Here is a 72089-nt window from a genome sequence, read left to right on the forward strand (position 1 = left end):
AGTGACTGAAGAGGAGATTCAGGCACTTTCTCTGGGCCTAGAGCTCAGCCAGCCACTCTTTCTTTGACAGTCGGAGAAGGCATAGGTTGTGCAGCAGTGTGGGTAGGGGAGAAGGCAGGAAAGGCAACGGAAGGGTTGCAAGCTCCCACTGAGCGCTGAGAAGGTGGAGACCCAGGTGCTACTTCAAGGTAAGAGACAATCTGAGTCCTCACTTGCATTCTGGTGCAGGTCCCCCCTGTGCTCTAGAATTGGGTGTGTGCGCTGGCAATGTCATTTCCTCCACCTGCTAGCAAAGTTGCTGACATAAAGTGTGTCACTGGAGCAAACCTTTTCCTTTAGAGACACAGCATTCAAAGGTTAACAACATGTCCTGCCAAGAGTGCAGGCACAAATCTTGGCCTGACAAAGGAGGTCTTGGCCTTCATGAATGGTCACACTTTTAGAAGCAGAGAGAAAACAGGGAGAAGCAAAAAAAAGGTCACAGCTGAAAAGACCAGACCTTGTGACTTGCACTGAAAAATGTGTTCCAATGGAGCCAACGGTGAGTTAAGCATTCTATGCATGGTTTCTATGGAAACTTTAACAGCAAATAGATCATCAGTGCAGAAGGCACTCATTAAACAGAGCAGTTCCCAAACCCTGGAACCTATACTTCCCACCTCTTTAGAATGTTCCAAACCAGCGCCCAGACACAGTGGGCACCAAAAGAAGTAAAATATGTCCCAAGAGAGGAAGCAAGGTAGTCATGCCAAGTATTCTGGGCAACACCAGGCCAGAGTGAGATCAGTTCTGTTTGTCTTCCAGGCACCAGTGTCCCATTCACATCCCACTGAACTTGAGATCTTGTCCAAGCCACTTGCCCACAGTAGGTACTCTGGTTGCTCAGAGGTAACAACATAAATGGCTCTAGTTTCTGTGTAGTAAGACACACAGTGGGAATCACAGACAGTCCTTCTACCTTCCTCCTTTGTTCCTGCATCACAGAATGAAATGTTTTCACTTTCTAGGCTTTAAACCTTTCATTTTTTTAATACTATTTCCTCTGCCTGGTTCAGGACCTTCTGATTGTCCTTTGCTGTGAACAGCTCTGACAGGATTCTCCATACTTCACCCTTACCAGCCTTTCTCAGGCAAAGAAAAAAAATAATTTATTCTTTCTTTCTTTTCTTCTTTTTTCTTTTGCCTGTCAGGGGACCTGAACTCTGGGGCCTGAGTGCTGTCCCTCAGCTCTTCTGCTCAAGGCTAACGCTCTACTACTTGAGCCACAGAGCTACTTCCGGCTTTTTTCTGCTTATGTGGTACTGAGGAATCGAATCCAGGGCCTCATGCGTGCAAGACATGCACTCTGAGCCACCTTCCCAGCCACTTAACTTATTATTTCTTGATGTTTATCTTCATACACAATTCTGTGGATCTAGAGTATTCCATCTCTTCAACTGCCCTTCCCTCCTTCCCCCCACACACAATTAAAAACATGCTTCTGTCCCAAATTACTATATTTAATCTTGGATAAAATTATCTTGGCTCCTAAGCTAATAAAAATTGATGAATACAGAACAAATAGAACAAATCTAGAAAAAGAGTATGGGGTGGGATCCAATGCCTTCTTAAATCCTAGAATGGTTAAGAATAAGAGAAGCAAAACTTAGCCAAGTCCATGCAAGTGCTGATAGCAAGGTGAAGCCCACAAATAAACTTCAGTGGTCTCTGGGTCCAATGACAACACCTTCCCTGACGTGGAAATGGAGAGGAGCAATAGACTTTGACTGTTTCTAGACCTGCAGCAAGGCCAACTGGGGAGAGGGAGAAGGCGGTATGTATCCACTGATACAAGTTCAGCCTTCCTGATAATACATCTCCACCTGGGGGAACTGGGTGACACCTCTGTTTTCAGATATTTCTATAGCTATAGGTAATGGCCATGTGCCTCCTTTGTAGAAAGTGAGAGGAAATGTTCTCATTCCAGCTTAGCCCTTGAAACAATGCACAACTTCCCTTTCCCTGGAACCAGGGACTCAACTACAACCTCCTAAAGCAGAATTGCAAGGAACGTTGGTTTCCTAAGTGGTCATTTTATGCTTAGAAAGGTCCTTACTCTTTTCCCTTTTTCCCAAGGATATAAAGTATTATAATCCTTATTCAAAGATCAATACAGCATACTAACAAAATTCTTCCTAAAATGTTTATGGCTTATAGTTTCCAAATAATTCTGATGTATAAGAGCTCACTATTTCATTGTAAAATTCTAATTTTTTCAAACAGGAAATTAATTGACCTCAGTTTATCGATGAATAATTGCAACTTTTCTGCAATGATTGAAGGGCTTTCTTTTCTATCGTGTTTCCATTCAAATCCCAGTGCATTTTCTGGACTCCACATTCTATTCTAGTGATGCTTTTAGTTCCATGCCAGACCACATGTGAACTGTGAATTACAGTCAGCTTAAAACATGGCTCAATATCTTAAAAGACACATGGCAAATACTCACTGCTACTTTTCTTCTCTAGGATAATACATTCAGTTACTAGATAAAACAGCATCACTTTGGTAATTTTTAACAAAAAAGTGTAGTTTTTTCTTAAATTTAGATACTGGGGAAGATCTTTATCTTTTAAATATTATGTTCTTAAGATATTTTATATTTTGTGTGTTTAATTTTTCTTGTTAGATTTATTCTAAGATGTTCAGTTGCTGCTACTGTTGTGAATGGTGGCTCTTTCCACCTAATATTTTATAATTGCTTATTTATTATTTAAATTTAAGAATGCTGGGTTGAGTTACTTTCATCATAGGTTTTTTACTTTGTTTTTTGATTATGACTAATTTTGATTATGACTTTTGTGATTATAATCCAGATCACAATTGGAGCACACTACCGTGTCTAAGAAATTGATTATTAGATGTGGTAACTCTATCACTCTTTATGAAAATATTGGCTCATAGTTGTGAAATCTGCTTTACCCAGAACACTATCAGCCAGGGTACTATAAAGACATTTGCAGATCCATGTTCATTGCTGTATTAACCAAGTTATGGAAACATCCCAGTTGTCCTAAAACAGACGACTGGATTAAGAGAATGTGGTATATATATATACAATGGAATTTTGCTCATCCATTAAAAAAAGTATTATATCATTTGAAGGGAAATGAATGGATCTAGAAAAAAATATGTTAAGTGAAGTAAGTTAGGCACAGGGAAACAAATAATACATGTGCTCTTCCATATGTGGAAGCTAAATCTAAAATACAAATATTCATGATAACATACACAAGGCTCTATGCATTCACACACAAACTGACTAAAGGGAGGGAGGAGTCCAAAAAATGTAACTCCTCTGAACAACTAATGTCCTGCTAATCAAAATGAATGCTTGAAAGTGGCAACGTTCTGGGGGAAGGGAAAATGGGAGGCACAGGAATGGAGGGTGGGGAAGTGGCGCTGTGGCTCAAGTGGTAGAGCACTCGCCTTGAGCTGAAGAGCTGAGGGACAGCGCCCAGCCCAGAGTTCAAGCCCCATGACCAATAACAAAAAAAAAAGAATGTCATAGGAATGGAAGGTGGATGAGTAAATGCAGGCACTATTTTGAACGTAAATTGTAGAAAAAAAATCAACTATGTAACTTGTGGGTAGGGATGAAAAGGGGAAGAATGGGGGAGAATGATGGAAGATGTGATATTAATCAAGAAGCATTGCACTCATAACCCGTCTTAAGAAACTATATCCTCTGCTGGGTGTGGGTGGCTCATGCCTGTAATCCTAAGTACTCAGGAGGCTGAGATCTGAGGATCACGGTTCAAAGCCAGCCTGGGCTGTAAAGTCCATGAGACTCTTGCCTCCAATAAAACACTCAGAAAACCTGAAGTGCCACTGTGGCTCAAGTGGTAGAGCACTAGCTTTGAGCTGAGGAGCTCAGGAACAGTGTCCAGGCCCAGAGTTCAAGAAAGAAAGAGAGAAATTGTACCCTCTTTGTATGATTACTTAGTAATAATTTTTAAAATCAGCAAAAATAGCTGAGTGCCCATGGCTCATGTCTGTAATCCTAGCTACTCAGGAGGCTAAGATCTGAGGATCATGGTTCAAAGCCAGCCCAGGCAGGAAAGTCTGTGAGACTCATCTCCAATTAACCACCAGAAAACAGGAACTGGAGCTGTGGCTCAAATGGTAGAGCACTAGCCTTGAGCGGAAGAGGGCAGGGATAGCACCCAAGCCCAGAGTTCAAGCCCCATGACTGACAAAAAATCAGCAAAAATATATAAGCCTGTTAAGTTTCTGCAATAAACATACTCAACCCATTGCATAAAAAAGCACCCTGTCTGTGTTTGACGATAACTGAATAAGATGTGATCCCAAATCTTTTGAAGGGCAAAGCGGAGATTTGTGATAAAGAATTGGTGGAGACAATCTGTTCTCTGTCAACTTTGGCTTACTCATTTGAATCATTTATCACTGAGTAAATGTCACAGTGATAGTGCTGGCTGCTTAGCACAAGTTTGGGTGTCATTGTCTCTCCTGATGGGGTGGAGATCTTCACATATACAATCGTTACTCTGAGACACTGCCTACCTTTGGGAGGAGCTGCTGTGGAAAATAGGAATGAGAGTCGCCGCTGCCACATCCAACATCCACTTGAACGAGTCACAGGAGGTGACAAGAGTTTATATTGTGACCTTAAATCAGACTTCCACACTACCAGTCAAGTGTTATTTATTTCAAATCTACAAGTTTGTGGGTAGGAAAGACATTCACCAGAAACTGGCAATGTAGGTAACAACAGGAGCCGCTGTGGGTGGCAGCATGGTAGGTTCATTTTCTACATCAAACAACCATTTAGTCCCCAGAGAAGGAAAACCATCCAAGTACATGACCTTTAAAGGACCTATGAATAAAGCTCAATAGGAAGTGATTTTACTTTTATTTCCAAATATACAAGTAAAGGAAGTAAGGCCATTAATTTAGTCAGCTTTTGAGATAAGGGCCAAGCAGGAAATGACTTTTTATATGATGTCAGGAGAAACAGGTGGGGCATGTCCTTTGTCTGATCTCTAGCAGATCTTACTTGGTCTCTGAATCAAAGAATGTCATGGTCAAGGGCTAATTATAAGTCACTGCCGTATGGGTTGTGCTGCTGTGTGACCATGAGGTAGATGGCCCTCAAACCTTGAAAGAAAGAAGGGAGGGGGGAGATGGATAGAGGGAAAGAGAGAGAGAGGAAAAAATAAGGAGGAAGGGAATCCTAGTCACTTAGCAAGATAAACTTGGTGATGGTGGTGATCATTTCTAGGACTTTCATAGCTGAATAATCATGTCTTTCTGTCACTTTTAATATAGTTCCTGTGTGTGTGTGTGTGTGTGTGAGAGAGAGAGAGAGAGAGAGAGAGAGACCAGGTACTTTCTGATACTTCCTCTAGGTAGTCCAGGCTATCCTTGAACTCACAATCCTCCAAACTCAGCTTCCCAACTGTATTACAGGCTGGTACCCCTGTATCAGGCCTTCCTTTGCTAATTTTAGTGTAGAGACTATATAGTGACATTTGGAGGTAAGTCTTTTTGATTTACCAGGGTGTCTTTTCTCATCAGGCATAAGGACAAAGGAAAATGATGTATTGGGCTCAAAGCTCAGTTGGTTTGACTCAGGGCCCATTATGATGGGTTTTTCACCTACAGAAGAGTTTGACTAATATTGAATTCAAAAGGTTGTTCGGAAGATTAATCAAAGTGATGCATGGGAGTGTCCAATGCAGTTTGTGGTAACTTTCTCCCTCCACTGCCTGAAAAGTACCCATTTTAAGGATTTTTCTTCATCTGTGGTAAAATATACTTGCACAAATTTTGCCAGCTCAACCATTTTTAAGTGTACAGAACTATCACACTGTGTATACACAACCTCCTGAACTCTCTTCTTCTTCAAAGCTGAAGCTCTGAAACTCTATCCCATTGGGCTACTCCATTCTCCTCCGTACAGCCCCTGCCAACCATGACTGTACTTTCTGTTCCCATGAATTTGACCATTGGTGGCACCTTGTACGTGAAGTATCATATAGTATTTGTCTTCTTGTGATTGGCTTACTTCAGGTAGTCAACTTTTTAAAGAATATTCTCTAAGGCTTGACAAAATTTTGCACTTGAATAAATTTTTGCCATGTGTTAAATTGCCATACTCTGTGGTTATCCAACTAGTTCACTAAAAATGTGAAGTTTTCCAAAATAAAACAATTTCAGGATGTTTCATTATTCTACTGTCATGCAAACTAGGCTGAAAATAAAGTATTATTATAAGTGTGTGTATAAAAATGTGATAATAAAATGTGTTGAAGGGGCTGGGAAGGTGGCTCAGTGGTAGAGCGCTTGCCTTGCATGCCTGAGGCCCTGGGTTCGATTCCTCAGCACCACATAAGCAAAAAGAAAAAAAGCTGGAAGTGGTGCTGTGGCTCAAGTGATAGAGCGCTAGTCTTGAGCTGAAGAGCTGAGGGACAGCGCCCAGGCCCTGAGTTCAGGCCCCATGACTGGACCCCCAAAAAAATGGGTTGAAATTGTTTGTGAAGGGGGAGAAGGCTTGAGGGATAGTGACAGGGGGAATGAAGTTGTTCAGTGATGCATGAATGGAAATATCACAGTAAAACTCCCTGTGTCACCAATATATGCCAATCAAAATAAATTATATAAAAAGAGAAATGATTCATAAGTTATTTCCCTTACCTCTGTGACAATACTCAGGAAATTTAGAATTACTAAATGTTAAGCTAAACAAAATACATTTGAAAGCTATAGCAGCTAAAGAAGACTATATACATCCTTTGGTAGTCAAACAAACACAATCAGCTTCTGGTTATGAACACTTATGTCCATTTTGTAAATGACAGGTCAGATTGTTTAGTATTAAAATTTGGGAGTGCTACATTATTGCTAACAGTAAGATTAGCAACAATTTAATACACTGAAATATTGAGGCTGGTTGTTGTAAGAAAAGAAGGGCCTGGTGGAAACCCAAACTTTCACACATACATACCTCCTTAATATTATAGGTTCATTTCTGGATCATTTCTGTAGAGATAATCATGCAAGTGGTTCAAAGACATGTGACCATGGTTGAACTGGAAAATAGTCCCCCAAAGATGTTTACTTCCTAATGCCCAGAACCTGAGAATCCTTGAATATACTAGCTTTTTGGCAGGGAAGTATTGAGATTACAGATAAAATTAAGTTGGCTGATCATCCGACCTTACTATAAGAGTCTCCTAGCTCTCTCTGCTCTCTCTCTCTACTCTTTTCTAGCTCTTTTCTCTCTCTTTCCTCTCTTTCCCAGCTCTCTCTCTTTCCCAGGTCTTTCCCAGCCACGTGGAGTGCCAGCCTTGCCTGATCCCAGCAGGTGTACTGAATAAACCTACCCCTTACCTGAATACCACGTGCGTGCAGGTGCTGTTCTTATTCGGCTACCTCTTTTTTAAAAAACTAACATAAATGGTGCCGTGACTCAGATAAAGGGCTTAAAGTCAGGATAGGTGGGGTTCCTCTCTTGTTTTTTTCCTCTTCCCTTTTTGCTCTGAGGAATACTCACAGTTCTGATGGCCTTTTGCGAACCAGTCTGTCTGCTGCGGACCCAGCGCATCGATACCATTGCTGCCTTCACATCCATGGCCACACCACTTCTCTACTCTGAAACTACTCTCTACGGCTCTCTGTTGCTCAGTCTCTGTCCAGACGTGGCACCATGCCAGAGAGCTCCTACAGCCTTTAGCTGAAAGGCCGGTCACCTCCGAAGCTGAGGACGCTTGGTTTTGGGGGCGTGGCCATTTCTCTCTAGAGAGCTCTGGGGGAAGTCGGGACACTGCTTCTGCCTGGTCAGCTCTCCTTCACTCACCAGACTGACTCTCCTACCATTTAATAGGGTGCTGTGATGCCTGAGCCGTGAAACCCCTTTGAAATGCCTCCTGCACTCCCGGAAAAGCCAGAGCGCCTCATTTTTATGCCATTCTCAGATGTAGACAGTTTTTGCTACTGCAATGGTAAATGGTCAGAAGTCTGTTGAATTTCAGGCTCTCTTTGCTGTCTCTCTGCCATTCATGTCCCACTTTCTATCCTTTTTTCTACAACTTTTTGGCTTGTGCCTTGAAGAGTGCGATGCAGGCTGGGTCCCAGGGACCCCCCTCTAGGTTCCCTCTCAAAGGCTAGCCAATGTAGGCTTGATCTACTTGTTCAGGGTTTCTTTGCATTTTTTCAGAAATTCGCCATCTTGAGTTCGCCATCTTGGCCACATGGTAGGTTAAGGGTTTGGCCCCATCTGACCCTTAACCTTCCACCAAGCTTACTACTCCATCCATCTATTCTACGGTGCCTTGCTAACAAGTTGCTCTTTTCACAGGCCCTGGTAACTGAGGCCCAACCATGTGATGTGCTTTCTTAGCAAAGATGTCTAAACATTGTCAAAATTTTAGGTTTTGAGTTTTGCCTTTTTTGTTTTGTGTTGTGTATTCTACTGACTACATGGTTCTAAAATACTGGGCCTATCTGTACTAAAACTCTCATCACATCTAACAAGTTTTGTCCTTGCAGAATATTTGTTGGCAATTCTTGATAAGGACCAGGTAAGCTCTACTTATTCTATTTGATCTCCTTGTTGCTTTAATTGGAAATAATAAAGGGCTTTTGTGGCAAAAATTTCAGTTCAAAGCCAACCCGGGCTGAAAATTCCCTAAGACTCCATCTCCCAACTAACCTGCAAAGAGCCATGCAGGAAGCATGGCTCAAGACTCGTATCTCTAACTAGCCAAACACTGGAAGTGGTACTGTAACTCAACGTAGTAGAGCACTAGCCTTGAGCAGAAGTGCTCAGGGACAATGCCCAGGCCTTGAGTTCAATCCTCCTTGAATATCAACTGGGACAAGCCATCCCAGCAACGAGCACCTAAACTCAGCCAGTCTGAAGAACAAGGGAACATGGAGAGGAGTAAGAGGAGATGATGTCACATCAGCTACTTTATGCCTGCCCTTTCAAAATTAACCAGAGCCGGGAGATCAGTAGAAGTAAGAAGCCTGCCCATCTAGTGTCCATACCTGTCTACCTATTAACTGGACAAGAATTTATATTCTTGCCTTTGTCACCTGACTTCTCCTCTACCTAGTCACCAGATGTCAGAAGTAGCTAGGGACATTTCTACCAACATTATTAGCCCAACTCCTTCCTCTTGCCATTTATTTGCTCTCTAGTATTTTTTTCCCAGCCCCTCAATGCTCATGAAACTTCTCCAGACTTCATCTAAGGACTCATGCCACCAACGGACAGCTGCTGCTCACTGCCTTCTCTGGGAGGGGACCAAATTCCAGCCCTTTACCTCTATAGTCGATGCCCCTTGTCAGCAGGGGGTAGCCAGAGAGAATCCGCGCCCTATTTCATGATTATTAGAAGGTTGGAATGTAAAGTCTGCTCCTAGATGGCTAGCAGACTCCACCCTCCTCTCAGCAAAGTCTCCACCCAGTACCTGCATTATTTAGGCAACTGGGACACCTGGAAGAGGTCACATCTGCATCCGCTGAGGTCACATCTGAATTTGATGTGGCCACACCTTTCTCCGCCCATACCCTAGATAAGGCCTAGCCCAGGCCCAGAAGCTCTCTCTCTGCTCTCTCTCTGCTCTTTTCTAGCTCTTTTCTCTCTCTTTCCTCTCTTTCCCAGCTTTCTTTCTTTCCCAGGTCTTTCCCACCCACGTGGAGTGCCAACCTTGCCTGGTCCCAGCAGGTGTACTGAATAAACCTACCCCTTACCTGAAAAAAAAAAAAAAAGAGTCTCCTAGATTATACTAAGGCAGCCTTTGCTGGCTTTCAAGATGACAAGGAATCAAGAGCCAAGGCATAAAGGCAGCCTCAAGAAGCTAGACAAGGTGAAAAATTGCATTCTCTACTACTGTTTCCAAGCAGGAACAGAGCCCTGTCAACACCTTGATTTTTTTTGGCGTAATGACATTTATTTTGATCTTCTGATTGCTACAGCTTTAAGGAAATAAATTTGTGTTATTTTAAGTCACTGAGTTTGGGGTAATTTGTCACAGCGACAACTGTCAACAAATAAAATAGCTGAGGATGTTCATGGAAGCATCACTTCAGACAAAAAAAAATAGAAGCAACTGAACTACAACAAAATATGTAGGCTGACTGTTTACTAGAGAGATTTATGTAGCTCAGTTTGGGAGACTGAATGCCCATGATCAGGGGATTCCATATATTCAAATTCTTGTGGCAAATTGTCCCAGAGAGGTAGGCACTCGTGTGAAACAGATCACATGGTGAGGTGGGGAGCTTGTGGGAGATTTTGGGGTCACACTCTCACTTGATGTTGTTAGAACCAGGCCACTGAGAACTGCACGAATCCCTTCTGATGGTAGTCAGGCTCAATTCCTTTACTCTGTCCACTAGATACTGCTTCTTAAAGGTTCTACCATCTCTTAATACCACCAGATTGTGGACCAAATCTCCAGACTATGAACCACACCTAACCCACAGAAGCACCTAAACACCCACTACCAGGAGCCTGATAATGTATGAGTTTACAAGGGTTGCCCAAGATTCTAGACCTTTCCCAAAGGGAGAGCTGCTGCTACTAATGTTTTCTTTCTGCCTCTGGCTAGGCCTTATTGATTAATTCAAAACAGAAGGGAGAAAAACTGTAGCTAAGAAATCCACCCAGTTCCTAACTTGTTCTGCTTGTAAGTAGGCAAATACAATACCACAGTGAAACTGTAATATGTCTTGATTTCATTCTTACAGTAAATAAATAAATATGCCAGGTGCTATGTTAAACACTGGAAAATAAAGAGCAAAGAAGCTGATCAAACAGAAAAAGGAGGGGCAAAAAAAGCAGGCAAAAAAAAATATACAAAATGTAACAAACGTTAAGGTTAAGGAAAGCATTTGGTACCATGAAAAGGAAGGGAGGGACGCCTAACCAAGGCAGGGGAAGGGGAAGGCTGCCAGTGGGAAGTCAGGCCTGAACCCAGTCCCAAAGGAGCAGGATCCAGCCAGACAAAGACTTGGAAGGCCAAACCAGCAAAGGAACAGCTCACAACAAGCTAATTGGCATGAGGTCCAATGTGGGTATATGGGTGGGGTGGCTAGGAGAGGCCAGGAAACTCTAAAATGCCACACAAAGGATTTGTATGCATAATTCACTTTGTGATCTTCTCTGACCCACCTCCCTTTTGAAGAGGATTGAGATCTGTCTATATCAGGGCCAGAAAAGAATAACCCAGCCTCTGGATTTCTCCATCCTCTTCTTCCTTCCAGCCATGGCTTCTCCCCAGAAAAAGGCCATTCCTCTAGATAGGCTAGGGAGTCATCTGGGACTTTAGAGTCCCAATGCATTAAAGAATGAATGAAAAAAAGGTTTTGTGATGTGTTGAAATCCTTCCTATTGAGCAAAACCTCACTTCTTACACACACAACAAAATCCAATAACATGCAGTTGTACAATTCGGAATGGACTACAGCCTGTATTAATTCAGAGTTCACCACAGGCCATGTGTTCTAGGAATGGAACAGAGAGTTAAATTGCATAATGAACATTTTCTTCCTTCAATCCCTGCTTGTAAACACACAACCAGTATAACACAGCAGTGACACTGTACAGTGTTTGATTCACTCAGTCTTGATTCCATACTTATGATAAATAAATATGCCCAGCCTGGTGCTAAACACTGGAAAATAAACAGCAAAGAAGCTGAGCGAAGGGAGGAGGGGGTAAAAACGCAGGCAGACTCTGTGTCTTTCTAGAAGGCCTTGCTGAGAAAGACCTTTTGGAGGCCTGTGCTACTTGAGAAGCCTAACCAGTGGGCGGAGCTCAGTCCCCCTTGTGTTTGCTTGAACAAAGTGAAACTGCACTTCAGAAGCATCTGGAAACTTTCAAAACTCACTGCAACCTGGGCCTTACTTTGACATGCTACTCCAACCATCTGGATTGAGGCCCCAGAGGTCCCAGAATGATATTTTAACAGCTCCCAGGTGACCCTGAGATAAAGAAGGAAGGACTAAGAAAATGAGTACTGGAAAGTTTTACCCGGCTATTCGCAGACATTGCCCAGAAGACAAACAGTGGTCATGATGGATGAGCAAGGGCTGAGGGGAAGGGGCAAGGAAGGTCCTCGCTGAGGACAACGTGGTGGTGATGTGAGGATGAAGAGGGCGGAGCTGGCAGAGCACAGGGCTCACCAGGGGAGCCGCCTCTAGGGACAGGCCTGCCCACTGGGGAGCAGGAAGGGACCTAAAAAGAATCAGAACCACTTAGGGGCTGGAAGCATGGCTCAAGTGCCATTCTTGTGCCAGCCAAGCAAGCCAAGTGAGCTAGATGGAGTTGCCGAGTTCAAATCCCAAAACCATGAAAAAAATTCTAGCAAGATTCAGAACCTCTGTACAAGTGTTTTGAACAGTGTTCAAATTTGCAGATTCAGTCAGCATTTTGACCAGATTATTATGAGCTGGCCAGAGTAGATAGAGGAGCAATCCTGGGCCTCAACTTTGTGTTGGGAGATGGCAGGGCTGACCAGAGGTGGTTTTTATGGCCACCAGGCAGAGCATGCTGAAAGGGAAGGGTCTCCGCCACAAGCAGGGGTCATCAATCCTGTGTCTGACCTCTAATCAGAACATCATGTCTGGGTTGGTTGTGAGCTGGCCTTAATAACAGGAAGTCTCTAAGCGCTAACTTACAAATTCAGTAGTTAATAGTTCAGATATGAGAATAAATGGCTCCAGTCAGGCAAGGTGATTGCTAAGCTTTAAAGTAAGAAGTCATGGAAGTGAGTGGCCATTGATGACTGCACAGGATGCCAGGAGGGGAATCGTTCTTGGGCTTGTCTATCCCCCTGTTGAGGACATGGTACCTGGCTCAAGGAACTCAACTTCTCTCCACTTCCCCGGCCACCACCCTGGTATGAACCACCCTGGAGCTCCCTATGTCATCTATTTCTGCCTTTGCCTACCTGCTTACTGAGAGCAGCCAGTGCTCCTACTATACATGCTACAACCCCTTAGACACTCCCCATCTTATCGAAAGAGAACATCCAAGCCCTCTTAATAGGACTTATGGCCCTCGTTAGTCAGTTCCCACATACTCTGGGCTATCTCTTCCCACTTTACCATCACCTCACTGCAGCCTACCCACTCTACCCCACTGCAGCCACACAAGCCTACCCAGGCTATACTTTGACCATAGAAGGTGTGTTCCTGCCTTAGGGTCTTAGCACCTGCTGGTGAGACTCTGGAATGTTCTTCCCCTGGTTATACACCAAGGCTCATTCTCAAGCCCTCCAAGTCTTTAGGTTGGTCATTCCTTCCTGACCACCTTGTTCAAAATAAGAAATGTTCCTCTCCCCACTCATGACTCATCTACCCTCCTACCCCACTTTTTCTCCCTCAGCATATACTTTGGTCATGTATTTGAGTCTCACCTCTGCCCCTGGCTTTATTCACTGCTGCATTCCCAAGGACCTAGAATGGTACCTGGAACACAATAGACATTCCATATTTGTTGGATGAATAAAAGATTCCATCAACTCCAGTGTCTGGGATATCTTTGTTGTGTTGATGTAAAGCTAAATGTGTGTTGCATTGGAATGGCTAATTGCCTTTATTACCATAAGCCTTCCAGGAAGATAACTTGGTTTCCCACAGGATTTGTCCACAGGAGAACATTCTGGTGTAAAGTCTGGTCTCACTGGAAGTTTCTGTGTTCTTAAAGCAGTAAAACAACCAGCATGGTTCTGGGTGCCAGTGGCTAATGCCTGTAATCCTGGATGCTGAAATCTGAGGTAGCTAAAACAGGAAAGTCTATGGGACTCTTAACTCCAATTAACTACTAAAAAGCCAGAAGTGGAGCTGTGGCTCAAGTGGTAAAGCTCCAGCCTTGAGTGAAAAATCCAACTGAGAGCATGATCCCTGAGTTCAAGCCCCAATAGTGACGTACACATGAAAAGAATCAACACAGCAAGTAGTTATTTTTTCATGGTACTCCCAGCTTTAGACTCTAAAAGGCGCCGACTCCCAGGCCAAGCTTCCTCCTGTTTCTAAGACAGCCCCAGCCTATCTTCCAAACTCTGGGGGTTGCATTTAGGAAGAATACACAACAGCAACAGCGTAGTAGACCGTTTAATAGGATAGCCATTCTGTGCTGAACAGGGATCCTGTGGCCGCCACACCACTCTGCCCTGCAGGCCCTGCAGACACAGGGCCAACTTGGTGAAAACTGTCCTCATGGGAAGAAACTGCAGGCATGCTCATGCCAGTGCTTATTTTTAATCAAGTATAATTCAGTGTTACTTGCAAATCTGGGTAATCACAGAAGTCTTCTGTTCCTTTTTTTTTTTTTTTAGTCATGGGGCCTGAACTCTGGGCCTGGGCGCTGTCCCTCAGCTCTTCAGCTCAAGGCGAGCGCTCTACCACTTGAGCCATAGAGCCACTTCTGGCTTTTTCTGCTTATGTGGTGCTGAGGAATTGAACCCAGGGCCTCATGCATGTGAGGCAAGCACTGTACTCTTAAAGAGTCACCTTCCTATTCTATTTACTGCTTCTCTCTGGAGTGTGGCTGGATTTCCAGGAGAGCTGGAAACTAAGGACAGGGCTTGACCCCAAAGAGACCAAAATTTCATCTTCCCTGTGTTCACATGACATTCTCAAATGTGAGCAAGAACACACCAGGTCACATTATAGGTGTCCGTGGAGCCAGGTGACCTGCATCAATACCAGCTTGGTCTCTTCTAGCTATGTGATCTTTAGGGAAAGCCCATAAACCTGTTGTGAGCCGTGGCTTCTTGCCTGGTAGTTGGCTGCTGGCTCTCAAAGGAGGGGCATAGAGCTGAAGCTTCACCCACTTGTAGGCCTCCTTTTTGGATTTTTAAGTTTTTGTTTTGGTAGTCCCTCTATTTCAAATTTTATCTTCAGCTGTTACTTAAATAGCAAATACACTCAATCACTCAAATACAAGAGACTCCATAGAATAAACAATGTTGTCTCCCTCTCACCCTGCTCCAGAAGCGAACACTATTAAACTGCTATCACCTGCGGGCATTTACTGTCATAAACAACCTACATACATATAAGCAAGTCTATTTTATTTTACTCAAAAAGTCACATGTGAAATACTGTTCTGCCCCTTTCATTTCACATTTGATTTTCTTGGGAAATTCTAAGTTAGTACATTTCCTCATTTAAAAAAATGACGGCGATCTACATAGTTTTTAATCCTTAGATAACTGAAATGTATCAAGACACACCTGTTAGCATAAATACCTAAATTGCCTAGATTTCTTTCCATGGATTCTAACGTAAGGACCTTTGGAAAGCAGGAAATGGAAATCAAAACTGCAGAGATTTATCTCACCCGCGTCAGAATGAGTAATCCTCAAGGAAACAAAGAGCAAATGTTGGCCAGGATGGTGGGGCTGGGGACAAACCCATATATGTATGCTACAGGTGGGACTGTAAATTAGAGAAGCCACTATGGAAATTCACTTTTTTGAGGGTCTTTTAAAATAACTAAAAATAGAACGACCACATGATCCAGCTATGCTAATGCTATATACATATACATATATAAATGTATATATATGTATATACATATGTATGTTTATTGCTATAGTATTTATAATAGCCAAGTCAGGGAATCAGCCTAGGTGCCTATTAACAGATGAATGGATAAAGAAAATGCCACACACACACACACACACACACACACACATATTCATGTACAAAGAATAAAATTATGTAATTTGCAGGAAAACAGATTAAACTGGAGATCATCATGGTAAGAGAAATAGGCCAGACTAAGGAAGACAAATATTACATGTTTTCTCTCATATATGTGATCTAAAGGAGAGAAAAGGAGAGTGATGGGAGAAATACCATGAGGTAGTAAGAGGAAACATTAGAGTAGAGGAAGGGGACCAGTAAGAGAGGTATAAATACAGGGAATAAGGAATAAATAAGCTCAAAGTATTATAATATATATATATGAAAACACAGTAGACCCCATCATTTTGTAGTTAATATGCAGTAATTTTTTTAAAGCACCATTTGCCAAGGATATTCCCTTTTCTCTGGAGTTACAGGTCTTACATGGAGTACAGACTTAGGGCTGGAGGCACGACTGAATTTGGATCCCAGTACCACCTAATAATAGTTAACTATAAAAGAACACAGACGATAGACTTAACACTTGTACTGAAGTCCATACCAAGTGATTGGAAAAGTGATTAAAAATATTCTGATAACAAGTTTCAAGCTGAACCTAATTTGCTAAAGCTCTCTGTTGCACTCTAGATTTTCTTCCCAAGGGAAATCTGTTTAGTCAAAAACTTAAAGCCCAGCATTTTTGAAATGCTAGGTAGAATGACTGAACATGGTCAATATTAACACGTCACTTGCTTCATGGCATGGTTGCTCCAAAAAGACACATCAGAGTACTAAATGCAACTTCCCTGAGTGACTGCACCCCTGATCCTTCTCTCAAAATGCCTGAGATCAGATGCTGTGAGATAATGAATACCTATCTCCAAGTCTCAAGTTCATAGTTTTTGTTCTTTTTTTGTTTTTTTGCCAGTGCTGAGACTTGAACTCAGGGCCTGGGCACTGTTCCAAGCTTCTTTTGCTCAAGGCTAGCACTCTATCACTTGAGCCACAGTGCCATTTCTGGCTATTTCTGTTTACGTGGTGCTAAGGAATCAAACCCAAGTCTTCATGCATGCTAGGCAAGCACTCTACCACTAAGCCACCTTCTCAGCCCTCGAGTTCAGTTTTAAGGTATAGAAGAATTTGATAAAATTATTCATAATATGGGGAATCAAAACATTATTCTGAGTTAACTTGAGATATTCCTAGTTAGAGTTAGAAATATGGGGCAACTTTGTAGATACTGGCACTTGAAGACTCTTGAAGACCATGGGGCCCTCATTAACAAGGGGCTATCTCTAGGGCTATGCCCCTTACCTGTTAGGAGTTTGCTGAATGAAGGAAGCAGTGGAAAGTCAGGCTGGAGGGCTGTCTGGCCCAAGCCCAAGTATGGATTCTAAGATCTCTATTCTGTCTTTATCTTTGCATGCCTTGAGTTCAAGGGCTTTCCACATGCTATTTCAATGCATGTGTCAGTTTTATGAAGGGAATACTCCATTGCACATCCCATTGTGAATGAGAAAATTTGACTCAGAGGGAAGATTATCTGGAGGTTAATTCTAGTTTTCTTCTATATTTGTTATTTAGAGGGAGTATTAAAAAATGCTTAATGCCTTTTACATGGTGGTTGATTCAGTACCCTCAACAATGTAACCCACTATAAGTAGCCCTTGCACACTTGAGGAAACAGGCTCAGGGATGAGTGAGTTGTCCCAGGTCACATAAGAAGCGGAGAAACTAAGGTCTGACAGGTCTCTGGCTTTCTTACCAATAATGCAGCGTCAGCTTGAGGAGATGCCTAGCGACTCAGCAACACTGAAATCCTGAGAGTTGTTTGCTGCAATGCCTGAAAATGGAAATCACACACACACACACACACACACACACACACACCTCTAATGCATGTGTTTAAGGTTACAGCATTTCTGTGTAGTAGCAAACTGCCATACATGCTGAGTGCTTCTAAACCCCCTGCGGGTAATGTCATCTGGATAACTGGCCTTGCCCTTGGGAATGGAACAAGTTCACCACTTAAGATTACATTGTTGGGCTGGGAAGGTGGCTCAGTGGTAGACTGCTTGCCTCGCATGCATGAGACCCTGGATTCAATTTCTTAGCACCACATAAATAGAAAAAGCGGGAAGTGGCACTGTGGCTCAAGTGGTAGAGTGCTGGTCTTGAGCTGAAAAGCACAGAGACAGCACCCAGGCTGAGTTCAAGCCCCATGACCAACAGAAAAAAAAAATTACATTGTCCTTTAAGACAGACATCCACTGTGAAATATGAAAGCTCCATGTCTCCCACAGGAATGACAGAACTGGGGCATCCAGGGATCAGGGCTAAGTTAGAACTGATTCCCAGAAAGGCTGTAGCCACAAGCCAATCACATTAGTTTGGAATGGGGCAGCCACTGGTTTCAACTATTGGTTTTCTCTGGGTACCTGTCCCTAGAACCCTCGCTTAGCATTCCATGGTTGACATCAATTTTCAGACGTGCCAGAGCTTACCACTCAGGAACTCTTGTTGCTGCCTAGTACTCATCTCAGCAAACCCAGACTCTAACCAACTAAGATTCAACATTTGACCAAAGAAATTCCTATGGCAACTGAAATGCACTCATTTTTTTGCATGGTGGTCAGTCTCCTCAACATACTTTGTAGTTTCTCAGACTGCTGCTGGCCCTTCCCACTAGGAGACAAAGTAACACCACACAGACTCTTACTTTCCCAGCAGAAATAGGACCAAGGTAGACTTCAAGAGGTCTCTTTTGCATCTTTATGTCCAGTGTCCAAAGGCTACAATTCCTATCAATCCACCAGCAATCTGTTTAGAATTTTTAAAAGCATAGAAATGGCATCCAGTTTAAAAAGCAATAGGCTTGAGCCAGATCCTAAGTTGAATCTCAGCTCCAACAACTTAGTGCAATCTCAACACATCTATAAATTGGAGCTAGAATCTCCCTCTGAATAGCTGGGTACGACAGCTCATACCTATGGTCCCAGTACTCCAGACTGAAGTAGGGGAATGTTAGGTTCAAAGTTAGCCTGGACTACATAGTGAAACTGTTTGTTTAACTCACTCTCACAAATCCCCAAAGAAAAATCTTCCTCAGAGGTTTGTTTTGGACATCAGATAAAGCTCACAATTGAGGTAACACACTTTTTTCTCCTCATTGACCCTTTAAGAAAGGGAAGATTATGAAGCCATGAAGCAAACAAGCACAATTCCAGATCTAAATGTGGCTCCAACCGGGGTCCATGAGATCTTTGTGCCATTTTGTTTTGTTTTAGGTGGTTTTCAGCTGGTTGTTTCTGATAACGAATAGAGACAGTATAAGTGTTGAACCCATAGTTACTACTGCAAATCATTGCACTCACAATTTACTGATATATGTTTCATTATGGATGTTACTAGTGTAAGGAAATACTTGTGTCCACATGAATGGCTTCTGGTTATAAATGAATCCAATTCACAAGTTGTATGGACATTTTTACAGCAAATACAAATGAAAGCTTAAGATAGAAGGCAGACTCTTTCATTTCTCTATGTAAGTCTCCCATTAAACAAATGCCTCCTTGACTGAAGAAAAAATAACTATAACATTCCACTGAAGCTAGGAAGTAAAGCAACCTTTGTTTATTATTTTTTGAAAGGCACACACGGCTGCTTTGCACGGATTATAATGTTTTAAAGGAAATAAAATAGCATTCAACATTTCTAACCCATACATAAATAATACTGTTTTACTTAGTCTGCTAACTAAAGGTAAAGTTGGAAATAAAAAAAAAAACTGGAATAATGCCTTAAAAAAGACTGGGTGAGGACTTAAATGTATCAGACTCAGATATGGTATTTGACAAATGGAAAAAAAAGACTATACCAATGAACTTAGTAAAGAATGCTATTTAAAGGTTTATTCCATAAATTTTACATGTTTGGCTTGACAGACCAAAGCCTTTTTCAAGTCCTTAATTATGAGAATAACAGCAAAAACTTAAGACAGTTAAAAAATGCTATGTGCCGGTGCTGGTGGCTCATGCCTATAATCCTAGCTATTCAGGAGGCTGAGGTCTGAGGATTGCCATTCAAAGCCAATGGGAGCAGACAAAGCCCTTGGGACTCTTATCTCTAATTAAACACCAAAAGGCCACCAAAAAGGCTTTGTCTCCTAATGCGAAGGGCCAACAGCAGTCTGAGAAACTGCAAAGTACGTTGAGGGGACCTTATGGTACTGGTCAGCTCTTACCACCATGCAAAAATGAGTGCATTTCAGTTGCCATAGGAATTGCTTTGATGAATTCCACAGATCTGGAATTATGCCTACTTGCTTCTTGGGCTTCATAACCTTCCCTTTCTTAAAGTGTCAATGAGGAGAAAAAAGGAAAGTGTGTTACTTCAATTGTGAACTTTATGTGATGTGCACATGCACACATGCGTGCACATACAAACACACACTGCTGTATTCTAATGAATAAATGTAAGACAATCATCTCAAGGAAGTCTAGGAAAATTCCATCTGCTACCCTATTCTAGCCAATGTGGATTGGCTCAATTCACTTTCAAATGTAATCCCCAACTCTGGGTGTGAGTGGTACCTACAGATACAACAGCTTTTCAGGCTGGAAAGCTGTTCTATCTGTACATCTGCATGGCTGAAAAACCAGTCTTGCAGCATTACATCTTCAGCACACAAAACAACTTTGTGTCATTAGAATAGTAAAGCCAGACTCTACTGTACATGCTTTTATGCTATAAACACACCATGCAGCAGAAACACAAATTCTAGAAATGAAGACAAGCGATGGCTTGAAGGGCATGACAGTTTATTTAAAAAAATTGTACCACACTGATCCGATGACCAGTATACATATGATAATGGCTTTTCTCTTGGGTATTAACATTGCAGTATTTCTGTATACTGAAATGTTTCAATAGGACCAAGAACGTTAGAGAATAAGGATCTTAGATGAAAATGGACACTAACAACTCTGGTGTTCTATCCCATGGAATTAATTCCCATCAGTGGTATTATGTTATCTAGTATGGAGAGCACAAGTTCTCTTAGAAATAGGCAGCATGAACTTAAGACTTCTTTGTACTATAAGCTTTAGTTTTTATAATTTTACCTCTGTCCATCCTGTACAAGACACCTCAGATAATTTCCATGCTACCATTGCACAAGTTTAGTGATTTTACTTAAAATTAAAAAAGAAATCAAACCATCATCAAAATGAAGAGGCAAATAAATGTGACTTTCAACTCATTTGAAAAGCATAGTGCTTCTTCTTCCAATACAGATCTAGACTTAAATTAAATGCTATAATTATAACTTCCAAAAACTTCTGTGATAAAATTAATATTTAATACATATGGGTTTATAAAACTGTACTTTGTAATCAACAAGAGAAAGTTACTTTTTAGAGAACGAAGTATTCAGTGACAGTTCCACGTGTCTGTAGCAAAGACAAAGCCACATGATATTACATCTGGCTCTAAGAATTCTAAGGTACAAAATTTTTACCAAAGATCAAAATTAGGATACTCTGATCGTAAAAAATTCAACCCAGGCTGGGTGCTGGTGGCTCATACCTGTACTCCTAGCTACTCAGGAAGGCTAAGTTCTTAGGCTCATGATTGAAAGCCAGTGGGGGCAGAAAAGTCTGTGAGACTCTTATCTCCAATCAACAATTAAAAAGCCAGAAGTGGAGCTGTGGCTCAAGTGTAGAGAGCAAAAAAGCTAAGGGACAGCACCCAGGCCCTGAGTTCAAGCCCTAATACTGGCTCAAAACAACAACAACAACAAAACAAAACAAAACAAAAAACACCCAACTCATAGGAGATAACTTTTTAGAGAGTAAATGTGCTGTTGAGTATTAATTATTCCACTAACCTTTTCTTCTTAAGACCTACAAGCTGACCTTTTCCTGTAATAATTGTGACTCATCACAATTTCAAACTGACCTCCACTTCCGCGTTACCATTCCAGTACTCAGGGATTTTTGAGGCAGCAGAAGTTCTATTTCATGAAAACAGTAGCTACTTTAACCTTTCAGTGACGGATTTTTAAATCTATAAACTCAAGAATCACATTATTTAACCCAGCAACTATAAAAACATGATCTTGGCATTTTCAGCCAGAATCTCTTTGTGCTTTTTAAATTAAGCTGCTTTTGAACCTATTTGGTATTTATCATCCATGCGTACTTCCCTTGTAATAATAAAAGAATATTTTAATCATTTTTAAGGTTAAATGTTCAGGGGTGGGGGCTTTACCAATACTTTTCCTTTTTCTAAAATACAGTATAAATCAATATTATTTTTCCTTCAGTATTGGAATAGTAGAAATTATTTCTGGTCCCTCCTTAAATCAACTGACACCACTTTTCATCACGAATAACACTGAAATTTACAGACATCCCTGAAAAGTTTCTGATTAAGTAAACGAATGAATCACAGTGGAGTCTCCATCAATTAACAGTGTAGATCTATTAAAAAACTGATTATTAAAATCTTCAAGCTATAAAACAAAAACAAAAAACCAGGAAACTCTTTCAAGAACTAAAATGGAGTGTGTTGTCACTGCTTCTGGACTGGTATCCCCTGACTCCTCAGACTTTTCCTCCTCCATTTTCTAAGACATGTTTGCAGCAATCCTCATGCCCAGGTGTCATGCTTACTGTGGCCTGTGGGAGATGACAGTACATTTACTGTCTCTTCCCTAATAGATTTCATATCCCAAGATGGGCATGCGTCTCACTCCTCTGCATTCCATTCACCAGCATCTTATCAGGAGACAGTATTTGCTGTGCAAGTTGATGACAGCTGACCCTTCTACTCTGCTTACCCCTTCTCTCAGACAATATGAGGTTATCACCAGCTTGTCATCCTATGCACTGGCCTTTCACTCTTTCAATCAGAAAAGTTGTGTCTTACTTTAAAAAAAAAAGGGAAGGTGGGGGGGGGGAGGGGATGAAAAACCAAGAGTCTAAAGGCACAAAGTCGCATAGCTGCTCTAGTTGGAGTTTGTAAACAGAGAATAGGTTGAATTTAGGTAATCCCAATCAATGAGAATAAAAAGGCATCCACTGCAGGCTTTTGTCCAGCCAGCTTCTTTGAGACCCTTCATGGGTTTTGAGGTCTACAAAGTATGCACTAAAATACCCATACTTCAAAAAGCAATAAGGCAAATAGTATAATCATTATTCCAAAAGTTACAATGGTAGTGTAGGCATACATAGTATAATTTAGTTACAATGTGTGGTACTGTTTCTATTATATAACCATATTAACCGTTTCTCTCCTACATAATTATAGATTCAGCTGGGTTTCAGTTGAACACAAAACCATCCTTGTACCACCACTGGTAGTTGGCAATAGCTCTTTGATAGCAGTTTTTATTCTGTTGGAGAAATTATCCTTGAGCTGAAAAATAAAAAGTCTACAATTCAAAGTCCAGCCATTAAACACTATCATATTTGTGAAGAGCTTCTTCCAACTTCTGGGTCACTTTTTGGAAAAATATTATTTGTTGTTGTAAGAAATGCTGCATCTGTGATTTAAAGTCTCTTACTCTAATTTGATGGAAATGGTGGATTTCAGCCAATGTGGCAAAAGAAATAGTGTTACAGCGGTCTTGAATGCCGTCAGCCTTTTGGACTTCCATCTTCCCTTCTTCCACGTGGCGCCTACTCTCCTTGACTTTGGTGAGAGCTCCTGTAGTTAAAAATAAAGTCATTAGTTTAAATAAATAAATACACACACACATATCTCGATGATATGCTTACATATTACAGACTCTTGGGTATTGTTAATACTAACCTGACCTATTTCAAAGCGGTATTTCAAATGGTAACTGGAACCTCTCACTTAAAAGCTGAGAGCTTTCCCATTGCTACACTTTCACTGAATCAAGAAACTAGTGTTTGGCATATTAGTCAATTATCTGTAGTATTTTTGACATGCTACAGTTAACAGATATTAAAATCCAATGAACTGTTCTTAAAAGACAATCCAAAGCTGGGCACTGGTAGCCCATGCCTGTTATTCTAGCTAAGTGGGAGGATGTATTGGGAGGACTGTGGTTCCAGGCCAGTCTTCTCAAAAAAGTCTGTGAGACTCCATCTCAACAGAAGAAGCTGGATATGGGTGGCGCAAATGTGCCATCCAGCTGTAGCAGGAAGCAAAACATTAGGAGATTTATGGTCTAGGAACATGCCCAGATAGGAAGTGAAGAGAAATCCTATCTCAATAATAACCAGTGTAAAAAAGGGCTGTAGGTGGAGTTCAGTGGCAGAGCTTCTGCCTATCAAGTTCAAAACCTTGAATTCAAACCTCAATACTTCAAAGAAAAAGACAAACCAATAAACTGAATTTCCACATGCTTTAAAAGGGCCTAAGACCTTTATATCCACACATATGAGGAAATTATGTATAAAACAATACTTCATAAAGACTTTAAATCCCCTTCTCACTAAAATATTAATGTACAGGACTTGTGAACCAATCTCCAAGACATATTAGAAGCACCTTGGGCTGGCAGTGGGCATGTCACATTTTATGGAGGGGGCTGGTAATGCTGCCCCCCACATCAGAGCACACACATGCCCAGGTCTGATTCATCTACAGAACATGCCTAGCTGAATAAAATGTCTGGGGATGGGGTGCACTCTGCACACAAAACCTGCCTGACCCCACCACTGGGCGCCAGGGCCTTTTTACTTTTTTAAGGGAATTGGTGAGCTTTAAGTCTCCCTAAGGAGAATGACAACACAGACGACAGCTTATTGTCAAGACATATTACCAGAGGGGGTTGCAGGGGTGAGAATCGGGGACCAATCACTTTAGTGGTGTCAGAGAAGGGTGGACCCTCTCCCCCACCCCACCCCCCGCTGTGAAGACACCAAAGGCTGAGATGTTTAGCAGTAGGACATACGGGATACCCGTATGTCCTCAAGAATGTGGAATGACAAAGCTAAAATCATTGGAACACAGCCAGCTGAAGAATTCAGATTTCCTAGTCTCTACTCTGCTAGAGCATGTTGAAGGGCAGGAGAACACAAAGCCAGGCTGCCAGGAGCCCTGGACTGGCAACGCAGACTCCTGAGGGAAAGGGTAGCCTGGGTAGAGGCAATGAAGCAACCAAGTTCTTCAGAGATGCTGCTTCAACCTGAGGGATGAAAATCGTCTGTGTCTAATTTCCTCAGCAATCCTGCAATACAGTACAGAATAAGCTAGCATTAAAGCATAACCTTTAGAGTTAAATCTTACGGAGTTAAATGTGCTTTAAAATTATGTTTTATTGATTCTACTTTTGGTGGTGCTGGGAAAAGAACCAGGCAGGACCTTGCCCATGCTAGGTAAGTGCCCTACCACTGAGCCACATCCCCAGCCAGTGCACTTTTATTTTATTTCTTTTGCACAAAGACCTGAGAATACAAAAGAACTTATGATACATAATATATGTATGCGAAACAACATACCACCCCCCATGTTTGTCTGCATCTATTGATTTTAAATTAGATCTTTATGTGAAAAGGAACAAAGCCCTGGAGCAGACACAACACACTGGCACAGCCATGCTCACAGCATGCTCCCACTGCCACCAGGACCCACTCAGTGAGCATGGCTTCGAGAAGACCCCTGCCCTCACCGCTCAGAGCCTGGCACTCTGCAAGAGTAGCACTTGCCCCATTTCTTCCACCATTCACAGTACCAATCAAGCATGAAAAACCTCTCCATACCAAAAAGAAAATGAAAACATTACTTCTTGTGAACCCACTGTCTTTGTTTATATTTGTACAGGTTTTACATTCTAGACGCTGAAAAGACCAAGAACATTAGAAGAGGTAAGACTCAAGAAAAAAAAATCGAAAAGGCAATTGAAAATAGGAAATTATGACACTGAGGTGGGAGAATAAGACCAAAGCAGAACGAAGTCTCAGGTAATGTGACAGGTTCTTCATGTGATTTCAATCCACGGTACCTGAGGAAGCCACAGTCAGGGTTCAAGCACACATATCCCACCCTGCTCAGATGCCAATGATGCTGTAGGTCAGCTGTAGCTGATCTGTGACAGTCTGGAAGCATGGCTTGCTCTAGTTAGTAGAGCCGGCATTCCTCCATTAGTCTCCATCAGAAGTTCAATCTGGAGAACAGGGAAAAGCTGACCCCCTTCCCAGAGCTATGAATGAATGGCTGCTAAGTTGAACTTGTCCAATTCCAAATTAGATCACCACATTCTCTCAAGCTGCATTATACACAACTATAATGTGTATCTACAGCAACTGCTTTAAAAATAAACAAGTCTGAGATTTTTGCAACTTACCATATGGGCAAACATATTCAAAGCTCTTGGACAGAGCAGTTAAGTATTCAAATCTCTGAAGTCCAGGGACCTTTTGGCATTTAAAACTTTTAAGCCTTCTGCATATCCATAAGAAGCCAAAGAACAATTTAAGACTTAAGTTTTCTTTAAGTATGAATCTGTTAGAAAAATAGCAGGGTGTTGCTGTTTTTAAAGCATCCAAAAGGTTGGGCTCTGGATCAAGAAACTGAATTCATTGAAGGACCAGTGAGAGCATGCTGGCAGAACAGAGAATCAAACACTGGTGTTTTTGTTCCTACCTAAGTGAGCTCAAGAGGAAGCTACAGGACAGGTACACTTAGGACAGACAGACAGGCATACTACCTGGACACAGCCAAATAGCACTACAAAGCACATAATTCCATTCCACATAATTCCATTCCCCCATGTGGAATGCTTTGAGCTTCCCCAAAGCATCATGAATTGTATTAAGTCAGAAAATGCTCAGAGGGCCTGCTCTCTGTCAAGCACTGTGCTAAGGATGGGGGGATGGGGGGACAGCGTTCATGAAGAGTATTATCCAAGACAATAAATGGCAGCTGCCAAAAATAACCCTCATTACAATGTACAACAGACAGCACTTTGTGTGTAAAGAAACTGAGTTACTCAGCATCTTTTGTCTGAAAGTCACTCAGGTAACCCGCTAATAGGCTGAGATGGAATCTCAACGTGTAACTGACTTCAGAGCAAATATTCAAACATGCAAAGAAGACATTGGAACATGCAAGAAAGCAAAGTGGATCTAGGGGGAAGCGTTGTGTTAGGGGTATAAGATGCAGGGACTGGGGACTGGGCTGCTCCTCCCAGCCAGGCTGCTGGCCCCCTAACCCTCTGACGCTGGGCCTCAGCCCTGCCTCCTTCCTCACCTTCCTTCTAAGAATCCTGACTTTGGTTTTTATCTGTAATTCAGAAGGTGTTAAAGAAACTAGATTTAAATTATTCCCTCTGGAATCCTATGAACTTCATTCAATTTGCTAATTGTACCTGTGAAGTCTGTTAACGCTTAAGGAGGCATGACTTCCTGGTCTTTGTTGCAACAAGATTAGGGGACCTAGCTGGCACTGGTGGCTTACACCTGTAATCCCAGCTACTCAGGAGGTTGAGAGCTGAGGATCATGGTGCAAAGCCAGCCGGGGCTGGAAAGTCCATGAGAGTCTTATCTCCAATTAACCACCAGAAAACCAGAAGTGGTGCTGAGGCTCAAGTGGTAGAGCACTAGCTGAATAGCTGAGGGACAGCGCCCAGGACCAGAGTTCAAGCTCCATGACAAAAAATTAAAATTAAAAAAAAGATTAGGGTACCACAAAATGAAAGACTGAACAAACATAACATTCTTCATTAGTTTTGGAAATTTAAGCCCACACTGAGTTCCTTTTTAATCCTTGTCTTCTTCCTTGCTTGTTTTCTTTCCCCTTTGCTCTCCCATTCATCTACCTAGATCCTATGGGAAGATTATATAAATTGTGAACTGCCCCCTAAAACATTAACATATAATTCTTTAAGGGAATATATGAGGTTTGTCTCTGTACTGGTGGAACAGAACAAAAAAAGAAAGAACAAAATTTATATTTTGCAAATAAGGAAGGACAAAAAACATTTGGAAAAGTGCTTGAAAGCCAATTCCCTGAGACTTGCAATTTGACCCAGTTAATAAATTCCAGTTCACTAGTTTAATGTGTCAAGCCTGCAGAGGAAGAAAAAAGCATGTAGAAAGAAACCTAGTCCCTATGTAAGGGGCTCAAACTATTTTTTCAAGTGACAAAGAATAGATGCTTGAAAAAAAATGAAGGGTCTATATGGAATATTACAGAGCACACTGTAACACTATTTAGTACGGAACATACTATAAATGTACAAATGGAAGAGTGAGAGTTATGGGTAATCAAGGCAGATTATGTCTCCATAAAAAAAAAATGCACCCATGACACAGAGCAAATTAAGAAGAAAAAAAGAACCCCCATTAAACTAAAATGTAGTTAAATTCTCTCCCACATTCACCTTCAGTAGGAAGTAAGACGATCAACAACAAAACCAGCCGCTGGCAATATACTAGAAAAATAAATCACCAACATTTCTGGACACAGCCTAAGTTTTAGAGCCAGGTTCCTCTGATATGAGGCCTGCCACTGGCTGTGAAGTTCAGATGCCAAACCTATGAGGCTTCCATCCCCTAAGCCAAATAAAAGCTCTTTACACAACAGTTTGCAAAAGTCCTAAAGATAATAGTTCTTTATACGAGAAAGCTATTAAAAAAATTCATTTCACAACCCTCCAAATAGTTTGTCCTAAACGTTCTAACGAGCAGTTTAGGATGTCAACATGTTTTCCTTCCTATAAAAAAAAGATAAAACATTATAGAGGCTAACTTCCTGATTTACTAACTGGAAATAAGCAGAAATGAACATGATATCCTTTCAACAGCCCAAGCTACCCAAATGGACAGATATCAAAAGTGTTTAAACCAATGTGAGCTGACAGAGGCTGCTTTCTAATGTCTCCTGCCCAGAAACTTTTCTCTGTCCTATCCCTACTTCTCTGAATTCATACCACAGAAAAGCAGAAACACATTTTTCTACTAGAATTATTACATGCCTAGATAAGAAATGAAATACTACTATTGACTGGAACTAGAATTAGGGTTTTATTACCAATAACACATTCCCACTGTTGACTGGACATTTCTCAGTCTGAGAATTATCAGTACACATTTCTTTTTTGTTGTTTTTTTGGGTCCGGTTGTGGGGCCTGAATTCTGGGCCTGGGCGCTGTCCCTCAGCTCTTCAGCTCAAGGCTAGCACTCTACCACTTGAGCCACAGTGCCACTTCCAGCTTTTTCTTTTTGCTTATGTGGTGCTGAGGAATCAAACCCAGGGCCTCAGGCATGCAAGGCAAGCGCTTTACCACTGAGCCACCTTCCCAGCCCTCAGTACACATTTCTATACTTTACATATAAAAATTTAAACATCGACAGTAGAACAGAGGTTGCCAGATTTATACCCAGGTCTAGCATATAAGCAGAGAGTGGCCCGAGAAGAAAACTTTTGGAGCAGGGCTTGCTACCTCTAAGGTAGCTTTAAAAATTAATTTGTCGGGTTCAAGCAGCAGATGTACAATATAGCCAGCTGTAACAAGCGATCACAGAATTGTCTGGCAGTGCTTGGCTCTACTGAATTTTTACTAAACATGAGAGGGTAAAATAAAAGCTAAAAGCGCTGCCAACAATCTAAGCCACAACAGGACCACATTTTTTTTTTCTTTTAAATCATGGAATCAATGAAACACAGGCAAAGGATTCAGATGTTCCACGTAAGTAGCTAATTTAGGAGAAGCATCCCCTGTAAGTCCCTTCCCCATCACATACACCATCTACACTGCTTTCAAGAATAACAAGGAAAAATAAGGGGAGAAAGTGTACAAAGAAGTCTAAGGTCAAAAGATCCTATAATGCTCAGGGTTAGGTCAATAGTTTAGACTGAAAGAAAAAAAAATCACAGGAGTGATCAGAGGGGAAAATATTTTATAGTATGTAAGTACACAGTCTTGACATTGTTCTTGAGCTGACAGCCATGACTCAGTTGCATCAGGAGTAACATGAGCAGAAGACTTTATTAGAAGTTAAGAAGAGACCAACAATACAGAACACAGAATCTACACTTCAGAAGAAAAGGGAACTCTTCTGATTGAGAGGACCATGCTTACAAGGTAACACAGAGAGGACTGCAGACTCTCCAAGTCACAAACTGAAAATAAATCCCTGAAATATATTTGAAGCACAGAAAAAGATACCATTTGGCAAATTATCAGGACAGGAAGTTCACTCTGGAACGCTACTCTTGGATCATGTTCCTAATAGAGCAGGAGTGACTGTTGGAATAAAGACCCCATACCACTCCAGGCAGATGGAAGCCCAGGTGAGAAGCACAGAGCCGGTTGCCAAATAGAAGGACTGATTTATTTTTAGCTGAAAGACCTTGGAAGTGTTTTTAGAATAAGTTCCTTAATCTTACAAACAAGAGGCTGAGTCACTTGTCCAAAGTCCCATAGCTATTTGTGGCAAAGAACCCACCATTCTCCTGGCCTTTTCTACTTCCCCTTCCATATGTCCTGCATTCAGGACGCTGGGCTACTTGCCCTGTGTGGGCACAGACCAAGAAGATGTGCACTGGAGACCTGAGACAGAGGCTTCATCCTGCAACATGCCATTAAAAACATTCCTTTCATTCCCACATTTTTGAGCATGGAAAGGAAAACTAAGCCAATGTTTTCACTCTGCTTTAGCATCTGTTATTAACATGTCTCTCCTAGACTCCAGGGCCAATTCCATATACGCAAAAAAAAAAAAAAAATAACCTTTAACAGGTTCACTTTCATATATACCACGACTCACAACTGTCTAGGATCACAAGGATACTTTGTCCCATTTTTCCAACACCAAATCCAGCTTAACTAAGGTCCTAAATTCCTACCCACCCCTCTTTACCTCTTTCTTTGTGTCTTACCAGTCAGACATCTTGTAGACTTTATATACATATAATTATATATTATACAATATATAGCAATATAATTATATAATATATAATTTTTGTTTATAACACACATGTATTTAATTTTAAAGAGACTGTATTACTCACTGTAATGAACTAAAAACAAAATTTTATTTGACAAAGATCATTAGTGTTGTTACTTTAAAGGGCTCAAATAAAAAAACTATACCCTTCATTTTATACATGAATAATAATCAATAAAATCAGCACCACTTGCAAAAGCACCACATTATTTACACAGCACATCATTAAACTATTTCAACCAGCAAAAACTAGTGCTTAAGAAGCATTTCGTTGTCACTGTCTTTTCTGTGAAACCGGAGTGAAGAAGCTCTGCTGTCTCTAGCCCTCTGCAAGCTGAACTGAACAGCAAGCACACCAGCAGCTGTGCAGGCATGCCGCTGACCCGTACCACCCCATGTTCCTCTGCATCTGGTGTGCAAGGAGAACCACTTCCCAGGCAACTTCCTAAGACAGGGGAGCCCCACCCCCTGAGGCTACACTACTTCTGAAACTTCAATCAGGGCAAGCCCCACTTTTAAGGGTGTCTGCCTAGCACCTTCCAGCTTTATCTGTTTGTGCCCCAGAGCTTTCAGCTCCAGAAGCTTCCAAGCTCTCAGAAGCATCTCCACTTCAAATCTATGCCTTCCTTTCCTCACCCAAAACTCCTCTTCTTGTGTTTTGTCTCTCTTAAGCCACTTACACAAAAGGCCCGTTTACTAAGCTACAGGAATACAAAAACTAAGTTTTCCTTCATAAAGCACCTCATTTAATTTTCAAGTGGAGAATGTGCTAAAAACATGAAGGTGATTTTCAATCTCTCTAGGGCCTTTCCCCAGAAACCAAGGCCAGATGTGAGAGAACTGAAGACATGACAAGCCAGGGCTAGCTAAGTAGAAGTAACCCAAGACTGGACCTAGCCTGTTTTTCCTCATTCCCAGGTACTCTCAAAATGTTGAAAGAAAATGCTGATTTAATCTGGTCAAGGTAGCCTACATCCTTTTTATCAATGGTACAGACACCCTTGGTCCCTGCTACTCCCCAATACCTCCTTCCCCTCCCTTTTTCTCCCTCTCTTCGGGTCTCTACCCACTTGATGACCCCTCCCCTCTATGCACCAATATTGACTTTTTGATACTCCTTAGGTAAAATATCCCCCAAAACAAAGATCAGTATCTATCCAACACAAACAAGTAGATGTTCATCTGCCCAGGCCTCCGTCCCACTGGGGTACCTGCTCTGTACAGATCTGTGCCCAGCACTGCCAGTCTCATTTTTTCTTCTCTAAAGTCAACCAGCTGCATACAAATCGATGTCTTTCTTGAATCTGGCCAGGGAAATTTTAAATCTCACATACCAGCCCCACACTCAGGGACCAGTGACCCACAAACTTCTATTCCTGTACCAAGTCCACCCTAAGTGGGCTCCAAGTTTGGAACACATTAATAAACTCAGAAGAATGCAAATGTTAATACTCAATCCAGCTAGGAAGAGCAAAAATTTGTTTTAAGATTGAGTCTCCCTAGGTAACCCTTGAACTCAAAATCTCACCTAGCCTCCCTAATTGTGGGATAGCAGGGGGGTACTACCATATTCAGTCCAAAAGCAATTTTTTCTTGAAGAGTTACAAGTCACAAAAGTCAAGAACTGTCAAAATTCAAAAGCAAATCAATTTACCCTTCACTTTCAATTCACAGTATACTAAAGGACAGAGATCCTTTGAGCCACTTTCAAAAAGGAAGAGAGTCAGAAAAGAAGGTAAATGGCAGAAAAACCCGGTTGCTTGTTGATGGAAAAAAAATAATCACCTGAAGAATTTAGGTCTGTAAGCTTGGTTGGTCTTGAAGATACATAAGCAGTAATTTGTTCTGGGTACAAGCCTTGCTATACATAACACAGTAGCTCTTAAGCTTCATTCATCAATCACCCAATGTTCAAGTGCACAGCCATATTCAGTATGAAACCATTCACTTGTGTGTAAATGTCCTCAAGCAGAATTACTTGTGCACACTATGCTTATATATTCACATAGTTCATCTTGTTCCAAAACCAAGAGTGAAATCATGTGATTACATCTCTTGTGGTTTATTTGCTAAAACAAGGTGTTCATTGCTAGATTTAAAAAAAAATTTTAAACTACATACATCCACACACACATTCCTATGTTTCACTTAGACCATCATAAATATTAAACATATGACTGGAAGTGTAGCTCAGTGGAAAAGGCTATGCTTGGCATGTGTGAAGCCCCAGGTTTAATGCTCAGAATCAAAAAATAAGCCTGGGTGGAGGGAAGGCTCTAAGGCCTACAATTAGCAGTTAGGAGTCATGTCTAGTTTGTAAATGAAGTCCCAATCCCTGTCAACTATCAGGCCACTCCAGTCTTCTTGTTCTCCTGTACCACCAAGGCTAACAGGGCACACTGCTGAGAATGACTTCTCTACTTTGGGGACAATTCCGGAATCACCCCTCTAGCTGGTGGTTTCTGCTTCCTGTGCTGGCAGGGGCCAGGTGTCCAGTGGCCACATCTGAGCTTCCTCAAATGAGAACACAAAAAGAACTAAAGACAAAACGCGTCGACATCAAGTAATAGACGCAAAATGCAAAACTTAGAGGTGACTCTGACACTGTCACCTGTTTTAAGAATGCCTTGTAGCCGGCACCAGTAGCTCACACTTGTAATCCTAGGGACTCAGGAGGCTGAGATCTGAGATCACAGTTCAAAGCCAGCCTGGACAGGAAAGTCTGTGAGACTCTTATCTGCAATAAACCACCAGAAAACCAGAAGTAGCACCGTGGCTCAAGTGGTAGAGCGCTCGCCTTGAGCTGAAGAGCTAAGGGACAGCGTCCAGGCCAAGAGTTCAAGCGCCATGACGGACAAAAAAAAGAATGCCTTGTTGCAAGGGTGAACAAACCAATGTTGAAAATGAACTATATAACTTGAAGGTCGGGATGGGAGGGTAAAAGTGGGAGTAAGGGAAAGGATGACATTGTTCAAGAATGTAAATGTAAACCCTTTGCACACCACCTTTATAATAACACTAATTTTTCTAAATGCCTTGCTGTAACAACAGGGACTTCGCTGTGTGTCAACACAAAGCCAAGACCATACAGGGCCCGGTTCCTGGCTCTGCCATGGCTGGCGTGCTATTCTTCTGCCTGGGCCAGTAGGGAGGAGCTTGTTTACTGAGTGACTTCTAAGCAGACTGACTTTAGCCTGAGCCTCCCTCTATCTTTGTAAAACAGAAGAACCTAAGGTTTTACCTTTAATTAAAAGGCAGGGAAAAAAGGATTTCTTAAGACTCTGTGGACCTCATTCTTTCTTTCTTTCTTTCTTTGTTTTCCCCCAATCCTGCTCCTTTTCTTCCCCTGCCTATTTCTATTACTGCCTCGGCCATTTTCTATCATCCACACTTAAAACCTCGAAAGTAACACTAGACTTCTGCAGCCAGCCAGCACCTCACCAGGCTCTGCCATCCCAGCCAGCAGGTGTCTCAAGTTCACCTGCTCCTCTCCAAAGCTGCCCTGGGGCCTTCACCCTGCTAGCCTCATCACTGCACACCTGCAGCAGGAGAAAACTTGGAAGGTCCTGCTGGTGTGGGAAGCCAGGCCAGGATACACACCAAAAGGACGGTTCCTAAAGCTTTGAGCTTCCATTTCTGTGGCTAAGCTCCTGTCTGCAAAGTAGGGATAAGAGTACCTCGAAAGTATCATAAGAGTTAAATAGATACAAAGACTATAAACAAAAACACCATGCCTGGCACATAGGAAGTCCTTGAAATATTTGGCTAATTTGAAGATGATTACGGTATCATTCTTCAGTTTAGAACCTTTAGTGGTTCCTGACTGTATGCACAGAAACTCGCTGTTCTAGCAAGTATGCTAGTTACTGAATTTCAAGGAGCCCCAATCTGAAGTCAGGACAAAAAACAAACTCACACCCTGGCTCTCCTTACCAGCTGTGGAATCCTAGAAATTAGCTAACTTACCTCAGCCTCAGTTCGTACAGCCACCATATGGGCTGTACAGCCCTGTGGGGTTATTTTCTAACCTCGTACACTAGTAACTATTCCCCCCACACACACCAGTAATTCATAGCCTACTGGAAACTTTGACTGTAACTTTATTTGGAAATATACTATCAATATGTAATAGCCAAGGCGAGGTCATACTAAATTTAGGATGGATCCTAAATCAAATATGACTTTTAATGTACCCTTTAAAAGAATAAGGCACACAGCCAGGCAAATAGGAAGAAGCAGATTGGAGACAAGGAATTACCAAGAACTCCAAGGAAGGCCAGCAACCAGGAAGAGCTGGAAGGACAGGGATAGGAGTCTCCTTCCCGTTGAAGGGAGATTAACTTTGTCAACACACTCCAGACAGTTACTGTGCAGAACTGTGGAAGAAGACATTGCAGTTGTTTAAAACCACCCAGTGTGGTAATCTGTTACAGCAGCCCTAGGAAAGGAACACGCTAATTAGCTGAATAACTAATGCTGAAAAACCAGGCACTATTACTTCAAAGAATAGTCACCCTGGGTTACACAAAAGGAAACTGAGCTGAGAGAAGGTTAAGTCTGTGTGTGAAGCTGGCAGGAACTCAACCCCCACCTGGCTTTTGTCCATGTCACAACCCTCTGCTGTCACAGCCACTCCTGCGTGGAGTTGAGACATAATGTATGCATCTGCCTGGAACAGTGAAGGTCAGTACTCAACACACAGAGGCTACCCTTATTGCTACTCATACTCCAGCTCACTAAGGGCCTGGGAAATGCCAAGGTCAGCAAACATTTTAAGGTTCCAATAGCAAATACTTTAGATTTTACAGGACAACAGACAAAATCTAGATTATTTATGTTGGCACTGCTCTACTCATTAGAGGCTCCACAGCTCCTGCTCTGCGGGTCATGTTATGTTCCACTTGCCCCCTTTCTCCACTCCTGCAGCTGCTCTGTCTCCTTCCTGCCCTACAAAACTGCCTCCACTTAGAACTTTATCATTTCTCCCTTTAGTTATTACAAGATCTCCCCCTGTGCCTCTCCCCAAGCTACCTGACCAGGACCCATACATCGGAAGTGCTACCTGACCACGTCTCTGCCCACTGATCTTCCATTGTGCTGCCTCTACCACTTCCAGCAGCAGGTATAAAACTAGCAGTACATCAGAAGCACCTGAGAGGCATGTGTGGTTGGTTGCGTGCGTGTGCGTGTGTGTGTGTGTATGTGTCTCCTGGGGCTTGAACTCAGGGCCTGTGCATGATCCCCATGCTTTTTTTTTCTGCTCGAGATAGCACTCTACTTTGAGCCACATCTCCTCTTCCTGCTTCTTGGTGATTAATTGGAGATAAAAGTCTCCTGGACTATCCGGCCCAGGGATGGCTTTGGACCTTGCTTTTCATATCACAGCTTCCTGAGTAAGGAGGGACTACAGGTGTGAGCCACCTGCTCTTTTGAAATACCTCCGATGTCTAGATGGCCCTGACACTCAGATCAAATCAAACCACTCCCTGGTGGATTCTGTCAGGTGGCAAGCCCTGGCATCTATACACGTGGTTCTTTTGATCTAGAATGCCCTTCCTCAGGCCCACCTACTTGTCAAAACTTATATTTTTCTTTTTAATTTATCTTTAAGCAGTTGTAGAAAAGAGTTGCCACTTAACAAAGCATTTATGAACACAATGCATCTTGATCAGTTTCAACATTCTCACCTTTCCTCCCAACCCACCCCTTTCTCTCACTCTTCTTAATTTAGTAGAATCTGCACTGGATTCTTGGCTGCATTTTCCCTCCCCCGCTTCTCCTCTTCATTCATCTTTGTAGACTGAGACTAGTAGAAACCACCCCTGAACCTACCCGTTCTCCGTTCTTAATCCTGCCTCCTCTGCCCTTCTTCACACCATGGCACATATCCAAGATGGTGTGTGTCACATGTGTGCTGACAGCTAGTCAGTCTCCCTTGTTGACCTAAGTAAGCATTAGGAACCAGGGATAAGTATGATGTGCTTATCAACCCCATCCCAAAGCATATCTGAGACCAGAGTGTATGTTCCACCAAAAGCCGAATATGACCATCTTTCAAAGGGTAAACTAAGGGCTACCCACACAGACCTCGAAGACAGAAAGTTACTCTCCATCGATTGGTCACTTTGTGCTGTCTTCCCAAGACTGAGTTAATTTTACTTTCTGTCAGGTAACAGGCTGCTGAGAAGGATGGAGGGTACTTCCCATTTTAAAACACCTCTCTCTTTTTCAAAATTAAGCATGTAAAATAAGTAGCTACTATGAACCACAATATTTAACTTTCATTTGCTATTTAAGCTTGAGGAGAGGCTCCCACTTGGCCAATGAGAGAACTGAATGAAGTTTATCAAGGTTACAGTTAGTGTCTAAAGCTCCCTAGAGCATCATTCATACAGTGGCCCAGTAGACTCTACGGTGGTCCACAGATAGGCCTGTTCCCATAGCAGTGGGACTCTGAGCAGGAGAACTTCTGGTTTAGTTAACACAGGTCTTTATCAGTGCCAAGCTATGCACTGTGTGTATCCCGGGTTACTCTCTCTAGGAGCAGATTCCTCCCCCACCAGGCCTCTGACAGACCACAATGCCAGAGCTAGTGGACCACCCTGTATCACCAGTCCAAGAACTCACTGAACACTGGAGTACTACCCAATTCTTTGGACTGAAACTTAATCTGGCTGCCTAAATGTAGAATGGCAAATGGTACAGGTCTGTCTTCTGCATGTAATCTCACCAAACAGAGCTCAAGCTACTGTACCATTTTATGGGTGCTAATCACTTAATGATATTGTAGAGCTTCATAAACAGATGGTATTTGAATCGCACTTGTTATTAAAGTTTGACTTAAAAATATTTAGATATAACACAACCCCACCCACACCTCCCAAAAAAGGAACACATTTTAAGGGAAGTATCATGTTTCCAAGTGAATCCTAGAAATTCTTAGTCCATTGTATACTCCCAGCATGCTTGGAAATTCTAAGCTGACCAGACAGGATGATGTTTCTCTCCAAAGGGGAAAGTCCAAGGGAGCCTAGGTTATCCAGAGTTCCTGGGAGACCAGGGTGAGAGCACCAGTCCCCAGCCTCCTCCCGGTTCTACTGAATGGGTGAAATAAATGTGGTTTTCTGGAGGTTCTAAAACAAGTCTAAAAATACCCTAAAAAAGTCTGAAAGTACTATGGGACACCCCCACCTGGTTTTGTGAGTAGAATGGCATGTGGCTAGACACATCTATGCTTTAACCAAGGAACTGAGTCATCTATTTCAAAAGCCCCAAAGGTTACCTCCGTTCTACTAAGAAAATACTTATCTGGGCCAAAGGTTAAAGCTAGAAGTAAAGTTTCTTTCTAAAACAACTGGGGTGAAGGTTTGGAATGGGCTGGTTAAGATGGTGCTAAAATAGAGAAAATGTGTGACTTCAATTTCTGGCTGAGGTTTCAAAGTAAAGTTGAGTTTACAAACTTCCCAACACTGAGCCCTGTTCCCTATGATCACCACCTTCTCAGGGTTGATTTTAGCCACTGGCGAATGGGGGACCAGAATGTAACCTCAGGGCAGCCTAGACTTACCTCGCCTGTCTTTCTGGGACCCTGGCATCTTTAATTAACGTCAGACCAACTGGCCTAGTGGCAAAAGGAAGCGCAATGGTGAAATTCATCCAGGCAAGACTGACAGGTCCTCAACTAGTTCACCTTTCCTGAAAGTCCCAGGGCTATTTTTTGTGGAAAAGGAGCAAACATCTGGATCATGTAGAAAGCCGAGAGCAGTCAATTTTGCCTATTTAATTTGAGTACAAAAAACAAGACTGCTTGCCTGTTTATCTATTTCCCATTTCCTGCTTCACACAACACAAACTAGGTTTTACCCAGAGAAAGAAAACAAGACTTCTCATAATTTAGCTTTTATGGTCTTAGCCTTCTGTAATCTTTCTCAAGAGGCAAATGTAAAACTTTTAAACCATTCAGACATAGCTTTAGTAGTCAGCGGTATCAGCAACAGACAAGAGCTTCACAGGCCAAGAGGATGAAGGGGGAGAAAGGAAATCAAAACCACAGCATCTGTAGGTCAGTGACAGATTACACAACATGCTGGCTGCTCAGGGGTCATGGAACTGCTACAAAGAACTTTCTAGACTCCAGTTAGGGCAAAGCAAAATACAAATAAAATCCAAACTGATTCTGGGTCCCCATGCCATGGATTGCAGGGGATAGCAAACTATCTTCTTTCATTCCACTAACCCAAGTAGGGCCTCCGCTAATTAACTGCAAGAACTAGAATTCTAAAGGCTCAAGCCATCATGGCTCAAATGGTAGATCAAGTGAGGCCCTGAGTTCAAACCCCAGTACTGCTAAAATAAAAAAATAAGAATTCTACAAGTCCTTTAGCTGATGGAATCATGTGGCTTTCCATGCTTTTTCTGAAAGTTCTGTATTTTACTCAACAATGGTTTCATTATGGGAACACGGAGAAAATCGGAGCCTCCCACACTTAGGCGTGTTTGTGCACCCCACCCTCCTAGGTCAGTCTGCAGTGGGGTGACCAGAGCCCCGTGCTTCTGAGGGAGGTAGGGAGCAGCCACAGGCAGGCTGGCAGCTCACAGGGTGAGTGCCCGCACGCTCCACAGGGTTCCAACAGAACCTGTTTCCCTTCCCAGCTTTGATGAAGTCTACAAGCAAAGGAAAAGATCCACGAGGTGAAAATAAAAAGAAAACCATCAGGTAAGTACATTAAAGGTGTACCGGTTCCCTGGAGAACATAAAAGACAGGGAGACAGTTCAGTTACAGCCAGTGAGGCAGTGCTGCCCAAGAGAGCTCTTGGCAACAATAGAGACAGTCCCTATCTTGGCTGACCCCTAGCCATTCGATAGAGACAGTCCCTATCTTGGCTGACCCCTAGCCATTCAATCACCTGGTAAGACAGCCAGTGTGAAAGAACAGCTGAATTTTTCATCCAATTTAATTTTAACTGAACACTTCTGGCTCATAGGTACAGTAGACAGCACAGCTCTAGAACACTATGAAAGCTGACTGACCACAGTCATTTCCCACAGAAGGCAAGGCTCACAGGAACTTTCTTTTCCCCAGAGAATTGGGGGACGGGGGGGACGGGGGGGGGGGGGGGGGGAGAAGGGGGCAGGATGTAATAATTAAGTTGCCTTTTTAACTGCTGTAGTAATTAAAACACAATATAAAAATCATGTTCTGTCACATCACAACCCAGAACTAAGCAGGTTTAGGACATGTAAAATGTCAAAGAAGTGAAAAAGCCCTTTTCTCTCACTTTAAACATGCATAACATGGATTCTCACTGTTTAAATTTCTCTCTAACTTGAAATATAAACTTTGGATCAAATATAAGACTACTAAAAGACTACTAGATGGGAAAGGATGGGAAGGGGAAACAAAGGAGGAGGCAACAATGCTTGATAAGAAATCTACTCATTACCTTGCCCATGTAATTGTAACCCCTCTGTATGGTATTTTCACAATTTAAAAAAAAAAAAAACTACTAAAAACATTTTTTTATTTGTCCTTTCTGTTGTTACTGTCCCTTCTCAAAAGTCAGTTGAAACCGCCCATGTGACTGTGCTTTAAGACAACAGAAAGAAGGAAAAAAAAAAAAATCAAGTAGTAAGCAAACTCCCCAAGTTTCAGACTGAAGAGTCATTCCTATGGCAGCTGGGCCTCCCATCTAGACCTGCTAACAATGCTTTACCCCACGATACCAACACTGTCTATTAAAGTACTGATTGTAAACAAATGCTTCTAGCCTTACATACAACATGCTGTAGCTTTAAATGGCACTTAAAGACCTGTCATCTAGGGTCATCATACAGGCTCCCTGTATATTACACACCTGGATGACAGCAGAAACAAACTACACTGAATGTCAGTCAACTTGGTGTTCTTTCCAGAGTTCAAAGAGATTAGGTTTAGTACCTTAAGCCACAAAAAATGACAATCGTGGGCTGGGAAGGTGGCTCAGTGGTAAAGCGCTTGCCTTGCACGCATGAGGCCCTGGGTTCGATTCCTCAGCACCACATAAGCAAAAAGAAAAAAGCCGGACGTGGCGCTGCGGCTCAGGTGGTAGAGCACTAGCCTTGAGCTGAAGAGCTGAGGGACAGCGCCCAGGCCCAGAGTTCAGGCCCCACGACTGAACCCCCCCCCCCCCCCAAAAAAAAAATGACAATGGTTTTTTAAAAAGAAGGTTTTTTCAAATCTCAAACAACGAGAGGTAAATTTAGTTCTAATATGAAAAAATAATAAGGTAAGTGGTTGAACAGACAGGGGGCTACTACTGTAAATTCCAAGTAAACCTTATTATAAGCACCATACCTTTTCTAACATGGAAACTCAAGAGCAGGGCACTGGACAAAGGCTGTGCTGGAGAACTGAATGACTGGGGAACACGTGAGTGCACTGATGCTGAGTGAAGCTGAGTCACCTGTATGAGCCCCACAAGGTCTGTGCTTGGTTCTGCCTCAACTGGCAGGACTGTATAAAGAAACAGCCGGCAATGGGTCCAAAATGATGTAACACAATGTGTAATGTAAAACACGATACATGATGTAACACAATGGGATTGAAACATTAAAGTCCTGCATCGAAAACTCAGAGTCAATTTTTCCACCACCAGCCAAAGCACCAAGGATCCTTAGTAATTTAGAGAAAGATAAAGGCAGAAGAATTCAGATGCAGGTTCAATACAGGCCTACAGCAATATTATTACTCAAAAAGCTAATTTACTCAGACTGCATATATGAGTGGGAAATTGCTAAGAAAGTTACTATCCTCCACTAAAATTCTTGCTGCAGTGTTCAGGGTACTGCATTTTGGCAACAGCATCAATAGATTAAAGGTATGTATACCCCATCTCCACCCCCACATTGAGTTACAAACCTAGTCACACACTTGGAAAGAGGAGAGAAGCAGAGAAGGAAGTGAAAGCAAGACTGTGCTCTCCCAATGTCTGAAGTCTTGTCAGGCTAAGGAACGTGGTTCCTGTGAACCAAAAAGACAAATGAGCTCAACACGAGGAAGAACATGTCAAAGATCAAGACCATTCCTAAATGGCCTGTCCCATCTGGAAAGGGAGTAAGCATCTCATCAATGGAGGCCAGATGTGCATTCTAGAACTCTCTCCTCCCCATTCTCCCCACACACTGGACTTTACAAACTCGAACACTTTCCATTCTCTCTCCATCAGTAGAGGTACACTACTGAGTAACCCTAGACCAGGCATTACTGCTATAACTTACTACACACACACACACACACACACACACACACACACACACACACACACCCCACAATAATCACAACTAATGATCAAAGTACCAGTTCTTTAACAAAGGTTGGTACTTGTAACTACTAATAAAACCTTGACAGTAGAAGAGCAAATTCATAGCTCTAATACAGTAATTCAGATTTCATCCTAATTTCCCTACATCATTTTTCAAAATAACATTCCTAAATTTCGTTGATTCCAAACCCAAAACGTCCAAAGCTGATTTCCTGAAACAAGAGTGGGCCTTTTAGGCTAGGAAGGTGGCTCAGTGGTAGAGTGCTTACTTCAGAGGTATGAGGCCCTGGGTTCGATTCCTCATATAAACAGAAAAAGCCGAAAGTGGCTCAAGTGGTAGAGCGCTAGCCTTGAGCTGAAGAACTGAGAGACAGGACCTAGGTTCAGGCCCCATAACCCACAAAATTAAAAAAAAAAGAGTGGGCCTTGTAGCTATTTAACGAAGCTCGCAAGCGAGAAGCCTACAGAGGAAGTTCTTGTACACCCAACTCAGAGAACTGACGCTAGTTCCTAACCAAAGCAGGGTCTGCTGTGCAGAGGGTGAACGCCGGTCTTACCTTCCTTGCAGACATCCATTCTTCCCTATCACTTCCTCCCAGTCCTGACACTATCCACACGATGTCTAACATGTTTTTGGTCTCTGTGCCACTCTACTCTACAAAATGACAGATCTGCTTATTATCAGCCTATTGGAATTCTCAAACGATAGCACTATCATAAAAACTACTTTCAGAAACTCTCTGAAGACTTCTCACTTTCCGAGCGGAGAGTACTGTACTGGGAGAAGGAAGCTAAGTCTGGCAAGTCAGCAAACACACATATGGAGGGGGGAGGGAGGACGGGATGGGAGAAGACATGGAAGTTCACATCCCTGCCAGACGTGTGAGATACGAGCCTGAACCTTCGGTCATCCTTTGCCTCTTGAACACCACTTTCCGTACAACCTGCTGCTCTACAAGCCGGGCTTTACCTTTCTGAACATGGATGATGTCCGGGAAGTTGGCCAGGTGCCCCTGATACAGCGCTAACAGGTCCATGACCGGGTCCAGGTCCTGCCTGGGCTGCTCGGCGAAGAGCTCGCCGATGGCGTCGTAGGCATCTCCGGTGAAGGCGATGGCCTGGTTCAGGCCCACCGAGAAGGCCTGCTGGTCCAGCTCAAAGGCCTGGCTGAGGCCGCGGAAGGACTGGCCCACCTTCTGGTACTCCTTCTTGAAGCCCGTCACCTGCTTGCGCGCGAACTCGTTGGCCGTGTGGTTGAGCTGCAGCGCGCTGTCGTCCATCTTCTTGGTGAAGCACTTGAAGCCGTCGATCTTGCTCTCCACCTCCTGCAGGTCCAGGGCGGCAGCGGGCGGCGTGCTGAGGGTCAGGAAGAAGTTGGCGCCCACCATCTCGTCCTTCTCCGCCTTCCTCTTGCCCTGCTTCCAGGCCTTCTCGTCCGTGCCGCTGGGGCAGGTGAGGAAGTGCTGGAAGGCGTCGCACTGCGCCAGCACCGGGTGGCTGGCCATGTGGTTCATCCACCACATCAGGCCCTTGCGGCGCTTGGAGATGAAGTCCTCCTCGAAGCGGCCCGTGGCCTGCTTCTCGGGCAGGTGCGGCACGGAGATGACGGGGAACTTCTCGGCCAGGCGCGCGTACAGCCAGTCGAAGTGCTTGTAGCGCCGGTGCACGGGCACCTGCGTGTGCGTGGGGACCAGCTTGTAGGAGATGTAGCTCTTCATGCCCTTGAACTTGGTCTGCTTGGTGGGGTCGTCGATGGTGCACTGGAAGGGGTAGGGGTTCTCCTGCCACTCGGGCCCGTAGGGGCCCAGCACCACGCACAGCTTGTCCCCGTCCTTCACGAAGCCCGACGCCTCGCCCAGCACGAACGCCTCGCCGCCCGACTTGACGAAGGTGGAGAAGCGGTTGAGGTTGCGGCTCACCGTGGCCGAGCTCTTGGCCGCGCCCGGCGCGTGGTGCGCGTGCGGCGGCGGCGGCGCCGAGCCGCCCCCGCGCGGCCCCAGGGACAGGTCCGAGCGCGTGGACAGGCGGTAGCGCCCCGCCGCGCCGCCGCCCGCCGACGACGAGCCGTCCAGGTCCGGGTAGGCGCCGCTGCCCAGCGCGCCCGGCTCGTCGGCCACCGTGGAGCTGTCGTCCCACTCGTCGTCCCAGTCGTCGTCGCTGCCCTGGCTGGCCTGGTAGCCGCCGCCGTAGAGCGGCTGCGGGGCGCCGCCGCCGCCGCCGTACGGGAAGCCGGCGCCCGGCGGCGGGAAGCTGGGCGGCGGCGCGGGCTGCGGCTGCAGCGGCGGCTGGAAGGCGTCGGCGGGCGGCCGGAAGGAGGCGGGCGGCGCGGCGGGCAGCGGCTCGAAGCCCCCGGGCGGCACGTTGGCGTAGCGAGCCGGGGCGCCCGGGCCGCCGTCGCCCGCGGGGCCGGGCTCCGGGGCGCGGATCACCTGCACGTAGGAAGCCGGGAAGAGGCCGCGGTCGCCGCGGCTGTTGACCCCCTCCAGCCAGCCCTCGATGTCCTGCTCGCTGCACAGGCTCAGCACCTCGTGCTCCCGCAGCGAGATCTCCCCCGGGTTCTCCGACCTGAAGTCGTACAGCGCCCGGGCGCGCAGCGCCATGGTGCCGGCCCCCGACGGACGGGCGAGCGGTCCCGATCCCGGGTCTCCCGGCCCGTCGGAAGGGGTGGGAGGGAGGTCCGCGGTGCCCCCCACCGCGCCCCGGCGCACGGACGGGAGCCCCGAAGGCAGCGCGCAGCCCGCAGCCCGCCGCCCCGGCCGCCGGTCGCGCCCTCCGCGCCGCTCGGCTCCGCTCCCGGCCGGGACTGCCGCCGCCGCCGCTGCCGCCGCTGCCGCCGCCGCCGGGGGCGGGGCCGCGCCTCCCACGTCCCCAGATGCACTAATCCACAGCCGAGTGCCAGGCGAGAGCAAGCGAGGGCCGAGCCGTCGCGCTAGCCCCGACTCCATGGCCACTGCTGTCCCCTCGTGGCCAGCCCTGCGAAGTGAGGCGCTGGTGTGACCACAGGGAGGGGATGAATTCTTTGAGGATATTTTTAGGCCAAAAAACGTTTCCTAGTAAGTGTTTATTTGCAAGTCTGATAATAAACACTGCCACTATGAGTGCCCAGAGAATTCAGGCTTGTAATAAAGCGTTTTACCAGAAAGATCAGAGATTGCACTAGAATAGGATGCAGGAGCAGGGGCCTTGTTCACAGATGAAAGTGGCTCCCGGAGCAGACTGACAAAAGCAAAGTAAGAGCGAGAGGAGATGCTATGTCTGAGCAAGTAAGAGATAATGGGTAGTGTAGTGAGAGAAGAGCTGGAAAGAGTCTAAATGAGAAAGTACTTGCATGTGTCCTCTCTCTTCCTCCGGAGGACATAGCAAAGTGCAATAAATGAGAACTCAGGCTTGCAGGTTCCAGTCTGTGTTCTGTGGACTAACTAACTGTGAGACCTTCATGCTCCTTTATATTGTCCCCTCCTCCTAGGGATGTGGTGGGGATTCAGTACTAGTATCATCTCAAGAAGAAGAAGAAAAGGAAAACTTCATCAGAAAAAGGAGAAAAGGAAACATTCATATATTGCCAACACTGTACATGACCAAGTGTTTGCTGTCCCTGTTACTGATGTTTGGGAAAGCCAAATTCCTGGCCTCTTTTGTAAAGAGAGTAAGGGTCTTAAAATTGCAACTGCAACGTGTGTGTACCAGGGGAAGCTTGTGGTGTTCACACCCGTACTCCTCCTGCTAGGCCGATGACCATCTCTCTGCAGGTTGTCTCTATGTCACATTAAATTTGTATTGTTTTTAAGATAAGTAGATCAAAAAATCACTTCCTGAAATATTAATCGGCTCCAATTTCATACAATTGTTTTGTTTCCTATCTTCTTTTTCTTCTGTGTATAATTTACCCAAAGCTGCTTTTTTTCTTCTTGTCACAATCCCCTCTTATTAAGTATACCCTAATTATTCCTTTGAAGACACCTCTAATTGGGGCTCAGCATTCATTTGTCATTAATCCCAGCCTGTCCAAAGCAAATCTGGGAACAGAGCCAGCTGAGTATACCATTATCATAATGGCTGTGGTATTCTAAGCATCCTTAACAAAACCACCAACCTACCACACCAGAATTCCTCCCCTTATGTGCATCTTAATGCAAAAGCTTTAATTCAATTCCATGAGCAAATTCTGAAACACAACATTTTCAGCTGGAAACTCTGAGTATGACTTGTCGCAGTGAGCAGCAGGGATAATTGAACTTCGATGTCAACGTTTTATGTGGTCAGAAATGTGAAGCATCAGCAGGAACTCAGCTCGTAAGCTGAATGTGAGGATTTGGTGCATGCCACATACCAGACCTCAAGAAAGATATGGGCAGGCTATCATAGTGCTTGACTCTATGGCATGAGAAACTGGAAAACTTTTATCCCAGAAAGCCTTAGGCTATGTAGAAAAAGTGCTTGATTACTAATAATATAACTAAAGTAGATATGTTAACGTGTTTGTAAAGAATCTGGCCAAAATAGAGCACATCATTAAGTCATTAAAACTATCAACATGTTGGATCTCAGTTGGGTACCTGTGGCTCACGTCTATAATCCTAGCTACTCAGCAGGCTGAGATCTAAGGATTACAGTTCAAAGCCAGCCCATGCGGAAAGTCTGTGAGACTCTCCAATTAGCCACTAAAAAGCCGAAGTGGAGCTGTGGCTCATGTGGTAGAATGCTAGTCTTAAGTGACAAAAGTCTAAGGGACTTACCAAGACCCTGAGTTCAAGCCCCAGTAGTGGCATAGCAAAACAAAACAGAAAAAAACCCTTTTCTACTTCCTTATGCTTTCATTTAAAAGATTGTGGGGGCACTAACTGGCCTCTAATAACTGCATTTCTCACTTTGTCTTTTGGCTAGCAAAGACTGAGGTGGCCTGACCCTTGGCTGTCCCTTCCACTGAGAGAAACCACTGTGACTTCACTGTTATTCCTGGAACAAGCTAAGCACACTTCTATCTTCTCAGACTTTTACATTTGTCTTTTTTTGTGTGTGTGAAAATACCGTACAGAGGGGTTACAATTACATGAGCAAGGTAATGAGTACATTTCTTATCAAGCATTTGTTGTTTTTAGACTTTTACCTTTGCTGCTTTCTCTGCCTGGAACTCTCTTTCTCTAGAAATCCACTATGTAATAGCTTCACTTCACTCAGAATCAGCCTAGCTCTTCCAAACTTCCCTCCTTCTGCCTTGGAGAACTTAGAAGATGGAGAAAGCTGGGTCCCTAAGTCACGGCCCTCAATCACACTTTGTAAGAGAAAGCCCTCACTGGGCTGAGCCACTGAAATTGCATGGTTTGTTTGTTGAGACAGCTGGCATTAATTATCCTGACTAATACTGTCTTCCTTCTTCTAGCCTATCAGCAATTGGCCAGTCTCAGTTTTTCTCTGTAGGGCTTACCACTGAATACCAACACATCAACACAGTAATTCTCCCATTCTTAGAATGTAAATTTCTTCAGGCAGTGAGTTTGATCTGGACATGGAGAATATAAGCAACTAACAAAAAGGACATGATAAGCAACCAGGAAATATTTGTTCAATGAATGAATGAGGAGCTGCTTGCTTATTTCTCCCTAGATGATGTCAGCTCTAAGAAGTGGATCTTGCTCTATGCTTGGCACTACTGGCGTAGGCCCTTCTGCTCCCAGCGATAACTCAATACTTCTAAGGACAACTAAATAGCACTTCGGTTTAAATCAACAGACTTAAAGCTAACTCAGCCTCCTAGAATACCACTGCAAATGGTCTCACATGACTGGCAATTTCACGCTTGCTAGTGAGTCATAATGTAACCCCCCAAAATAAATAACACTACCCTTTCCTTGCAAACTTTCTATATGTGTCAAGCATTCCACAGTGTACTGATAGGATTTTATACACACCTCCAAGTCTATTGTGCTGTGTGTTCACAGCAACGATTCCAGGCACAGAGCAGATACTGTTACTTCCCGTCACAGATGAGGACACGCAGCCGGAGAGGGCTTCAGCCTACGCATAGCGGTCAAGTTGCCGCGTAGCAGTCCTGAGAGCTTACTTCTTCACTCTGCTGAGCCCTCAGAATTACTGTTTGACTGGAGACATTGGCCACTTAGTAGAAATTGTGTAGTTTTAACAGGAGGCCTAGATTCAGGAACAAGGAGGGTCCTGTCTCACTCCACCAGGTCAGAAGTCCCTGCCTTCATTGGTCACATTATGTATTCTCAGCACACTAAATTCATTAGGTGTCAAATGAATGAGTTAATGGGTAAAAGTTCTCAAACTTCAGCCCTTAAACATAGAAATAAAGGCCAAGTGCCAGTGGCTTATGACTGCAACCCTGGCTGCTCAGGAAGCTGACATCAAGAGCAAGATTCAAAGCCAGCTTGAGCAGAAAAAAACAGTCAATGACATTTGATCTCCAATAACTAACAAAAAGCTGGGCTAGAGTCCTAGTTCAAGTAGTATAGTGCCAGCTGTGAGGGGAAAAAGTCCAGAGAGAGCAAAAGACCCTGAGTTCATGCTCTAGTATTGGTCCATGCTTGTGCACATACATACATACATATGCACATGCATACGCATATGCATGTGCACAGTTGTGTGCACACACAGAGGACAATGAAGGTCTTCATTTTTGTGTAGTTCATTCTCAAGGTGAATTCTTGAGGTGCTGACCTGGGTGAATATTCATATTTGAATTCCATCATGTTAGTCTCCTCGGCAGTGGTATTTATAGTTGGGAATGTGCAAGTACCTAAAAAATTATTCACCGCTATGAAAGAAATATCTCATTTTTCATTGCCAGACTTCTTTCACGCACAGCACATTTCTGTTGCAAAATCAAATCAGGACCAGATTCAGTATTCATTACCTGTCACATCTCTTTCTATAATTTCTCTCTTTTGTCAAGCACGTGTTTTACTAAATTAATTCAGCTGCTGACTGATAAATGTGTTTTTGTGGATACATTTTCCAAGTTTTCTCTTCAGCTGTTCCATCTTGAATTGCGGGCCTCATGGATTTTCAATGATGTAAAAGTGATATGCATTCATTAAAAGCCATATTTTGAGTTTTGAATGTTTCTCTTTTACACGGCAAAGCACAAGGCTGTTTGTGATAGTAGGTGGTGGCAAGAATCGTGGTCACCAGAGGAAAATAACCAAGATATCACCCTCAGGTACCATATTGCTAAGCTATGCTATACCTACACGAGGTGTAGTAAATGCGCTTTCAAACTTAGAATAGTTTCAATTTATGCTAAGTTTATCTAGTATGACCTCATCACAAGTTGAAGAGCATCTGTGTTAGAGATCTTTCATGCAACAATAGGGCTGGTGTGTGTGTGTGTGTGTGTGTGTGTGTGTGTGTGTGTGTGTGTGACGGGGGATCTGATGACACTAGGCCAGTGTTTCTGCACAGCGATATTAGCTTCTCTCCGTCAGATCAGGCATATTCTCCCTAACCTACCATGGCCTCATGGTCTTTGGTGTCTCGCTCCCAAGACTACCCTCCAGCTTTACTACTGTACCCAGAGGATGCCTTCCCCTCACCTATCAGGGCAAAGAGCATCGTTCTGGGACATCACCATGAGAAATCCACATCCCTGTCTAGCATGGCATACTTCAGCGCTCTCTGCTCACATCCAAGTATCTTCTGGAAACTTCCCACAGAGTGTCCTGACCTCCCCTCAACCAAACAAGTAGTTACCAGGATGTGAAGTAATTGCCATTGAAGCTTAGCAGAGCAGGGAGGTGAGGAGGCTGGTGGTTAAGGAAGTCTTTCTGAACAAATGGCACCTAAATTTAATGGATCAGGCTGTAGGGGAATGGGGAAGTGATAGTGGATGATATGATTCCCTGAAGGCTGACAGAGCCAGAAACCTAAAGGCTCCTTCTGCCACTTCAACTTCCTGTGACAGTGTTTGAGTGTCAGCTCTGTGTGGTCCGCTCACTAGGCGACAGGCCGTGATGACACCATAGTCCCTGCACACATGGGCCTTCCACTGCAGAGGAGTCAGGGAAGACAGTGGAGGGTGCTGAGTGCTGGTGAGAAGAAGGTTTAGCCAGAGAAGAAGAGTTTGGAATGCTGTGACTGAGATGCCTACATGACACAGAGGGAAATGTTCACTAGGCAGTTACACAAAAAGATCTGGAAGTCATGAGTGAGATGGAGGCTGCACTTAGGAGTTTAGAGGTGACCAGTTCATAGCTAGACACTGAAGATCTGCATGGTGTGAAATGATGAGACAGCATAGACAAGAGAGAGAGAACAGAGACAGGGACAGTGTGGCAACAACCGGAACCTCCTTTAATCACTCCTTTTCTTCATGCCAGACAAGGTGAGAAGAAATGGATGGCATGAAAAATAGAGTTTCTCCCTGTTTTGGTTTGGTTTGGTTGGTTGGTTGGGATTTGTTTGTTTTTGTGGGTCCTAGGGCTTGAACTCTTGGCCTTGCCTCTGTCTCTGAGCTTCTTGTGTCAAGGCTACCGCTTGAGCCACAGCACTACTTCTGGCTTTTTTTTTTCTGAATAGTTTACTGGAGATAAGAGTCTTGTGGACGTTCCCGCCCAGGCTGGCTTCAAACCGCAATTCTCAGATCTCAGCTTCCTGAGCTAGGTGTGAGCTATAATCCTAGCCCGGTGTCCGGCTTGTCCCTGTTTTTAGGCCACAACAATCATTACAGATGACTCCTATGACCTCAAGAGGCTTGAGGACTTCTCCCAAGCAGCAGACACTAGTAGGATGCTCCTAATTCCATTCTGTCCAGACACTGGCTCCCTGGAGAAAGCGTGGGGCCACACAGCTTGAGATCTCCATATCCAATATGGCTTCCAACTCCAAGCCAACCACAAGCCCCAGGCTGTGTCCTGTGCTTCTGACCAGCATAGATCCAGGCACACACAACACTTTTCTGGGTTTCTATTCATTTGCTAGAGCAGCTTACAGAAGGGAGAGAGACACTTAGGTTCACATTACCAGGATGCAGGGGAAGAGCGCACAGGGCAAGGTAGGAGAGCATGAAGGTAGACTTTCTGTCACTCCCTGAGTATAGCCACCTCCAGAAACCTCCATGTGTTTGGTTCTCTGGAAGGTTTCTGAACCTTGTTCTTATTGCTTTGTTGTATATTTGTTGTTTCTTGTGTTTTTGTTTTGGTGTATTTGAGACAGGGTCTCACTGTGCAACCAGGCTGGCCTCAAACTCACAATCATCAGGGGCTCACCCCCAGAGTGCTAGGATTATAAGCATAAGCTGCCATGCCTAGCTTCCTTTGAGGGATTTGATGGATGCTTCACCATATAGGATTTAATGTTTAATTAAAAGATTGATCCTTGGAAATCAATAACCATCAGACCCTTTGTCTTCCCAGGAAGTTAGGGGGTGAAGCTGAAAGTCCAACGTCACAAGCAGTCTCCATCTTGAAGCATCTAGAGCCCGCCAGCCATCAGTTTATGCACAGACATAGGAGGAGACACTTAATACTGTGAAAGTTCCAAGGATGTTAGGAATTGTAAACCAAGCAGCTGGAAGACAACCAGATAGCACATCACAATATCATATTTGGAAGTTAAGAGAGAAGAATTTCAAGAAGAAAAAGTTTTTGCAACAGAAAAATATGCATGTCATTCATTTAGTTTTAGCCATTTAGTATAAACAAAGTTGTCCAAATCAACCAGCTGACCTGACATCTGTTGCCTGCTGGTTTTCTATCTGGTAATGGGTGGCATTAAGGTCTACATCTCTCCACAAGACAGAAATTTCAGAGTTATCTTAAACTTCATCTTCCACCTGTATCCTCAATTCAGCCCTTTGTTCCTTCTCTTCTGCTATCACCCAGGTTTAGACTGCACTTCTGACCATGATGGATTAGTGTTAGTACCTTGGTATTACTTCCACTGTAGCTATACTGGCCTTCTGGTCCTTTACTCCACAGCCTATGTGTCAAGATTGGGATTGGTACAATATGTTCTTTCTGCTGCTTGGAGCAGCACCTCTCTTCATAGCTGCTTGATGAAATGGTTAGAATCCCTAATGACCCTGCTCCTCTTCTCCCCACAAAGCTGTCTTGGCAAACTCTCAGGGGTTCTATCCCTTCACTATATTCTCCTTGCTTCCATTCCCCGCTGTTCCAGTGGCATCTGTCCCACGGCTTTGTAAATATGTATTACCATTCTATAGACCTGGGGCTATTTCAGGTAGGAAAAATCCAGGGGTTTGAAGTGATAACCTGTACTCTCTGTGGCTCTTCTTGGGACAGGGTGGTGTTCCCATATTTCCTGTTAGAGTGGCCAGGTCTATAATAGCTATAGGAAATATGAATCTTCAAGAAGCAATGTGCAGCCTATAGGGACAGTGTGCTGCCAGGAAAATGAAGCCTGCCCCCTTACTGTCCCTTACTAATGAGGCAGCTCTCCCTGGAGGGCTATGGGGTTGCTTCTTGTATGAATTTTAATGAGGCCTTTTGTGCATCAGAACTCCATTCCTTGCCTGGAGGCTAGAAAATACAGGAGACTCTGAAATTCAGAGGAGTAAATAAAAAATAATAATAATAAACAACCAAATAAAACCTAACTGGAAATTTATCAAAGATGGTAGTATGTTAATACCTCCTCTAAGACATCTACCCAGTGTTGAAAGCAGATTTCTGTAAGAAAAAGAAATGGTTTGGAAGAGAAACAAATTGAACCTAATAGAATATTTATGCACACTAAGAACTTGATCAGCATAGCATTTTTGAAGAGTGCTGCCATTTACCAAACAGATTTTGTAGCAATAAAACCATGTGAGTCCAGTAATCTAATGTACAAGAGATATACCAGAAAGACAGCTATGTAAGTATGTTAGAAAGAGAACATTTTATTTTTCATCTTTTATAAATAGCATTTCAAAGAAGCCATTTGTTCAAGGCTGGACACTGGAGGCTATACCTGTAATCTTAACCTCTAAGGATGCTGAGATCTGGAGAATCTAAGTTAGAAGCCAGTTTGTGCAGATATAGCTGCAGAGATTTCATCTACCAAAAAATTCAGTGAGTGAATAAATAACCAACATGGCTCAAGTGGTAGAGCATCAATGATGAACAAGAAAGTCAAGTGAGCCCTGAGTACAAGCCCCATATGAGCCACAAAAAAAGTCATTTTTCAAGTATTCACATGTAATAAGCAAGACATTTGTAGGCCTGATAGAGGGAGATGGATCTATAAAGGTGATATGAACCTGCCTCCTGCCTCTTGGGACATGCAGGAATCCTACTGCTTGTAGGATTGGATTTTTGTACACAACCAGAAAAAATGATTTGTATGTAAGACATCTTGATTTTGCAAACATCATGTGGCTGAAACAGCATGTGTCTAATAACAAGCCTTGCCCTACCAGCCCTAATGCAACACCCATGTTGCAAGTCTACATTGTGTCTAACCTACCTTAATCCAAGTGGAGAAGGAGTATCTGAGGCCTGCCTAATGATCTAATATGACATGTGTGGTTTCTAGCAGTATGGAGAAGAAAGCATCAGATGACATTTCAATGGCAAGATAGCAAGCAATAAAGTCCACAGATTTCACATAAAAATCTACAAATCCACTCTCATTGTAACAGCTTTTCAAATTGACTCAAAAATACACCTAGAAAAGAATAATCCAGGGTATGTGTGTGTCTCTAACACACACACACACCTTTACACATGTACATATACCCTGAAAATAAGAAAAATCAAATAGATTAAAATCCAGACAATAAATCAGCTTTTAAAAAAGCAATTTGATTGTTAGGCACTGGTGGCTCATGCCTATAATCCTAGCTACTTGGGAGGCTGAGATCTGAAGATCATGGTTCAAAGCCATACCAGGCAGAAAACTCTGTGAGACTCCTATCTCCAATTAATCACCAAAAAAATCTAGAGGTGGAGCTGTGGCTCAAGTGGTAGAGTTCTAACCCTGAGCAAATGAAAAAAAAAAATCTCAGGGGCAGCACCCAAGCCCTGAGTTCAAACCTCAGAACTGGCGCCAAATTTTTTTTAAAACCACAGTAATAATTTCATTTATGTATTTATCTTTTGTGCCAGTCCTGAGGCTTGAATTCATGGCCCTATGTTCTTGCTCAGCTTTTTGCCTACAGTTAGTGTTCTACCATTTAAGCCATGCCTCCAGTCTTAAAGAAAACATTTAAAATAAATACAGGACATTTCTCTTTTGGAAATATTACTGTGTATGTATTCTTCAGCAAAGAATTCTTTCACTATATATGATAGATATGTAAAGGATCTTTAAAAAGTCATCTTCAAATCTGGGCATGGATGGCTCACACCTGTAATCCTCGGTACTCAGGAAGCTGAGATCTAAGGATTGTGGTTTGGAACCAGCCTGGGCAGAAAAGTCCCCATGAGACTCTTATCTCTAAGCTGCCACTCAAGAAGCCTAAGTGGAGCTGTGGCTCAAAGTTGTAGTGCTGGCCTTGAGCAAAAGAGCTCAGGGACAATGCCCAGGCACTGATCGCAAGCCCCACAACCAACTGGGAAAAAAAGTCATCGTTCTGTGTGAAAAGATGTTTCTGTATAAAATAACAAGCCAGTATCTGGACATTAGTCAAGTAACTAAATCAGAAATGTCATACCCAGAAATACTGTAGAGTAAATTTTATTTTGTTTTATTTTATTTTGGGTCCAGCTGTGGGGCCTGAACTCTGGGTGCTGTCCCTCAGCTCTGCACCTCAAGGCTAGCGCTCTACCACTTGAGCCACAGCGCCACTTCCGGCTTTTTTCTTTTTGCTTATGTGGTGCTGAGGAATCGAACCCAGGGCCTCAGGCATGCAAGGCAAGCACTCTACCACTGAGCCACCTTCCCAGCCCCAGTAAATTTATTTTAAGAGGCAGCCTACCCTGTCACCTCTTGTTTTTTCTTTTTCTTATTTTTAGTGTTGAGACCAGTACCTGACGCTTTTGCTCTACGGACTGAGACATGCCGCCAGCCTCCCTCCTCTTGTTCTTAATCAGGGGTCCCCACACTTCTGCCACTAGCCAAATCCAGCCCAGCTGCTCGTTTTTGTATAGCTTGGGCATTAAGAATGGGTTTTTTGTACAGTTTTCAGTGGTTGGAGAAAAAAAAAGTAGACTGCTTTGTGACACATGAACATGATATGGAATTCAAATTTCACTGTCTCTTAATAAAGTTTTATTGGCATATAGCTCTTCCCTTAAAAAAAAAGGCAGCCTACACAAGGCAGATGCAAGAGGTGTGAGCAACACACACTCATGCAGAGTCAAGAGGGGTCAGGAGCTGGTAATAATACCTAACACTTTGCAACCTCGGGGTCCAGGAGGTAGGAAGGGCGTTTGCCAATGCTGAGCTCTCAGAAACAAGAATTTTTGCCCAATTGAGATGAATTCTATCTGAGTTATTGATTGAAATCTGGGTTCTCACAAAATACAGGTCGTGTGAGGCTTCCCAGGGGCAAATACTTTGCGGGAACTACTTGGAGAGAGAAACCCAACTTGAGCCCAAGAACCTTTTGTCCACCTTCAACTATGTCTAAGGAGAAGAAGAGATTCTCCAACTTTAACTCAGGTTGGCCCATAAATACATTTCTGATCTTTACAAGTAGGAGAGGCAACTTGAAAGCTACTTTTTCTGGGCCTATGAATTAACTAAAATCTGGATACTCAGTCCTCTCCCGCCCCCCCCCCCTCCATGGCCCCTCCTTCTCCTGCATGGGTGCTTTTTTGTCTGAGCTATTCTCTACTTCTGTCATTTTACAATCACCTTAGCCTCTAGGAAAGACAAGAACCACCAATGAGCATCTGCTGATAAAAGGCAAGCTCTCCTTCAAACAGGCAGTACCATTTTCTTATCACCTTGAAGAGAATGTTCAAAAGCTTCACACCATCAGCCATGCCTCTAAACTTAGAGACTGAGCTAATGGTCAACCACACCAGACCTGCACTTGGGACTGTTTTAACCATGCACACCTCGCTCACCTCAAGTCTCTCACCCCAAGTCTCCCTATTTAACCTGAAGCCAGTGTCTGTATCCTCTTACAACCCTGAAGATAGATGAAGATAGACTGAAGTATTTATTGTCTTCCCATGGCTCCATGGAATAAATCTTTTTACTACCATGTCTCTTTATTTGGCATATGGAGGAAAGTGGCTGGTAGTCCCTAACATGGGATTCCTGGACTTTGGGATCTAAAACCCAGTTTCAGTTTGTATAATTCAGACTGTCTTCAGAATTTCCTAGTTTTTGGTTTTGCTCCTTGTTTCCCCTATCCTTCATGGTCTTAAGAATTGCCCTTCCTTACTTCATCAATAATTTAACAAATATTCCTTCATTAGATATAATGCACTAGTAATGGGGATAAACACAATAAATCAAAGAAGCCTACTTGTCTAGTGAAGGTAATAGAAAATGATGAATAATCCAGCCATCAGAGAGAAATACACTAATAGATTATTCAACTATTCCAATAAAATATATTAGTCATATACCCACATACATAGATATATGTGCATGTCAATAACACTGACAGATATGTGTGTATGTACATATATCAACTGCAAAATTTATATAAAGCATTATATAAAATACTACAAATATTAAATTACTACATTTAATTAATTAATTTTAATTAATTAAAATTAATATTCACACATAAGGGTTGTTATGACAGAGGGACAATTGAGACTCAAAGGATACTTAAGTTCCCTAAGTTTAAGAGCTGGCAAGTGGAGGCATTGGCAAAGATCCAGGTCTACCAGATACCAAGTTTCGTTTCTAACCACCACTGTATTTCCTCTCCTGTGGAGAACACAGAAAGTGGAGGAACAGAGGTGCTGTTTTTTAAGTCTTTTGAAAACATAGAGAGTGCAAAGTGTTCATAAAATGACCACAATAAGGAATGGCTCAGATCAAAGCATAGATGCAAAGTGTGTGTGTGTGTGTGTGTGTGTGTGTGTGTGTGTGTGTGTGTATAGCTGACTGTCCAGGTTTTCTTAAATTCACAGGCCTACAAAAAGCAACTATTAAAAGTTGCCTCTTGCAAATATGTCACATGACTCAAAATCAATAGCAGACAATGGAGCCCACTGCAGTAGATCTTGCTCCAATTCTGCCCACTGCTTGTAGCCTTCTCTACTTGCCTTATCCCAAAGCGAACAATTTAGTCCTGTCTTGTTGTCATGTTTTTTACACAAATATATTTAATTCTCTTCATCCTTGATACGATAAGTACCATATGGTTAGCATTGTCCTATAATTTGCTTTTTAATTTAATGATATACTTTTAGAATTATGTCCATGTCAATACATAGTATAGTGGGAAGAGAAGATTATTTTCTCTTCCACAGATTCTGGCTGGGAGAGAGCCCTGTATTGAAATATTAACAAGAGGAAAATAAACAGAAGTCTTTTGACATGGGTCCCTCCTGTGTTTATGGCAGATAACCCAGAGAAATGAGTAAATCTCTGAAACAGATCTCAAAGAGTTGGTTTCTCTTCAGGCTTCAATATCATTGTTCACTGAAACAATGCACGGTATGGGAGAAGGCCGGGTATAATGGGATGGCTAGGAAAGCACATCACTGATGAGTTCCTAGTGACTTCATTATCTTTCTCTTCGTGGTGTAGGGAGGGAGATCCCATTCTCCATGAAAATCTGCTCTATAGATTTACATTGCTCTTACAAGAGAGTGACTTCCCAAAGTTTCTCCTGAACTACAGCTCTTCAAAAATAATCTTTATGCTAAAGAGGCAGATTTGGAATGGCACACTCTGGTCTCCTACAGTCATATTTTGGGGTGACGTATCCTGGATCCCATTAATAATATCCCTGTCACTGTTACAGCAGTATAACACATTATGTGTGGATGTGCCATAATTTATTTAAATATTCTGTTTTCACTTAATGCTCATTTCTGGATTCTATTTTTGACTCTCTACCTTGCTCAATTATCTTTTTGTTTGTCTTCATTTGTCCTCTTGATTCATCGGGGTTTTCTTGAGTTGTAATATTATGTCTAATTTTATGCTCTGCTTTCTTTTTCTTATGTTATTTCATTGGCCATTACCCAACATAAGCTTTGTTAAGGAAAAGCTTCATGTTTCAGGCAGGAAGGACATCAAAGATCTAGAGCTGTGAAACACCATGGTAGATTCTAGAAACTATACAAATGCAAGCACCAAAGAGTATAAATGATACAAAGGAGATATACAAGCAATTAAGGAAAAAACAAACCTAAAGAATCTATATTGTGGGCTGGGAAGGTGGCTCAGTGTAGAGTGTTTCCTTGCATGCATGAGGCCCTGGGTTCGATTCCTCAGCACCACATAAACAGAAACAGCCAGAAGTGGCACTGTCGCTCAAGTGGTAGAGTGCTAGCCTTGAGCTGAAGAGCTGAGGAACAGTGCCCAGGCCAAGTTCAGGCCCCATGACCGGCAAAAAAAACAAAAACAAAAACAAGACTCTATATTGTATGAAGGTAACAGGCAGTTGAAATGAAGGAAATGAAAAATTCAGACAGTAGTAAGACAAGTCTAAGCAAAGATGATAAGCCTTTTAGAGGAGAACAGCTGAATGATTCCAGGTCAAATGTAATAGATATAATGTCAATACAGAAGATAATACTATAGACCCCATTTATCCATGGGTAAGATCCCAGAATACCTGAAAATCCTGAAAACCATTGCAGCACTTCACACACACACACACACACACACACACACACACACACACACACGGGTTTTTTTTTATTTTTATCACACCAGGGTTTTGCCTATGCATACCTATATATAAATTTTAATCTATAAATTAAGCATTATAACAAATTAACAATAATCATGAAAACAAAATTTATATGAATATGGTCTTTCTGTTTATATCTGAAATATTCTTTACAGTCTCTTCTGACAATTCCAGGGTCTGGATCCTTGTGGATCTCTTGTGATTTCTGTTGTTTTTGTTGATTCATATTCATGGTCTTATTTGTTCATGTATCTGACTATTGTAGGAAAAGTCAGTTTTTTTCCTCTTAAGTTTTGGTAATGGAGTCAGGTAAAACAAACTAATAATAGACAAGTTTACAGGAGAAAAGGGTCTACAAATTTTCTTTAAAAGTTGTAATAGTTGTGACAAGCATATAACATCAGCAGTTAAGGAAGGTAAGGCAGGAAAGTTATAAGTTTGATATTAGTCTGGGAAACTAAAGTGAGACCTTGTCTCAAAATGTACTAACATGCACATAAGAACCATACAAAAAATGAAGGGTAGATCAAATAATGCTTCTGGAAGTGGAAAATCTAAGCTAAAATTCAAGCATTGGTAGATAGCTCATGACTATAATTCTACAACTACTCAGAAGACTGAGGTCTGGAAGATCATGGTTCAAAGTTAGTCTAGGCAGAAAAGTTTGCAAGACTCCATCTCTAAAATGATCAGCATAAAGCAGGGCTGGAGGTATCACTCAAGTGGTAGAGTGCTAGCCTATCAAGTGCGAGGTCCTGAATTCAAAACCTAGTACCACCAGAGAAAGGGGGGGGGGGGGAGAAAAAGACAAGGAGGAGGAAGAGGAGGATCCAGGTTGAAGTATAACAATAGCTGAGAAAGACATTGGGTAGGCATGACATGGTAGGTAATGCTGGTCAGGATCCAGAGCTAGGACCTGAACTGCCTCTGGCATAAGGAAGTCCACTTCACCACTATGAAAGTATCCGAGGGCAGGAGCAGTGGGAAGTACAGAGAAAACTAAGTGTGGTGTCGAGGAGGCTGACAGTATATCCATTCTTCAAGTAGATAGTGAAAGCAATCCAAAATTTCACATGCAACCACAAAATCAATCCTGAGCAAAAAATATAGTGCTGGATGTGTAATAATACCAAGCTTTAAACTCTACTACAGAGGAACAGCAATGAAAACAGCTTGGTGCAAAAACAGGCCTGCGGCCTAATGGAACAGAAGATGTAAAAATAAACCCACAGACCTATAGTCATTTAATGGGAATCAAAAACAGGCTGAAAGAACAAAGTGGGGTATCCACATGCAGAAAATTAAAATTGGACTATTATCTATCACCTTGCACCAACATCATTGCAAAATGGAGCAAAGACCCTGGTGTAAGACTTGAAACCATGAAGTTATTACAGGAAGGAGTAGGAGAAACATTAGGACTTCTTGCCACAGGTAGGAGCTTTCTGAGTAACAATCTAGAAGCACAGCAAATCAAGAAAAACTTGATAAATGGGAATTGCATCAAACTAAAAAGGTTTTCATGGCAAAGGATACAGCCAACAAGCTACAGAGACAGCCTACGGAATGGGAAAAGATTTTTTGCCAGCAACACATCAGACAAAGGCCTAAGATCCAAAATATACAGAGAACTTAAAAAAATAAACACTCAAAACATCAACAACCCCATCAATAAGTGGGCTAGTGAACTAAATAAAATTTTATCAGAAACTAAATAAAATTTTATCAGAAACAGTAAAAAAAAAAAAAAAAAAAGGCCAATAGACACATGAAGAAATGCTTAACATCTCTGGCCAGAAAGGAAATGCAAATCAAAACAACACAGAAATTCCACCTCACCCCAGTTTGAATAGCCATTATCAAGAAAAAAAACAATAATGGATGCTGGTAAAGATGTAACCAAAAGGAAACCCTAATTAATACTCTGTTGGTGGCAATGAAAACTTGCTTAACCACTCTGGAAAGCGATATGGAGATACCTCAAAAACTTAAACATAGAATTACTCTATGATCTAGCAAATCTACTCCTAGACATTTATCCAAAAGATTACAAACTATGATACAGAAAAGCTACCAGCACAACCATGTTCATTGTAGCCAAGGAATGGAATTATCACAGATGCCTCTCAGTGGATGAATAGATCAAGAAAATGTGGTCTATATACACAATGGTATTTTACTCATCCATTAGAAAGAATGATATTGTATCATTTTCATGGAAATGAAGAGACCTGGAAAATTTTATGTTAAGTGAAGTAAGTCAGGTCTAGAAAGCATGTATGTTTTCCCTTATATGTAGAAGCTAGATTTAGCTTATACACTTATAAGTAAATGTGTTGGGTGGTATGCAAGTGTATCCAAATGTATTAACTAAAATATGGTAGATTGAAGGGAATACTTAAATGGTGTAATTCCTTAGAAAGTCAAAGTCAGAGTTCAACAAAATAAAAACACTGGGAAGTGAGTACATGAAAGGGATGCATGAGATCAAGGGGAAAGGAGTAAAGGAATGAAGAGGAGAAAAGAGGAGAATACCATCAAGACTTCAATGTGTTTCCTACAAAATTAAGAAGCACGAGGGAAGGGATGGGTGGGAAATGGTTGGGTGAAAATGTTGAAAGGGGTGACATTGATCAGGATACATTGTTTTATAAGCTGTTTTGTTAAATGGCAACTCCTTTGTACAACTACTTAAAGAAAATTTTAAAAAACTTAAGTAAGTATTCCAGTTTAGTAACTAGAGGACTCAGTTCTTCACCCTTTTTCCCTCCCCTCCCACAGTCAGCCAGCTTTGAGGTAGCCGGACGCCTTCGGCAGGTGGGAGACAGGAACAAGACATTAACCAGATGCTCCGTGCTTTGCCCCCATGAAACAGTCAGTGCTCTTAAGCTCATTGTTAAATTTCCAGGCGTCATGTAAGTTCTCATTTCTATCACGTCTTTGGAGTAGCTGATTGGGAACTTGTGAAATTGGGTGTTTCAGCTAAAGCTCCACAGGTGTTCTTATTCTCACTTTTGATGGTGTTATACAGTCCAAGCTGGCTTTGAATTCATGATCCTCCTGCCGCTGCTTCTCAAGTGCCAAGACTGTAGGCATGCACCACCATATCCAGCCTGTCCAAATACAAATGGTAGTAGATCTCATAACATTATATTGCATTTCTGAGATCAATTTTATTTTGAATCTTAAATAGGTTTTTTGCTCTTTAAAAGTTTCATTATTTTTATGTATATGATACTAGTATACATTCATATATGTTATGAAAACTTTGTTATTGTGAGTATGTTTTCCCACCATTTTAATATTGACATCTATTAGCTGCCCAAGAACGTTTCATTTTTGTAAGGATATTTAATTTTTTTTCATGCCCTTTAGTTGTTTTGTCTATGAACCACTAGAGGGCACTATCCCATTTTATCTGTGAAAAGCCTTAAGTGTTCTGTTTAGCAGGGATATAGCAGTCAGGCTTGTTATCATTAAATCATTCAAAGAAGATATAAATTTCAGATCATTTCCACTGAGCTGCTCTATTGGAGATGACCTTTGATTGAGACCTATTATGAGTCAGCTTCTGTAATGGTGTTAAAGCTTTAAGTACTATACATCTGAATTCTACATTATTCTTACAGATGAGCAAATTGGAAACTCAGAAAAGTGGTACAACTTCCTTAATATCACAAAATTGCACAATAAAGATGAATTCAGCCTACATCAGGATAGGTGAATAAAAGGGAAAATTCCAGTGGTGCCTCTTACCTCCTCACCCAAGAAGAGATTCAGATTATTCCTACACAGGACATCTGGAAATTTCCATTGATGACTGAGGTTGAAAGGAATTAAAGATAATCAATAGCAGCAACTCTAAATGTAATTTATGAGTAAACAGAACTAGCAAAACAGCTACCTAGATGTACCCGAGCCTTAGTGTAAAATTACCTATATCTTTCAATGTGAACGCAATTAGAGGAGTTGAGAAGCAAAATATGATTTTTTTTTAAAAAGCCCTCATTAAACAAGGAGCTGTGTTTGCCTTAGACATCATCAACCCACTTTTTTTTTCATGAGGAAGACATAATGTCCAGGAAAGCGTATGTGCATGTAATATCTAAAGGTCTTGATAACATTTTGTTTTGGTTTTTGTGTATCAGCACTGGGGCTTGACCTCATGGCCTCCTACTCCCACTTGGCATTTTGGCTTGTGGCTGGCACTCTACCACTTGAGCCATGCATCCAGCTCTAGTGTTTTGCTGTTTAATCAGAAATAAGACTCTTTTGGACTTTTCTACCCAAGCTGGCTCCAAACCTCAATTCTCAGATCTCAGCCTCCTGAGCTGCTAGGATTATGGGTGTGACGCACCAGCACCTGACTGATAGTATTTTTTCATATGAAATTGTGCTGTAATGTCTTCCCATATTTCCACAAACAGGCATGCATTTGGCAGTGATGTGCATTCAGTTTATCTCTCATACTAAATAATGACTCACTAGGCATACATTGTGCTCCAACAGTGTTAATAAACATCAATTCTAGTATGGAAAATGAAATCTATTCCCCAAAGCCATCATGAAATTGGAATTATTTGCTATAATCCCTGCATTTTCTAGCCTAGTGCTATTTAATAAACTACTATTGTTTTTTGTATGAGAAGATGGAAAATACAATTTCAGTCCTAATGCAGTAAATATATATAGAAAAGGTATCCAGATGCATTTGTATAAAACACATTCTTCCCTCAAACTACTTAAACATTAATCTTCAAGGATATAAAAAAACACACATTTTCTATCACTGTTTATACAGGATCGAGAATTAGATTTGTTCTGCAACGACTAAGCCGATTGTTTTCTTAGGACTGAAAATTTAGGCATAAAGCTAAAAAATTTAAATCTCAGAGGGGAAAAGAGGACACAAGAACTTTATATACTCTACATTTATTTCAGATACGCATTTCCTCTGAATTAGAAATCAAGTACTTTCAGGCTAGAAATATCTTTGATTGACATCAAGCATTTTAATTCTCCCTTCTCCACTGTCATCTTGAGAAGCTATTGTTTACCCCAAAAGCCAGTTAACGTAGACATATCTTTTTACCACTTTAATTGAATGACAATAACTTAGTTAATTCTGTTGGGACCCAATCTTAATGTTAGGACCCAGTGAGCCTATGTGACTTCACCCTGATTAAACATCCATCTTGTTTACAAGTTTAGGAAAAAGTGTGGATTGCAAGTCTCTGATAACAGAGCCTAGAGGTCATCAGTAAGGAGCACGTAAGTAACAGCCCCCCCACCAAGGAATGCAAACCCCCCCCACCAAACCCGCACGCCAAAACTGACCAAAGTCGTAGGCTAGTTTAAACAACTATTGTAACCTCATTGGTCACCTGTGTGTGGCCGGAGATAACTGCACAATTTTGTGCGAGTGTTGCAATGCTATTGGCCACCTGCGTGTGGTCAGCCTAAACTGCATGGCCTGTTCCCAATAAAAAGTTAGCCCGTGTAGCTGGGCGGGGTTCCCTCTCTGCCCAGGTGGCCCTGACCGGTCAGTCTGTTTCTAGATGCTTGGCATGAAATATAACTTTGTCTGAGTCTGACTTTCGCTTTGTTTCAGTCGCATTCTTTTGATCATGGACCCCAATATTGGGGGGCCCACCCCAATAAATTCCATTAACTGAAAATAACAGCATCCGAGGATTTTAAAATCCATCACTGGCTTGGTGCAGTCTTTTGTTCTATCAGGAGATCAGAGCAGGAGGCAGATTAAAATATGGTGTTCACTGGCTTTCCTAGATCTCAGGCCTCTCACTTGGACCTGAGTTTTCTTCCTCCTAGTTCAAGGCAATAGTCGTTGGGTTTGAACAGCCAACTCAAAGCGGATCTGCTGACTCAACGCTTTTGTTCTAAAAAAGATTGCAATACAAAGTGTCTCAGTGAACTCAGGAGAACTGTACATCTATTTTTAAAGCTTTAAATTCAGTCATCTTTAGCATAAATGGGAGAGAAAACCTACACTCTTAGGTTTTCAGCTGGGTCTAAGACTTGACAAGAGGACAGCCCACAAATACAAGTTTTATGCATGTAAATGTAACTTTTGTATGGCAGCTTTTCTAGCACATAAATGTAATACAAGTTTTATGTGGCAAATTTTACATAGCCCTGCTAAGGAAATGAAATCCCAGTGATAGAAATAGAGGTGAATTGAATTGGGATGTAGGGTTATATAACACAAACAACCCTAGTTGAGTAGCAAAGTGACTAGGTAGAAGTAAGGTCTGCACAGGGACACCTCCCTACCTCCTGGCTAAGTTTCTGCCCAGTATCTGTTACCTACATAACTGCAGGCCTGGAAGCAGTCACCTTCCCCTCCTGCTAGGTCACATCCTGGGCCACCTCTGGTCGCATGCCTCCCATCTGAATTTAGGAGGGTCCCAGACCCTGAGGTCACATCCGGATCCTGTGTGGCCACACCTTTCCCCCACCTGGCCACACCTCTTCCTGTCCCTGGCCTAGGTAAGTCCTGGCCCAGGGGTGGGTCGCCCCTTCCTTTTCAGCCATGCCTCTCCACCATGCACGGCCGGGGCAGCAGTTTAGTAAAGAAACTTCTTTTCCTGCTTGAATAGCACGTGGTGTTCTCTCCATTGGCTGGCTAATGAAACCTACCTATTTAATATACCTTACAGTAGACAGGATTGTTTGTATAGACTTTCTTGGCCTCAATTTCATCCTTTTGGGTAAGAGGAGAACATTCTTCTCATGGATTTTTTTTTTTTCAGTGTGATCTTGTACCTGCTGTGGTACAAGTGCTTTTAGTTCTATAGAGCAAAATTGTCAGAGTATCATACATTAGAAGGGCGTATTCTTGACTGCTTCAAATGGAATATAATTTCAATTATTTTTTCTCAAGAGGAGTGTGGATTTTCATGCAATTACAAAAATAATATAGAGATTTCCTATACCCTTTATCCAGCTTCCCCCAAACTGACTATCTTGAGAAACTCTCATACAATATCTGAACTAGAACATTGACCTTGATGCAGACAATAAGTTTCTAAGAAAGTCATAATGTACAAGTGGAATCTTCAGCTAGGATCTGTCAGTGCTACCAGGAACACTTGTGAAGGAGGAGAGGAATTGTTTCTCTGATACCAACCTTAAACTTTAGTCTATACACAAACATGTACAATGTATTTTAAGTTGCCGGGATAGAGGTCATTCATGAGCATATCTAATTCTTACTAAACACCCTTCATTCCCCTTGTAGACCTCCTTTTACCTCGACTCTACTTTGTGCCCTGAGGAGGCTGGCTTTATAGGTGACACCAACTTACAGGTCCCTCTCTGAAAGCTCTGGCTCCTCACAGCTGGTTTTCTTTGCGAAGATGCCTTTGCCAAGTGCCAACACCACTCCCATCCACACTCCTCCTTAGGGGTGGGAATTACCTGGACACTGTTGGTGCCTTTCCTCCATCACCACTATTCTGGGAAGAGTCCCTTTGTGGGTTGAAGGTATGGCTTAAGGGATAGAGCACCTACCTAGCAAACATGAGGCCCTGGGTTCAAACACCAGTACTGACTGGTGAGAAATAAAAACAATATTTCTGTTACACTGGTTTCTGTCACTCCTCCAGACATATCATCTATTTCCTCCTAAGACCTCAATCAATACATTATGAATGCTGACCAGCCACTACCTTTGTCCTAATATCCTCCTTTCCTTTGACTTTACGGACAGTTCTCTTCCTGTTATTCCTTCTCAAGATGGAGTCAAGGATGAAAATTGGAGGCTTGAGATTTAAAAGGAGACCTAAGCTGAGTGTTGGAGCCTCACACCTCTAATCTGAGCTACTCAGGAGACAGAACTAAGGGTCATTTTTCAAAGCCAGCCCAGGCAGGAAAGTCCTGTACATGAGACTCTTATCTCCAACTAACCACCAAAAGTGGAGCTGTGGAGCAGGTGGAAGAGTGCTAGCCTTGAACAAAAGAAAAGCTCAGGGATAGCACCCAGGCCCTGAAGTTCTAGCCCCAGGACCAGCATAAAAACATAAAAAAGAGAGCAGAAAACAGAGGGAATTCAAGCTTCACAAAACACTACTTTATACCTTTTAAGCTCCTAGATGCTTCATTCTGAAGCCCACACAAACCTCAAACCAACCAGTTTGCAGACAAAGCAAGACAAGCTAAGCAGACTGCCTTTAAAAATAAAGAACTTTGTGGTCCAGCTGCTGGAAACAGCCTCTGGCCAATTGTCTTTTTTAAAGTTACCCTAGCTATAGGTTTCATATAAACCATTTTGTCTTATCATGTGGGTCTTCTTTGCATTTTCTCTTCAGATGAGAACATATTAATAAGCAAGATTATATTTACATAAAACACTTGTGTGTTAAGAAAAGCAAGAAATGTACCTGAAACACAGAAAGGGTTTTTTTTTTTCAAACTTAAAATACTATCACTGTTATTTTGTGGGACAAATTGCTGTCCAATTTAATGGCTAAAACAAAGAGTTACTATCAGAATCTGACTGCATTAAAGCAATAATACTTCATAAGATATCTGTGCGATGAATGCTGGTGGGGAAGTGGGGTGCTGGCGGCACAGATGGTGGGAATGTAAACTAGTACAGTCACTCTGGAAGGCAGTTTGGAGGTTCCTCAAAAAAAAAATAAGCAGAGAACTCCACATAATTTATTTAAAATGTATGTGACAGCACATTTTCATGGTTAATATCAAACAAAAATCCCTTCCATTGCTCAATACTCTTCTTACTATTCCACACAAAAGTTTTAGAAATAGAATACATACGTTAATGTTAGCAGTTGTCAAGCATTTGGTATCTTCACAAAGTTCAGATAGAGTCTAAGCTTGAGGATTTCTCTGAAGATGAATCATCATCTCCACTGCTGGAATCTGAGCTGCTGTCCCCTTCTCCCCCTTCTATATCCTCCTTCATATTCTGGTGAAATTTCATGGAGATCCCAAGAATCACCCCATGAATAAATATTACAAATTGCACCAAGATTCCTGGTCCAGTCGGGAGCTTCCGCTTCTGCCCCTGAGAGTGCGCATGGTGGAGATCAGCAGGTGCTGGCAAAGAGTTCCACAGAGTCTGAAGGAACATTACAAGAACCTAGCTGAGATACTGCAAAAACAATACAGGGTGGACTTGGATCTCTGGCTCAAGACATTGTCACTTGAGGAGTATGCAGCTTACAGAGAGGCAGAGGCAACCTATGGGAAGAAAAAGAACTTAGCATGACAGGAGGCTCAGACTCCAAGTTCCCAGGACCAGATGTGCAGTTCTCACCAGGCAAGGATCCCAGCGATCCACTTGAAGAAGATTATGTATCGCAGGCTCCAGGACTTGACTGGTCGGAGACTACACTTATCAGCTGTGGAGGCTCACAGGAACCAAAACAGAACATAAAGTTCTTATTCTTTTGCTTACTATCTTCCTAATGAGACAAAATGTGGACAGACACAGTTCAGACATAATTGCATACAATGGACAAATAGGGAAAAAGATTTTCAAGGTGACTTTGAGAGTTGTATGCCTGAGAAGTGTACTTCAGTGCCAAATACAGTTAGAACAGAGGTCTACTGATAATCTTTGAGTAGCTGGACATCTTTCAGGAATCTTCAATAAGTCACTCAGGCTGTGTGTCACTCATGTTTGTGATCATGAGGACAACTAGCTATAAACTGTGTACTTTCTTTCAATTTGATTTGGTTTGGTTTTCCACACAAGATTTCCAGTAATCTTGCCTCTACCTTAGAGGGCAAGCAGGTGAGAAGCAGTAAGAGGAAGATGCAAGGCCTGAGTAAAGTCTGGACTTTACTAAGTTGGTCAATGGGAATTAAAGTCTTCAAAACTGGCTACCAGTTGTGGCTCACGTCTGTAATCCTAGCTACTCAGGAGAATGAAATCTGAGGATCACAGCTCAAAGCCAGTCAGGGTAGGAAAGCTTATCTCCAATTAACTACAACAAACAAACAACAAACAAAAAAACCTCCAGAAGTAGAGCTGACAGAGCACTAGCCTTGAGCACAAGTGGTGGAGCACTCGCCTTGAGCACAAAAGCTCACGGACAGGGACAATACCCAGACACTGAGCCCTAAGACTGGCACACACACACAAATTGTCACCAATTTCTAAACTGGTGGGATAAAAGGCAGAAAGCTTACATATAGAGAGATAGACTTTGGTTTAAAACTTACAGGAAAAAAAATTCCTTCAGAAGTGTAAGAGGACTTGTTTTGCAAAATAGGTGCAAATTAGGTCAAAATATGAGGTGATAATTGCATTCAGAGCCTTTGAAGGCAGTGTAGCATGCAGAGGCAATAGATGTGGTAAGACTGATCTGCGTGATATTCCCTTCTTGAGGCCCTGGGATCTGAAAATATCACCTGTCTCCCACATCATACAGCTGCCACTTTTGCCAGTGTCTTTGCCAAGCTTCTTGAAGGTGGTAGGAGTCCAAGTTGAAGTGCTGAACTCATACTCCCCAGTCAGCACTCTCCGTACTGAGTCATCCTCTGCTTCCTGCATGGATGAAATGTCATGCCCACCTCTTAAAGGCAACTTTGAACTCTCTCTTCTACTGAGGATCTAGTCTCCTGTGCAGCCACCCAAGAGTTGGATGATAAATGCAGAAATGCAGAAGAGGCTGTTCCCTGTGAGCAGGAGCTGGATGAATGGAAAATGGGATGCAATAAGGAGCCAGGTGAAGGAATTCCTTCTTCTGATTTCCTTGTGGATGGCTCTCAGGTGTGTTTCCTTGTTGAAGTCTTCACAGAACAGTTCCATTGTGAGCCACCTCTGCCAAGAGATGGCTGTCTTCGCTCATTGTGAAGTGACGGCCAGCATGGTAACACACCACCACCATGTCACATGGTATTTCCCTATTTCTCTATCTTTGCCATCCTAAGCTTGTATTTCCCAAATGAAGTGTCAGCTCTTCAGCCTTTATCAGGCTCTACTTTGCAGGAAGGTTTCCTAAGATGCAGTGATCACAACTGGGCAGATTTTATTGGAATCTTGGATATATTTCCGTGTCCTCTATGAGTCACCTTCCACTTTTCCTCACCTGCTCTCTACCCTAAGGGTCCATCAAACTGACTAATGGAGCTCCCTCATTCTCTGATCACTAGTCAACCAATAGGGGCCTTGCTGGGAGATTAGAGAGAAAAAAGAAAGTTTGTTCTCCTGGCTCTCTCACTGTGAGTTACCCTAAGCTAGTTGTGCCCTTCCAATGAAAATTTCAACTTTCTTCTTCCTCCTCCTCCTCCTTCCTTTACCTCTTTCTCTTCCTTCCTTTATCTCTTCCTCTTCTTCCTCTCCTCCTCTTCTTTCTTGACAGTACTGAGGTTTATGCCTTCAGCCATGCCTCCACCTGTTTTTTAATTTCTGAGCTCCACTTCCTCCTCCATTTTCTTTCTTTTTTGTTGTTGTTTGGTGCCATTCCTGGGACTTGACCTCAGGGCCTGGGTCATGTCCCTGAACTTTTTTCCTCAAGGATAACATTGTACTACTTGACTTGCAGCTCCACTTCCAGCTGTTTTTGATGTTTAGTTGGAGATAAGAGTTTCACAGACTTTCCTGCCTGGGCTGGCTTTGAACCATCATCCTCAGATCTCAGCCTTCTGAGTAGCTACAATTACAGTCTTGATAACGACGGCACACTGCCACCTTCTGCTCAATAACATTTTCTTTGTAGCCCCTTTATACTCTGCCTGGCCCTTTGTGATTAGTTTCCTTATAAATAAACCCTGTTCAATTAATCCAGTTTGAGAATGCCATCTGTTTCCTGTTGGGGCAAGAATGAAAAACAGTGGAAAAATGACAACGCAGTCTATCCGTGTGGAAATAGTGAATAGCCATTATGAATTAGTGTTTGGTAATAAAAGAAAGTGATAAGCTGGGTTTTAAAAATTCCTTTCATCACAAAATGCCAAGAAATCAGAGTTCTGGAAGGAAACAGAATTCTATTCCTGAAGAGGCTTTAATAAGGCACCATTTGTGAGAGTGGGCAGAGGGAAAGGACAAAAGACAGAGAAACATCAGGACAAGAAAGAGCAGGAAGCCATTCCTCCTAATGGAGAGCTCAAAGAAAGAAACAGTATTCCAGTGTCAGAGTCCAGTAACTACTGCAGCCTCTCCACAGGTGGAGAGAAGTCCATTACCTGCCAGAGCACTAACCTCTAGCGGGCTGGGATAGGAGAAGAAATGCCCTGACCTTTCTCCCCTCCTGCCTCCTAGTCTTCTCTTTCTAACAGCTCATCTCCAGTAAGTGCCTCTCATTGGCTGAACCCAGTTGGAAATTAGTATGATCAGCCTGCTCTGACTCAGAGTGAAACTGGGAAGGGTAGAGAATGGTCTTGGTTGGTAGAAGGAATCAATATGACAAGCATAGCAGACTTCATGTGATATAACCTTAATTATGCAAGAAGTGGTAAGAGAGGATGCATTAGATATTTAAGTACAGAAGAGATTTTTTATTTTTATACTTTTTGATGCACCCAAGTAAAAAGTGACTAGACATGCCCTTAAGGCTATCTTAGAAAAATATCCCAGTTGCAGATCTGTTTGATTTTTATTTTTTAAAGGAAATATTTTCTACTAGTGACTCATCTGAATAGAAATTTCATTTCCTGAACTTTCTCAGAGCAGGATCTCATCCTAAAGAAGATCAGGCCAAATGAGAGCATTTTTTTTTTTTTGTTGTTGTTGTTTCTTTGCTTGTTTCTCAAAGTACTAGTTTGTCTCACATTATTCTGATAGGAAATAATATTGGTTGTGGGTCAAATAGTGCATGTGGGTCAAACAGTATCCCAGTTCTAGTCAGCTTGGAAGACCTGAATCCCACTGGTCACCATTAACTTTGTTGTGCAATAAACAAAGGTTACTGTCACTATCCTGTGATAGTTACTTTGTCAAATACAATTTCTGATCCTGGACCTGATACATCTAACAGCCTTAACTTTGTATAAACATAACTTCAAAAATGCTTTCAACTTAGCCCACAAACATCCCTCTTAGATCATATTTGTTTTCAAAATTACTTTTGTTTTTCAGTTGTTTAAGTCTTTCTTTCCTGTTTTAACGTAAATTAAGGGAAATATCAGAAAAGACCCCAGGCTCCTGTGGGCCATCTGCTTTGACCCTCATGTCTTCTATCTCCGCCTTCCTCTTCTATTCTTAGGACTTGTCCTCAGGCTCATTGTCAGCTCCCATCAGTGCCAAGCAGAAGGAAAGCAGCTACTTCCTCTGAAGAAATATTTAGCATGTACAGAATGAGATAGCAAACTGTTGGAATGTCATGGGACAGCTGTTGCAGGCAACATTCCTAAATGTAAATTCTTAGCTTCTACCAATGTCTCAACTAGTTGGGAAAAAATATAAGCACCAGTCTACAGATAGCTGTGCAAAGTCAGAGCCACTGCGCAGGCTCAGGTGTCCCGACTTTCACTGGCTGCCAGGC

The 72089-nt window shown here is 42.6% G+C and overlaps 1 protein-coding gene across 1 annotated transcript; it reads right to left on the reverse strand.

Moving 5' to 3' along the window:
• Positions 1-21403: 21403 nt before the first annotated feature.
• On the reverse strand, positions 21404-44652 carry Snx18 (sorting nexin 18). Its single transcript, XM_042690930.1, has 2 exons — positions 42850-44652; positions 21404-23361 (listed from the first exon to the last, which is right to left on the reverse strand). The coding sequence occupies exons 1-2, from the start codon at positions 44477-44479 to the stop codon at positions 23108-23110; spliced, it is 1884 nt and encodes a 627-aa protein (XP_042546864.1). The 5' UTR covers positions 44480-44652; the 3' UTR covers positions 21404-23107.
• Between the last annotated feature and the right edge of the window lie 27437 nt (positions 44653-72089).

This window comes from Dipodomys spectabilis, unplaced genomic scaffold (genome assembly GCF_019054845.1).
Source record: "Dipodomys spectabilis isolate Male_0828 unplaced genomic scaffold, ASM1905484v1 ptg000140l, whole genome shotgun sequence".
Lineage (NCBI taxonomy): Eukaryota > Metazoa > Chordata > Mammalia > Rodentia > Heteromyidae > Dipodomys > Dipodomys spectabilis.

Excerpts from the sequence above, each read along its gene's own strand:
- Snx18 (XM_042690930.1), bottom strand. The coding sequence starts at position 44,479 with ATGGCGCTGCGCGCCCGGGCGCTGTACGACTTCAGGTCGGAGAACCCG. Across the intron at positions 23,362-42,849 it reads CATCATCCATGTTCAGAAAG|GAGCTCTCACCAAAGTCAAG; the intron begins GTAAAGCCCGGC and ends TTTTAACTACAG.